General features: G+C 27.5%; 6 protein-coding genes and 1 pseudogene across 12 annotated transcripts; 3 read left to right on the forward strand and 4 right to left on the reverse strand.

Moving 5' to 3' along the window:
- Window positions 1-14,708: 14,708 nt before the first annotated feature.
- Window positions 14,709-17,920, reverse strand: LOC132929969 (translocon-associated protein subunit alpha). The gene is made up of 5 exons (XM_060995626.1): window positions 17,710-17,920; window positions 17,424-17,597; window positions 16,433-16,692; window positions 16,096-16,372; window positions 14,709-15,229 (listed from the first exon to the last, which is right to left on the reverse strand). Exons 1-5 carry the CDS (start codon window positions 17,759-17,761, stop codon window positions 15,177-15,179), a joined length of 816 nt encoding a protein of 271 aa, XP_060851609.1. The 5' UTR covers window positions 17,762-17,920; the 3' UTR covers window positions 14,709-15,176.
- Window positions 17,921-21,369: 3,449 nt separating this feature from the next.
- LOC132930147 (protein disconnected-like) lies at window positions 21,370-24,215 on the reverse strand. The gene is made up of 3 exons (XM_060995844.1): window positions 24,008-24,215; window positions 23,068-23,566; window positions 21,370-21,674 (listed from the first exon to the last, which is right to left on the reverse strand). Exons 1-3 carry the CDS (start codon window positions 24,114-24,116, stop codon window positions 21,659-21,661), a joined length of 624 nt encoding a protein of 207 aa, XP_060851827.1. The 5' UTR covers window positions 24,117-24,215; the 3' UTR covers window positions 21,370-21,658.
- Window positions 24,216-30,599: 6,384 nt separating this feature from the next.
- Window positions 30,600-31,468, reverse strand: LOC132929492 (uncharacterized; annotated as a pseudogene).
- A 1,757-nt stretch (window positions 31,469-33,225) lies between these two features.
- On the forward strand, window positions 33,226-35,129 carry LOC132930839 (uncharacterized). Its single transcript, XM_060996916.1, has 2 exons — window positions 33,226-34,986; window positions 35,051-35,129. The coding sequence occupies exons 1-2, from the start codon at window positions 33,366-33,368 to the stop codon at window positions 35,059-35,061; spliced, it is 1,632 nt and encodes a 543-aa protein (XP_060852899.1). The 5' UTR covers window positions 33,226-33,365; the 3' UTR covers window positions 35,062-35,129.
- Window positions 35,130-35,697: 568 nt separating this feature from the next.
- Window positions 35,698-40,065, reverse strand: LOC132930840 (uncharacterized). 2 transcript variants are annotated; one of them, XM_060996917.1, is made up of 5 exons: window positions 39,148-40,065; window positions 38,431-38,522; window positions 37,757-37,897; window positions 37,000-37,281; window positions 35,698-36,853 (listed from the first exon to the last, which is right to left on the reverse strand). In XM_060996917.1, the coding sequence occupies exons 1-5, from the start codon at window positions 39,155-39,157 to the stop codon at window positions 36,155-36,157; spliced, it is 1,224 nt and encodes a 407-aa protein (XP_060852900.1). In that variant the 5' UTR covers window positions 39,158-40,065; the 3' UTR covers window positions 35,698-36,154. The 2 variants fall into 2 exon arrangements, with proteins under 2 accessions (XP_060852900.1, XP_060852901.1); XM_060996918.1 differs by lacking the exons at window positions 38,431-38,522; window positions 39,148-40,065 and adding an exon at window positions 38,224-38,402.
- A 1,888-nt stretch (window positions 40,066-41,953) lies between these two features.
- Window positions 41,954-52,767, forward strand: LOC132930838 (cleavage and polyadenylation specificity factor subunit 6-like). 5 transcript variants are annotated; one of them, XM_060996910.1, is made up of 12 exons: window positions 41,954-42,149; window positions 43,628-43,846; window positions 43,945-44,172; window positions 44,243-44,579; window positions 44,657-44,724; window positions 44,785-44,974; window positions 45,079-45,489; window positions 45,554-45,680; window positions 45,912-46,019; window positions 46,126-46,206; window positions 46,357-46,550; window positions 52,208-52,767. In XM_060996910.1, exons 1-11 carry the CDS (start codon window positions 42,081-42,083, stop codon window positions 46,538-46,540), a joined length of 2,022 nt encoding a protein of 673 aa, XP_060852893.1. In that variant the 5' UTR covers window positions 41,954-42,080; the 3' UTR covers window positions 46,541-46,550; window positions 52,208-52,767. The 5 variants fall into 5 exon arrangements, with proteins under 5 accessions (XP_060852893.1, XP_060852895.1, XP_060852894.1 ...); XM_060996911.1 differs by having other exon boundaries at window positions 41,960-42,149; window positions 45,924-46,019; XM_060996912.1 differs by lacking the exon at window positions 46,126-46,206.
- An 821-nt stretch (window positions 52,768-53,588) lies between these two features.
- On the forward strand, window positions 53,589-56,239 carry LOC132930841 (dual specificity mitogen-activated protein kinase kinase 6). Of its 2 annotated transcripts, XM_060996920.1 has the most exons (7): window positions 53,589-53,959; window positions 54,038-54,095; window positions 54,224-54,389; window positions 54,479-54,715; window positions 55,037-55,216; window positions 55,287-55,504; window positions 55,604-56,239. In XM_060996920.1, exons 1-7 carry the CDS (start codon window positions 53,953-53,955, stop codon window positions 55,749-55,751), a joined length of 1,014 nt encoding a protein of 337 aa, XP_060852903.1. In that variant the 5' UTR covers window positions 53,589-53,952; the 3' UTR covers window positions 55,752-56,239. The 2 variants fall into 2 exon arrangements, with proteins under 2 accessions (XP_060852903.1, XP_060852902.1); XM_060996919.1 differs by lacking the exon at window positions 53,589-53,959 and having other exon boundaries at window positions 54,010-54,095.
- Window positions 56,240-56,788: the final 549 nt, after the last annotated feature.

Raw genomic sequence — 56,788 nt, forward strand, 5'->3', positions numbered from 1 at the left:
TTATTAAAATCTATAACAGTTATTAAAAATCAACAGAATAAAGAATATTATTTTTTATTATAAATAAATAGCGTTTAATATTTATTTAATGTTGAGTTCAATAAATTTAATAAAGAATGAAACACGGCAACGTGTTTTTTTGTAATATGAAGGACTTAATATAATAATATTAAACAAATTAAAGTATAATATCTACTACAGAACAGGAAAACTAATAAATAAATACGCATAACGTAATTACGTAAAATTGGCAACCAAATTACTTAGCAATTTATTTTAAAATTGATCTTATGAATAAATATTACAAGAATGGCCTTTAATTACATTTCAAAATTTGGCTTGCATAGATGTTTATAAAAATTGAATTAAAGCACAAATTAAACAACAAAAAAGGTAGTTTGTATTTTTTAAGTATAATTTAATTATTTATCGATAGTATAGGAATCGGAGCGATAAATTGTAGAACGATAATAAAACATCATAATTAAGCAATAATTGTAATTTTTACTTATTTCATTATAATTATTGTATATAGGTCTTAGTAGGAACATATTAATTTGAATATTTATAAATATATTTTTAAAAGAATAGTTATTTTTATTGTAATGACTAATGATTACTATTGTCAATTAGTGCGTTTCTTATTGATGAAAGTCAAAAGTGCATCTTGTATAGCCATGTGTGGAAATGTAAATGAGCTAACACTTAAATCAATCGAATTAACATAAATAAAATGATAATATTTATAGTATTTAACTTCCTGTCCAAACTATTATTATACTTATTATTTTCTCCATTTAATATGTTTAAGAGTGCTTAGTGTTTACCATAAAAGTCGTCAACAATTATATTGATTATTATTTTTATAATTATAATTGTTCCTGTGACGACGAAAATGATACATAATATCTGATATCATGTGATATAAGCGTGATATCTCCATTCATTGCACGACGAAATAAAGTAGTATACGTACGACTATAGTATATTTTATAATTTTTATACATTATATACATTATACATACTATATTATGTACATACGACTTTTATTAACGATACAATATCGTTTTAATAATATGTAGGTAATTACTAAATTAAAAGTATTAACGATGGATGCTCTTAAAAATTTGATACATTGCTTGTGTTGGAGTCGCGAGTAAATAATATTTTGTTTAACGAATATAAAATTCATTACGATATTAAAATATACTGTATGAACAATTTTAACGATTCGACGAATCCACGCAATCGCACTTCCAACATTTTAGCTACACAGTTCTACACGCGTTCCTTTTATGTACAAACAAATAATAAACACACTTGTTCGACGGTGCTATTTATTGAAATTGAACAGATCAATACACCGTCGTCTTACCTAAGAATATTTCTCAATAGAAATTTACATATTACATATCATGGTCGTAGATATAATAAAGTGTTGATGACATTAATACAAACGCAAGGTTAAATTTACTTTCCTGCAGATGAAATAATATGATACGTATCACACAGTCATAAAGCCATGAACATACACTACAACAGTAGCCGATATTTTAAACAGTTGTATTCGGCTGTAAGTGAACATATTTGTTCTTATAGGTCGCGGGATGTACCGCGCAAGTGCATATACATACTTGTTACTATTTTTGCTATTAGCTATAATAAACGACGTTAGCTGCTGGAGTGTTAAAAAATTGTTTATACTGGAATAATTGAAAACAAAACCAGATTCGATGATTATTCCGGTGGAGTGCAGCGATGGATGAAACGAAAACGATAAAAAATAATTAACAAACAAAAAAAAAACGAGAGGATAGAATAAAAACTAGATTAGCCATACATACTCGCTTGCAGTTGAGCGTATTACTCGCGTTGCCGTTACGGAAACCATACGGTCGGCCAAACACGTATGTATTGTTATTTATTACTGTATATATCATAATATATGACGATATACCACAAAAATATTTTAATCTAGATAATATGTATACACATTTATAATGTATTATTAATAATCAGCTGTTTAACATTCGGCTCCGAGGTCACGAATCACGGATTCATTCTTATAATATAGATATGTATTAAAATATCATGTTCCAAGTTACTATGATAAATGTACATTACAATTACATTATAATGTTTAAAGTCGTCTATGTTCTATAGTATATACGACAGTAATAAAATATATTTGCACGCTGTACGTAAGTACGCCATGATATTGCACGCAAAACGTTATGTAACAAAAATTAATATATATGTAAATGTGCTTTCTTCCAGAACTGATCCAGTGAACAAAACGTAAACAAAAATGTGCAGCCAAAACTTCGTTGGGGAGCCAAATTTACACGGGCTACGGCGGCTAGTGTACTTCGCGGTGAGTCAGTCAGGTTGAGTCGGTATTATTATTATTATCTGTTGATACGGTTTATTGTCATAATGATGATTAAAGATCGTGATCGAAACAAAAAGACAGAAGGAAAAAATACCTATTATAGTGGTAGTGATTTAGGTACACATGGTGATTGAATGCTCCTCTAGCTGTAGATCAAGAACGGCCACACCAGGACACTGACTTGGAAAAGCTCGATGATCGTGAATATTCAATATCAACAAATAAATAAAGCACTAATTTACCGTAATTTAAAAAATTGATATTAGGTGTAAGTGCATAATCATAAATTATATTTTAATGATTATAAGTAGTACATATTAAAAAAATCAGCCACCCCCCGCCACCCAACAAAATCATTTGATCGCCACTGATTATAATATGTTAATTATAACTACATAGTTTAAAGTTTAATATATTTATTTCCAACAATCGGATTATTGAATACGGACTTTTAAGATTTGTGGTGAAATTCAAGATAGACTAGCATTGTTATTGGACGTAAATAGGTATTCAAAAGTATATATTTTATGGTTATTAATTTATTTATTATTATAATAATCACAATATCGTAATTATTAAAACCTGCCGATAAAACCATAAGCTATAGTATAACGTGTCATAACTTTGTGGTTCATTAGCGGTCATAATATGTCACGATAAGTTTGCAGCAGCAACACACCATGCAGTACTATAATATCGTGTAGTATAGTAGCTGTAGTATCGTAGTAATAGACAGTAGTAGTAATAGTAGTAGTATTACTACTTACTAGTATTAGTGTTAATATGGCGTGATATAGTAGTAGTGAGCAGTATACCTATACCTACTATTTACTAACTATAGTATGTCGTTGTCGTATCGGTGGTTGCGATGGGGTGGGGGCGGACAAACCATATTATTATTATTATTATTACTACTACTACTACTACTACTACTACTACTACTACTACTACTACTACTACTACTACGACATACACGACGCATACACTTTGCGCGCGTAGTATTATACCTCTCGGTGGCGGCGCCTCCTCCGGTATGCGCCCCCCTGCTGCAGTCGTCGTCCGCTCGTCGGTAGACGGATGTAATACTACGCGTGGCGTAGTAAAAATAAGAAAGACGACTGAGAGAGAGAGAGACCGAACGAAAGAGTGAACGGAACGACGAAAATAATAACCGGAGACGTGTGTGTACGACGACTACCGGTTTCCCCGCGCCAGGATCCGAATAGAGAAGTAGAAGCGACGGTGGTGAGTCATCGTCGTCACACGCCGACTGTGCTGCCGGTATATAGTAATATTATTAGAGAACAACAACAATATTACCATTACGATACTATATGTATATAATATATACACAATAATAATAAACTCTCGTCGTCGTCGTCGTCGTCGGGGGGGTTGACGTCACCGATAAAACGGGTATCCGCGGCAAGCGATGAAATCTGTGCGCCGGAATATATAATTTGAAAAAAAATATCGACGAAAATGCTCGCAGAGACTGTGTTATTGTATATTATATGGTGAGTACTGTGTAACACGTTTACGGCGCGCGCGTCTGCCGCCAACCTGCATCGTTCCCGACGAAATTTAATAAGAACCGCATAATGATAACGATATATTATAGAGGAAAACGAAGAAGATACGTTTTCGGGAGAGGAGGGGTAGGGGTCCGGTTTTATTATTATTTTTATTTTTTTTTTTTTTATCCCGAAAGAATGCGGTTAGGGCAGTAGTATTACACACACACACACATAAATAATATATATATATATGCACAACGCCAGTGATGTGTTTGTGTGTGTGTACTTTATTACTCTTCGGTCTTCGGCTCCGGCGCGAACTAAACAAAAACGACCAATGCGATCGTTTGGAACGATAGCAGTTTACGTCGGTTTTATATATAATATATATGTATACATATATTTAGTTTTTTGTTCATCTACGCATACATACAACAACAACACAGAGACCAATGGACAAAAGGCTCTCACACACCGTCGTCGTCGTCGTCGCCGCCGCCGCCGCCGCCGCCGCCGCCGCCGTCGACTGCGCGTTTCTCTTTCTCTCTCGATCTCGTCTTTCTTTCACTCGGTCTCGGTGTGGGGTGAAAGTTTAAAAATAACAGATCACACCGCGCTGCAGTGTGTGTGTGTGTGTGCATGGTGCGTATGTAAGCCGTGCCGCGCCGGAGCCTGACCAGTGGCGGCGAAGGAACTGCAGAGAAACGACGAGAAATAATAATTTATATAAGTAAAAAAAAAAACAAAGAGATTCCACGGCCCATAAACTATATGCCCACGTTTTTTAAAACACTCGTTCTAATTTTATCTTTGGCATCCGATCGGATATTTTTTTTCGTTTTCCCGACAGTTTAGGATATATTTTAATTATTATTCTGAACGAACGTTGCCGCGCTGTACGGACACCGTACATTTTGTTTGTTTTAAGTTTTTCTACGCGATCGCGTAACGTGCTGATCCGGAATGGTACTATAATATACTAACAGTATAATACGTTATTTAATTATAACGTAATACCGGCACTTGGGGTGGGCTGTATACAAATTCCCCCTTGAATCACTACCATCATCGTAGTATCATATACGTGCAGGTAATACGTACGCGCGTTGTAGCTGACATTGGAATTTCGAAAAAAAACCCGTTTATAGGTACGCGTCTTGTATGCCTATAATATACTGCCAAACTCTTTTTTAACATCATCGTGTATGCCTATTATATGTATATTATATTGTTGTAATATTGTAATGTACTACTCGTACAACAACATCAAAACGATTTAAAAATACGATGTTTGGGCCGTTTGAGGATTAGATGCGCAGCTAGGATTAAAATTCTTATAGGGAGAGAGGCTCCACCCCTGGCTAAATTTATATACCAATAAATGAAATGGGAATTTTTTCCCCTACTGGCTTGGCCTCTGCAACACATTTTTAGACAAATAATGTGTAAACCCACACAAATATAACTAACAAATTACTCGTGATACTGCGTGCGTTAGCAGTGTGGTATATAAATTATTCACCTACCTATTTCTTATATTATAATATAAGTATAAGAATACTTTCATACTAAAAAATGATATAGAAAAAAAGTTAACAAAATATTTAAGGTATAATAAATGATTTGCATAAACCAGAATTTTTTGAATAACATTAATTAGCAGTTAGCACTAAATAATGGTGTTATAGCGGAAATTATAGTGTTCAGTTTTTTCCACTAACTCCATGCACCTTAATATGATTTAGATTCGTAACGGAGAGATGAATAGTGCATTGACTTTAAGGAAATGTGTGTATTGTTTTTAATTTTTTTTTGTGTGTGTTTTTCATCATCTTTTAACTTCAAGATTCAAACTTATTTTTAAAATAATTAAGAAGATATAAAAATAAATCATGAAAAAATTGTAATAATTATATGATACTCGTTTTCGATAAATGTAGGTATTTGGTAATTTATTATAAATTATAATACAAAAATTAATATATATAAGTATTTTCTTGACAAAATTATAAAATTTTAAAAACATTTAAACTTTTTTTAGAACTATTTATGGAAATTTTAAATTCCTTATTATTTTTAGATTTTTTTCAATGTACGTATGTTCACTTTTTTCTAAAGTCAAAAAGCTTGAACCTGAAGAAGCCGAAAGCTTTGAGGGGGGAGGGTGGTACTGTAGGTTTTTTTAGGTTTTTGGGTAGGTTTATGTGTGGCAAGAATTCGTTGCTACATATTCAATTAAATGAACATTTATTCAACTAATTTATACAAAATATCCATCTACGTATTTTTTTAATAAGTTTAATTTGTATTATTATGAATCAATAAATTCATAAAAATGAGTACCTAATAAAAATACGAAGTACAAAGATTCTTAGATTTTTATGAACATTCAAAAAATAATTTATTAAGTCCAAGTTTAAAGGATTCTTTAAGATCGGGACCGCCATAGTCATTAATTCATTTTATATAGTAATTACTTATTATTAGCCTATTATGTGAAATTGTGAAATGTTAACATCAGGAGTAACACGGTTTTTACTTATGAAAACATAATATATATACATATTATATTATAGTATGATCAATAAACATCATTATATAAGTTTCCTCATTATTGCTATTAGTTATTAATTTATAATCAATATTATATGATAAATGATAATTATTATTTATTATCATGGCTTATTTTTTATATTTACATTTTATCAAAATTTATTTAGAAACACCAAAGTCAAACGTCAGTTGTAATGATAGTATTTTATTTTAATAAAAATGAGTATTTTGCATGTAAAATAAATTATTAATCATTATGTACAATAATATATGTGAAATACTTGCAGTAAATACAATTTTTTATGTACCACTAATTTATGAGTTATGATATAATTGTGTACAGTATACACTATTTAAGTTTATGAGTTTATTATTAAACGTGGAGATTTAAAATATTTATTAATGCACATTCATGATTTTTATTTTTTATTAAAATAACCTTATGTATGTATTTTGTTAAATTTCATAACTTGATAAATCAATTTATCTATAGTGTCTGTGTTCTATAGATAGATATATTATATATATAAATAAGCATATTATATTATAAAAAAAAAATTAAATCAATTAGGGTCTAATAATGTTGTTGAATATAAAAATATTAAAACTATAATACTCGTATACTTATATAGGTAGCACACCTACACATGCTATATATATTGAAATCTATCATATTTACGATATTAAATAGGTACTATATCTGTGTTTTGTTTATACAAACAGATGTAATGCAAATGTTTAGAAGTTTGTTTATATCTATAATCAATAAAAAATATAGGTATGATAGATTTAAAATATTAATATTATAGTTAAAATAATGTAACAAATGTTTTGTTATGTTAGCATTACTTGTCACCTTGTAGGAGTTTTTGTACTAGTTTTTTGTATAGGTACTGAAAGGATTAAAGTTTAAAGCTGAATTTGGATGTCATGCATCTATGATGCAAATTGGACCACGTTGGGCAATCCTCCTCTGGCAGATCTATACAATACGTCACTCAGCGTATTTTTTTTAAGTGTACTTAGGTTATATAGAGTGAAAATTGCACTGGTTAGATAATAAGATATTGTATTCGTTCGTATATAGGAAAATTAAGTTTGGGTGGGCACTGGGCATCTGCCTGTGAAGTACACACTACTATAATATTATATAACAAGGATTTAGCGCGGTATTTCAAATTTGATACCGGTATCCGTCCGGTATTTGTTTATTACCGGTATCAACGGTTTAGCTAGCAATATTATTATCGAAATACAGTACATATATTATATCTGCAGTATTCTAAAATACCGAAAATACTTTCAGCCCTAGTCTAAGGACTATCAATGATATCACATTTAATAATAAAATAGGTACATGCCTATATTATAACGTATGCGATAGCTATAAATAAATACTAAATAACAATAATTATCGTATCATGAAAATATTGCCTGAAAGAATACGGAAATATTAACGAGTGAGGTAAACCATATACATAAATTCCTAAATTTTTAGGAATTGTCAACATTTACGGTAACGGTGGTAACATATATTTATCTATATTTAAAGGTATTCAATATAAATTATAACTATAACTACCTCTATGCAAACTATTGCTGTCCTATTCGCGGCGTTCAAATCAAATATTTAAATCGTGTTTAAATTTTTTTTATTTTTACATAATTTCCCTAAACTATATTAATGATTATTATTTTTTTTAATTGCAACAGCAATCACCTTATGGTTAAGGTTATTTATTTAATTCCGCAGTACCTATCAGTTTTATAATAATACCCGAATAACAAGTTCATTGAAATATTTAATTAGGTACCCGCCTACGTGAGAAATATTCAACTTTTCACTCATAAATTATAAACTGTAATAATTAATAATTATTATTTTCTACAAACCAAGATAAACGATTATTATAATGGACAGGAATGAATAATATTCAAACCAATAAGTAGATAAACAATTAACAAATAGTGCAACTAAGATAATATGAAATAATATTAATAATAAACTATATATATACCTATTATACATTTATACTTGTATGAGGTTATGACCTATCAGCTATACTTACCTAAAAAAATATGCAACTATTATTAACTGAGTTTTACGTTTCTTTATTCATGAATCATGAAATATTTTTTAAGCAATTCCATTTATTGGTGCATTCAGTTGCCTACTGTTTTTTATATTAGTTTGTTTACTAAAATTGTACAAATATAGAAATATTATATAATGAAATAGAAATTGAATAATATACATAATAGGTACCTGCTGTTCAAATATAATATATTAGACTGACCTTAATAATTACACAAAAATCATAATTATTAATAAATCATTCATAACAAAATCAGTTAAAAATATCGCAATGTTAGCAAATGTGAACAACCGAGATCATTCAAATCTATGATATTGGTGTTGTTTGAACTTTCAGTCTTTCGGTAATAATAAATAACACTGGCAACAATATCAAATGTGCCACACTAAACAATGAAAAATAATAAATAATGAACATTCAACGAGCACATAAATAAACTAATAACTATAAAGTATATATTATAAAATAGTCGTCACCAACTCTACTATGCCTCTTCGATACTTGCAATATCGAATTTATACGAAATATTTTGGATTATTTTTATCATTATTCTTCGCATTCCGGCACCACGACAATAATAAATAACTATTACATTCCAATTATTTAGTATTATCGAAAACTTAGCCTGCTTAAATGATATAATTATTACTCGTAATTACAAAGATGAAATAAAATTGTATGTTTGTAGATTGATATTTCGCAACGAAAAAATGTTTATAAATGATAAATTCTAATAACTAATATAGGTAATATTGAGTAATCCTAATAATGTAATATATAATGTATATAGGTATTAGTCAGATAATTATTAATCTATATCGAAATTTTTAGGGGATTCTAAGACATTCTTTTTAAATGTGGACCGGAGAAAAATATCGTTGTCTCCAGCTGCCTCTAAATTTAGGGCAACATGGATGAAGATTGAGAACTAGTGTGAAGTTACATTCTTTTTCAAGTAAATTTCAGTTATAATTTTTAACTTATAGATCTGTATAACTTAAAATTTCCTATAGTCAAGTTAAAATTAGGCGCTTATCTCTTTTAAATTAAACTGTACTCAACTGTCTGGTGTATTTTGGATATAGTTTGTCATGGCCTCGTGGAGCAAAAAAAATGGTTTCATATTTAATTTTGGTTTTGGCTTCAAATCGATAAACTTATTTTAAAAATCAATTTATAAGTATTTACAAATTAAGTTAGGTATACGATTTACAATTTTGTCCGCGGTGTAATTTGGTTGTCCCACTTTGTTCCAATTTTTACTTTAATTATGCATTTATTAAAATTTTGATTTTTTAAAATTTTAAATATACTTAAAACACCATAATTATTATATAAATTATATATATAGTATTAATTACTTAAATTTGTCATATTGTTAATCATTTTTTCATCAAACGAGAAACATAAATTTACTGTAATAATATAATATTTTATATCATAGTTTTTTGGATATTTTTATGTATCCTAAATCAAAATCCGAATAAGTAGATTTTGACTAATGTCTAATAATATCAAGTGGAAAAATATCCACGAATAAATATCGAGTATGAACATTAATAGTAAAATATAATAAAATAGTATTTAGCAAAACAATGAATTACTCTAATGAGTCTAATTGTATATCTTTTGTTTTAAATAAGTTACCCATACTAATATACCTATTATAAATTATTGTAATTTGTTATCCTGGTTAACGACATACATCATAATATATGAATATATCTACTATCCAGTATCCGGTGAAAAATACATTTTATGATTAATATACACCTGCATAAAGAGTTTAGACTTTAGCGACTCTTTTAAGTTTAAATCGTCATACGTCGTTAAAATAATAAATAAATGTTAAAAACTGTGCAAAAATACAAATGTTTAAATAAAAATGATATTTTATTACATAATTACATACAAGCTGTTCATTTAAGCAGTCATAATTTTAAAGAGGATACACAAGAAATTCACTAATTAAATTATAATATCACGTTATAAATAAACAGTTAAATTAATAACTATTTTTGAATTTTTTATTATTTATAAATTCTATTATAACTTGGTATGAATTGTACAATTACCTACCTAATTTTACAATTTATGAGCGTACTATGTACATTGTACATGGTATAAATGCATAATTATGTATAATATTTTGATAAGAAAAAAATAAGGTTATTCATTTCATGAATGTGTATGTTATGATTTGTTTAGATTATTTTACTAACATTAAAAACAAATTTGATCTATTTTAAGTACTATCCGTTCAACACAATTGATGATAAATTAATTAAAATTTTCCTGATAAAGATCATAATATATCTTATGAATGTTATGATTAAGTATACAGTATACATTATGTATATTTATATACCTACTTATATTTTATATGAATTATATAATTGATATGCAAGTAGGTACGATTATCAGTGATTTCAATAATTAGGTATGGTAATATTAATGTCGATAAGTGCCGAAACATTTAATACAGTTTAAAAAAATAACAAAAATAATTAGTAATAAAAGTTATAAATATTATTTTTTATTATTTATTAATTTTTTTGTTTCAACAAATGTTTTGTTTTTACACGATTTTTAACAAATAAATATTATAAAACAAGTATTTATATATTTATTCAATATTGTTTAAAAATAATTCTTTTTTTTTTATGTTGTTATAATGATGGTATTAATCAATATTTAAAACAATTAAAATGCAAGAACTAACTCATTAAAAAAATTATAATACTATTTTAACAAAAACTGTCTTAGTATGTAGTTCTAGTATTTAAAATTCTTTTACTTACTCCTACTAAAAAACTGATACAACAGTACTTATTGTACTGTAAAAATGATTGTATCATACTACCATCGAAACATAATATTTTAGGCGGTAGTATACCGTGTAGGTAAGGGTGACTTCCATAGTTCCGTACTCATGCATACGATATCTCGCTATTGGTCACTTACGAGACCATTTTAATGTTCGCTAAAAGACAAACGTATTTACGTATCTAATTATAGTTTTTGATCATCATTTGGTCTAATTCTCCTATGATAACTGACATGAAATTGTATTCAGCTTTACAGCGAATTTATTATTTTTTTATTTGGTTGAGAAATATTGATTAAAAGGAATTTTAAATAGTAGCTTAAGAGATTGATGGCTTCGCCACCATGTTCAACTATGTGTACGTATAGTCACCGTCTAATAAACCTACAGGCTACAATATAGTGAAAACCGTTCCATGCGGGTAAGCCGTAAGGACTACTCAGGCTGAAGTACAAGTTAAGCAACCACTAGAAAGAGATTTTGGACTGAGCAAGAGATAACATATTATTATGCAGACGAAGTCTTAATGAGCAAAATTTGTAAAATAATAAAAATTCGATGTCAAATAGAAATATAGTTTTCAATGTTTGTGTCAAATAATGGAATAACTTGCAACGATGTACAAAAAATGAGTACTTTTGTGTTTTTAACGTATAATAATCGTCATTGAGAACCGCTTTATTAAGCTTTAATAATGTTTATTAAAAAAAAAATATTAGTATCTTTACATGATAATTGTTATTATTTTATTAATTTCTTAAAAGAAAATATTTACACACGTATATGTATAATAAGTTAAACTATATAGGTTATGTATTATTCATTAGTCATTATAAAGTTATTTTTTAGGCACGTTTTTACATTGACATATACAATGAAGTGCAACTTAATATAAGGGTTTAAGCACTTCAGAAATATTGATACTGATCAACTATAGTTGACTATAAAGTTACTCTACCTATCCTTGTTCATGATAATTTTTCTTTTTAATATCAAAATATTTATGAGAAATCTTGTAAGTTTTTTGAGTTAAAAACTAACATTTTATCAATATAAATCGTAAATTGATTCAAACTTTGAAAATTTAAATACCTTTGGTACTATTTACTGTTAATATCGCAAAAAATCTAATATTTTTAAAAAATGTTATAACATCTATAAGATATTAATTGTTTATATTTTTTAAATTTTGTGTGAAAATTATTGTTTTTCAAATTACAACGAAAGGTAAACATGCAATTATCGTTTTAAATAACATTTGAAACGAAATATTACCCATGTCCTTTATTATCCTAAAATTTAAGTTTGATAAATCCGATCTGAAATTAAAAGTGACATGACGATATGACTCAAATAATCAGATAGTATTTATATCTAAATCTATGAACTCTATATGACTATATACCTATACCTAATCTATAATATATTATACAAGAGGCGATTCATTACCAAGCATACACAGTACTCACCCTCTCTTTCTTCTCAAATATCTAAAACAGTTCTTAAAAATCTAATTTTTGGAATTTTTAAATGTACTTAAAGACCATAATTTTAAATTCTTGAATTTTTTTTTTTAATTTAAAGTAGTAAAACAGTAGAGATGCGAACTCTGTTCACAAACTTCTATTTCTATCTTTTCTATTGAATCTAAAATATTTAATTAATAATTAATAATCATTGATTATTATGAAAATATTGATGCATCAAAATCCAAATTCAAACATGTGATTTTTGAATTATTTATATTTGTGTAGTGAGTATAATTAGGTAGACTATTATTATTATTTATCCTTTATATAAACATTTTAATATTTGAAACTACTCGTTCAAATTTTTAAATAGGTAGGTACGTTATATTTTCAAAATAATAATCTATTAAATAATTCATAGTTAAAAGGGGGATTAACTTGAAAAAACAGAAGCTTGTATCAAAACGAGATACCCCTGATGCAGTATTGCAGTACAAAAAACATCAGACTGAGTGGATTTTAGGAAGTAGGGTACTTACTAGTTAGGTACTAGATAATATTGAGGTAAATTGTGTTGGCTTAAGCTTATGTGTTTTTACAAAAGGCGTTATATTAACTCGACTTATTTAATAATAACATTGTAAGTTGTATAAAAGAGGGGTCTTTTATCAATAAATGGGTAAGTGGATCAAATAAATGTTTGTTGACTCTTGACTCTCACGTATAATTTAACCTCCCGCTGTCATCGTGAACCCTGTTTCTTAGTACATAGTATATTTAAAACGTTCGGTGTTCGACGGAGACAAAATAAAAAAATAATTATAAATGTGTAATGATGATAGTCATAAACAACAAAATGTATTGACAAAATAAAAATAAATATTATACATTTTATATATTTAACTATTATTTTATTTTTTATTGACTTAATTTTCAGTTACAAGTTAATACGACATAATTGATACATTTGCATTTGTATTTTGTTAATCAGTTAATTTACAGAATTTTTCGCTATTTTCCACATTGGCTAAGAAAAAAAATTAGTGATGAGTATAGGTACTAGGTGTATAGATATTTCCGAGTTCAGATTATTAAAAAAGAACCTTATTGAACATGAAACTATTTAAAATAAATATATACTTATGTGTTATGTAATTTAACTAATGTACACTTAAATTACTCAATAATTCATTATTTTTCCATGAGACTTATAAAAAAGATTGATTAGATTATTTCACAGATTTTAATAGAAAAATTTACAATTACTTAACCAATAGTCACCCATCTTAAAATGTGCTGACACCTGGAATTTTTATAAGTAAATTTCAGTAGTGACAATAACTAGTAATTTGAATGACTATGAAGTATTTACTATGTGATAAGTGGCACGAATAGGAAACATTGTTGGTCACATACAGAGTAATATCAATTTAAATACCATAACCACTCTAGATATAAGTATATAAAATATTAATGATATACCTATCTAAAAATTAATTGAAATTATGAGGCAGACTAACAGAGGTTTTTTCAATAATTGTTGTTTGTGAAAATGTAACGGAGAGAACAATTTTAAATTTCAGGTACTATACTACTATGTAATATATCAATTTATCTTTATTAGTTGAAAAGTTTTAATAATTTGTTCCATCATTTTTTGTAATAATTGTTAGTTTAGTTTGGATATTAAAGTTTAAGTTTTACTATTAATATATAGCAAAAATAGCTGTCTAAGTTTGAGTTTAATATATTTCAAAGTAAAATTGTGAGATAAACTTATGAATAATTTATGAATCTGAATCACTAATTTAATGAAACATGAAAGTAAAAACAATACTTTACTAAACGCAAAAATAATGTAAGTTAAATTTTAATTTTTCCAAACACATTTATTTTCAGAATAAGTGTATTATACAAATATGAATAATTTATAATGTATAAAATTGTATAATAGTATTCACAAAATTAATAAACTACGAAAACAAAATTATTTATGTATCTGCATGATAAAAAATGTTATTTCAAAATTGATCAATACAAAAACATAATTTAACATTAAACATACAAGTATAATTTTGTTTTTTATTTATTATAATAAACAAAACTATACATTTAATAATTACAATTGTAGACCAATTAAATTAGTATCTATTTACATAACAAAAATAGAATACTTTAAAAATGTACTCTTATATCTCACAATGTTGTCAGATGGAATAACAACAGCCATTTTTAGAACTTAATTATCTTCTAAAGAAGGAATTTCATAATTGATACATTCATTGGTGAAAAATGAATGAGTTTAAGTCTTTCTTTGCTCGATTAATCTGTTTTTTTCACACGTTTTTGCTTCGGGCTTTGTGCCTTTTGTTTATCTATAATGTATAAAAAAACAATTAAGTATTTTATTTTACAAAATTAATATTTATTAAGTAGAAATGTATACAGTATTAATAACTCAATAGGATCATTATCACCGATTCACAAAAATGTTTTTGGTATTAAAAGATTGCAAGCTATTATAATTAATATTAATTTAATCACTATGAAAAAGGTTAAGAGGACACATTTTTTATATGTGTTGTTACCGTCTTACAAATGTCTAAATTAAGCAACTAAATTTTCATACTTAAAAGAGAAGAATTTTGAGTGTGCAACATTGTTTTTATTTTTTTTGATATTAGAACTACAAAAAAAAGTTATTAAAGTTTGAAAAACACAAAAATGATTGATTTAAAAACGTTAGATCTTTTTTCTTACAAATGATATAAAAAATGTAAAAACCACTAAAAACGATGTTGCACGTTCACTGTTTTCCATTTTATAATATGAAAATTTGGTTGTTTAACTTGGATTACAGCTTGAGTGGTTCTTAGCCACGTGAAATAGTTTTTACAATGTTGTACATTAGTAAGATGGAGACAACACATGCATATGAAATATTCTCTTAACAGATGCCAACATCCTGACCCTGTGTTGGTTTTTTAATTTAAAAGCAATAAGAAATGGCAACGATGAAAACACTATACTAAATAAGATCAATTAAAACTGTATAATATCATGTAACTTTGTATGTCAACTGACTTTTTTTTTTAATTTTGGTAGAAATTTAATGTTTCAATTTTATTGTTTAAACTTAAAAGGAAAAAAATAAAAACTAGCAAGTCATTATTTGTTATTTAGACCATACTTTAACATTCTTTCTTTTCACAATTTTTTAATTTTGTCTTTAAAAACTTACTTAGGTGGTTTATAACATTCTTAGGAACCCAATCCATATCAATTTGTTTGCTACTTTTTGTTCCAGTTTCCAAATTTGCTCTAGTGCGACTTGGTAGACCACCACCAACACGTTTTTTGCCCACTGAATATAGAAACTGTTGTCCACCAACCAAAAGTAGAACACACGCAGCAGCCATTAAGACATACAAAAACAGAGTTTCACCATCTAAACCTTCTTCAACTTCAATGATGTTTACAGTATCGTTGTATAATTTACTAATCATTTGTTTTCCTTCCTAAATAAATTAAATATTATGAAACAAAATTTATAAAATTTATTAAAACAAACATCTTACATAGTCTCTATAAGCAAGATTGATGCTGAGTCCAAATGGACGTCCGGCAAATGCATCAGCTGGGATGAAAGCATAGCCAAGAGTCGCCTGGGATCCCGGTGGAATAGTTTTTTCTAACAACACAGTAGTGAAATTTTGAATGTGGAAATTGAAATCCATAGGGTAACGAAGTGAAGCATCCAAAGTTTCCAAGACTAAATCATTAGATCCTTTATTGGTAAATCCCACAAGAAATTCAGACAAACGACCAGCTGGTAATTCTAATGAAAAAATAACATAATAAATGATAAAATTAAGAAATAAGTAATAATAAATAATAAGAAAATATAGGATTTAATATTGTGATGAATTTATCATAATTTTATATTATTTTATAGCGATCAAAATTTATTTCCTAATTTTTTACATTCCCCATTATTGATTATAAGTCTAAGTGTCTAAATGAAATTGCATACAATTATGCGTTTTCATATTATTTAAAAATGTATACCTAAAATGATTAAATTAATATACTAGACTTAAAATAAAAATTAAAAATAAAGCCTTAAACAATACTATTATCAATGATAAACAATACATGGAAATTATTAATTATTATTAAAAATCTTAACATATGCATAAATACATTTTTTTAATTTTAAATATTTGTATTATACAATCTATTCAATAAAGTAGAAGAATAAGTGAATGTGATGATGGAAAAAAACTCGTTTTATAGAATGAAAAAGCTTCCTCCAGTGGAGGAATTTTTTAATAATCTATACTTTTATTTATAGTTTTTGTATTTCAGTAAAAATGTAAATTAAATTATCACACTGTAGAATAAATTTAAGACTTAATATATTCACGCATAATGGTCGTATTTTAATTAGAACAACCATCTAAAGATCATTAATAATGTGATGTTATAAACCTAGGAATTTTAGATACCACTTTATGAAAGTGTTAAGCTTTAAACACTGTATAAGAGGAGCGCAAGAGATTTATTTACCAATGCTGGCTTTTTCTTCGAACACCGGTTTGGTGAACAGCAAGTATGTATCAGCATCTGACTGCTCCAAGTCTTCGATGGTAGACTCATCGCCATCTGAATCGACTAATCCTTGGTCCTCACTGACAATCATCTCTTCGTCTGCGTCAATCTCATCTTCGGCACGCACGACACCTACAACACATACAGTATTTGGGTCAAGATTTTGAAAAATGAAACACGTCGATCACCAGTCATTGGCGCATCGCTCGCATCAGCAACAATTAGGTTTAACTACAATAGGTACCTGTGGACGCGGCAACCAAAGACAAGCACAGCAATATCCATTTGAACTGCATCTTAGAATTATCGGACTTCTCAGCACAGGGCAAACAAAATTCGAACGTCGAAAGCGCAACGACTGAGTGAAGACCGTATGAAAGTAACGGACACGTCTAACAACCACGGCACCTCATCGTTACGAGTCCACACACAGTGGCCAATGGGCTTAATGACGTTGCCGGCTGTAGTTGCAGACGTGGAAAACGTCACGGCACACGGGACGATTAGCAGTCGGTAAGTCAGGATGGCAAACATAATTTTTTCGTTTTCACATTTCTTGTGGTAGTCAGAAACTGACATTATATACCACGGTCTTAGAATTTAACTGATAACTTATGATAAACGTTTCAGTACGGAATACATTATAGAGTAGTACTCTATGATACAAATACAAATGTCAGAATAGACAGATCACTCAGATAGGTACCTAACTATGACTGTATATGATATTTTAACTAATATAACTTCAGAGTTCAGATTTTTTTATAAGACAATATAATAAAATATATTATGCTACGTGGTGATACCGATATACCCATGGCCCATGGGACACGAAGACTAACAATTAGGCAATAGGGCTAACCGATTCTTAATCTTAATTTTTCATAGATGAAAGATCTAACTTGAGTATAATATTATCTTAAATTATTGTGATCGTGATCACGGTATACTATATGACTAACGACTAACGTGTACCATGACTTATAATAATAGCCGCGGCTATGACAAATAAAATAAATAATAAGTTTATTTGTTCATGCCGCCAAGAAAATATTTTAAATTTAGTATGTCCCATGACAAATTATAGATTTTTTAAATATTTTGTCATGGGGATTGTCCTATTCATTTATGATTTATTTAATATTTAGTATTAAATTCGAATTTATTTATTAGTTATTAATTTAGATTATCTATACCAGGGCCCAGGGGACGGCAATTAAATTCTATAGCAGTCCAGATAATTTGAAAAAAAAATGTTTAAGGGCCAGATAAACCTTAAATGCTAGTTAATAATTATTCTGTTATTGTGACTATTATTGTAAACAGCGATAAATTCCATCGTAATTTCCAAATACATAAAAAAAAATATCAAAATATCTATCGTGTGTAAAAAACCAAAATTAAAAAAATATTTCTGATTCTGGCGGTTCAATTATTTATCCTCTACGGGTCGAATTTGGCCTGCTTATAGCCGAAATGCCGACCACTGATCTATACTTAGTTGTTATTGTACCCAGTACCCACTCACCACGTTTTAAATATTTAAGGTATAATATCTTAAATCGTGCCACTCACTATGATTCCGTTGTTTACTTTAGGCACTAGATGGCGCTGCCGTTACGATTTATGTTTTTAATTTATTTTTCATGGTTTATCGCGTCTGCGTTACTGCTAGTCTACTGGGACCGCTGCGCTGGATAATAGCTTCATTCTCAAGTTTTCATTTTATTTTTTATTGTACGCTCATTTGCTTATTGTAATCGCTATTACAGATTAAATAATTTTCCAAATCAAAAATAAAAAAGGTAGTCAAGAACTCAAGTGGGTACCGACGGATGCCAGTTCCGCTTTACCGATTAGGTGTTGAGTGGGTCACTATTATGGGTTAGGTTTAATTAAGTATTAATATTTAATAATTATAATAGTATATATTTTTACCATATTATATCAACTTATATAATCCAAAATGTAATAACATATAATATATCTAAAAATACCGTATAATAGTTTAAATAGATAATATCTTAATTTTCTTAAAAGTGTCATTACGTATTTATAATAAAATTATTAATAATAGAATATTTTACGTAAATTTTTCATTTTCAGCGAATATTATTTTTAAATTATAACATATTAATAATAAATATCATTATTTATCGTTTCAATAATTAATTTCACCCAAATTTAAACTTAAAACGTTTATAAAACATAATTGTCATTAGATATTTTTTAGATTTTATGGTTTCAGTATGAACTACTTTATTAGTTTACTTATGAGAAATATTGTATTAATTATTCAAATCTTAAATATACAAAAATAAGTTTATGAATTTCTAACGATAAAATAATTGGAAACTTTTTTTTTTGACGTATTTTGTTCAAATTTTAATTCGAAATGGACAAATGCATGAAAAAAACTGCGAATATATATTTTTAAACAAACTAGAACAACTTATGTGGAATTTTGTTTTTAATTTTCAAAAATGTTGACCAAGCAAATAATTTTTTATCGATAAAAAAATGTATTATGCCTATAAAGTATTGTATAAATACATATCAGATATTGTAATATATTGTAACATAAATTAAAATTGTCTCATGTAATCGAACTAACATTCAGTAATCAAGTATTTAATTTTAATATTATATTTTTTTTGAAATTCAACAAAATATCAAAAATTGTTTTAGGAGAAATAATTATTTACGGATGAAAATTTACATTTATCAAAAAAAACTAAAAAAAAAAAAAAATAAAATTTTCAAATTAATACGGTTATTCATTCTCAGGTTATATCAAAAAACTCAATTTGCGTAAAAATAACCGATTATCTTTTTTTTTGTTTTCTTGATTATAAAAATAAGTACTGGGTATTGCTGACTTTTTTTTCGACTGGGAACTCAAATCTAATAAAACCTTTTGTAACATAATGTTAAAAAAAATTGAATTGTATACAATAATTGTTGGTTTAATATAATTTACAGGTAAAAATAATTGATTATATTTAGTAATTTATTTAATAGTGAATAAATTTGCAATAACTTATAATTATATATTGATTCTAATTACTACCTAGGTAGGTATTTACAATCAAATACATAATGCAATAATTAATATTTGTATATAACTTATAGTAGGTACTATATATAGTACTCAAATAGTTGTTATGGCTATTTGTGTTTTAGTGTTTACTATAAAATACTGTCATGAATCATAATATATATATATTATAACTTATAAGTTTATAATAGTAGGTTGTTGCCTACTTGCTTGTTCACTTCTTGTTGGCATGTACCTAATATGTATTATATTTATTCAAAAAAGTACACACATATATTTATATGTATACTTTTATATTTATATTTATATAATATAAACTATAATGTGTACCTATACCTAAGAATTAATAGCATATATATAATATATAAATATATTTATATATTTGTTAATATATACATATGAGTATATGACATAATATGTAGGTAAGTAGGTATAATACGTACTAATTGTACTAACTACTAACGTCTAATAGTGTTATGGTAGTTACAGTAACGTTATAAATAAAAACTTGGGTTTGTTAATTTAATTTCAATATTAATATAATTTTAAGTTATTATTAATAGAAAGGACAACTGCTTTTACTTCTTACGTCGAAGAAAGTAAGAAAACGCAGAAAATAGAAATTAAGAGACTTTTCACTTTTAAAATTTTAAGTGCATGCAATTTTTAGTATATCAATATTATATATGAATACTCTTCTTAATTAAAGCTACTTATTACTATTACCATAAAAATGTAATTAAATACAATATCAGAGTCAATTTTGAATAATAAATTGACAATTTTATATCAAAAAATAATAATTTTAAGGTTTTAAAAATAAACCTATTCATTAATACACCAAAGTACTGAATAAAAAACGTAAACATTTATTTAATGCCATAAAAGAATTTAATTAAGAATCATTTTAAAATGGATTACACAATTATTATAGATATTCAAAAAGATAATATTAAAATTCAATTTAAATACATTTTTCGATGGCACCATATATACATCATAATTCATAATATCATACATAGCAGGTACTAAAGGTATATAAAAATTAAAAACAAATAAATTAAAAATCACAATTATTAAATTATCATTCATGCTAAGAATTCAAATGTTCATGATAGGAAGTGGTAATCAATATTCAATAGTCTGAAAATCTGAAATATAAATATAATAAAATTGTATTATAGTTAAAATATTTACATATTTAAAAATTATTTTAAAATAAAATTTAAGAAATTTTAACAAGTTTAAACCAAGTCCTTTTCTTTTGTGTAATACGAAAATTCTTATTATATTTAAGTATACGTAGTAAATATAGTAGCCAGTAGATACCTACTACAGTATTACCTGTATTTTTTTTAAATTTAATTTAATTTAAATAATATTTGATAACTTTTGATATTTTTCTAATGGTTGTGACTTTTTAGTTGTGAACTTATAGTGTAGTCCGTGTATACGATAATTTTTAACAAAACTATAGGTATATATTATGTAATTATAAATTATATATTTAAAAATCTAAACAAGGCACGTACAGGTTTAAAAACATAATTAATTTCATAATTTGACAAAAATGATGAGGACCCCCAAATTTTTGTGTACTGACAGTCTGTATTAAAAATATAAGAGGAAATTTGATTAAATTTTAGGGGATGCTAAAATATTTTTACATACAAAAAAAATAGTATGCCGATCAATATATTTTTAATAACATAAGGGCTCATTAAGCCCATTCCCCAGATACCTCATTCATAATCTTCATTCATGAGTCTTAAAATTATATAATACTATAAATAACAAAATATAAACACTAGTTTTTTTCGAACGAGTTATTACTACTTAGTATAGATATAATACAGTTTTAGGGCCATTCTAACTATGTCCGGTCAAGTGTCAGTTAACGCTAACCGGCTTATAACAGATTTTATTACTAATATAATTCCGCTGGTTAAGTTTCCGTTAATACTTAACGTTGCAAGAACTATTTAACTGTTTATTTATATTGAACAATATTATATAATAAGCCATTAAGCATCATGTAACTGCGGACTCCGGTGATAGTCCAGCAAGTATAAAATGGAATTCATTATTTAATATTATAACATTATTTTTTATTTGGTACATCATGTATTTAAATCAGGAACTTGTACCTTTTGTTTTTAACCAGTCTCGTTGCTAGTTATATGGTTTCAGTTTTTAAAAATTATAAATTAAGGGTTAAATTAATAGTTTTGGTTATTTTATCTTATTTATTATTTGTTTAATTTGTATATATAATTAAAATTATACCGTATATTATTAAGTTACTTAGAATTTTTAATTATTTAAAAATAACTTGTGTATGTACAAAAAATTATTGCTATTTTTTGAATTATTCTAAAATTTGATTTATAATTTAGAAGTTATATTATTTTTGCTACCTATACCCGTAGTTGTGTTTCATAATAATTTATATTATTTATCTGTATAATTTTTTCATGATAACATTTTTACATTTTACGATAGATATACAATATACTTTAATTGTTGTCCTATATCGACACTTACCCTCGGTTAGAATGGCTGCCCGACTGCGCCGAACTAGCCGAATAACTGGCCTGGAACGGACCAAACCCGAAACTGGCGGACTGGCTGTTGGCTCCACTCTGGCTGTGGCCGCCACCGTGGCCTCCCGAGAAACTTCCCGCCGATGCGTAACTTCCCGCACCGCCACCACCGTGATGTTGTGGTTCCTGGTGGTGATAGTGTGGTTCCTGGTGGTGGTGGTGGTGGGGTTCCTGGTGGTGGTGGTGGTACTGTGGCTTATGGTGTTGGGGCCTGTGATGATACTCAGGCTCGTATCCATGCTCTTCCTGGTGATGATGGTGATGCTGTTTCTGGGACTTGTACGGCCTTTCGTAACCACCAAAGATGCCGAGGAACGGACTGGCTGATCGGACGGGCCTAACCGCCACGGGGTCGACTTGCACAGTTCGATATACGGACAACATCGGTTCGTTTGCGGAATCAGCCATCACTTGGGTCGACACAAACTGGTTGTACTGGGCTGAAATGCATGTATACATATAATATAGGGTTCGGTTTTTAATGCTGCTGCAGGTACTAATAATAAGGTATACTTCCAAAATATTCACATAAATAATGTACCAAAAATATGTGCTAAAAAAACTAAAAATAATTAATAAAGATATAGGTACTAAAATTATTTATTTATTAAATGTATGGCTTTATGTGACAATGGAACTCGTATTGAAAATAAATTACTTTTTATACTATAAAGCGGTATCTTAAAAATTAGAAAATTTATATTTTGTAATTTTGTATTATTTTATTTTACAACTGGCCATCATTATATTCGTATACCAAAGTCATTTGCGCGCTATTTTGCAGGTATTTTTTTAACACACGCTATTTAAAATAAAGACTGATGATTTATGATGATACTTAGAAATGTGTATAATTAATAAATTATTATATTATATTTTACCTGGTTGTACTTCTTCGGACACCGGAACAGGTACGGCTCTAGCGAACACCGCTAGTATGGCGACGAGCATAAAGCCACTGTAGGTAAACATTTTCTGTGTTACAGACATGTTTTATTTCCTATATTTTGTTTTCGTGTCGAAGTCTCCTAGGTCTAGCTAGACTTGCACGTTGTGCTGTTGTCGAATGAAAATGAAAACTATAACATGGCGAAGCAAACCACGCCGTTTTATAATGTTCCCACCAATTTGCAATTAAGGTTTTTTCAATGTTCAAGGATAATGATGATGATGGTATACGTTACAACATATATATTTGGCGGCATATTATTTACGATTCGTGAACCGGTCATCGTTGTTATTTAAAATACATCGAAAATATTTGGCTTTACTACGTCACTATCATATTAAAATAAATGATACATTTTATGGCATACGTATTTAATACCTATCTTTATATAGCTATACAATAATAATATATTATTATACATTGGTAGGTATGTATTTTGCACGTCTTACAATTAAATACTATATAATTAACTTATACTTATACGTCTTTAAACATATGCGTGCATATTGATTGTTTAATACAAAACGAGTCTATTTATAGTATTTTTCTCATTTTTTTATTATACATATACACGATATGTTATACATATTTATTATAATCTAAAATTATAGCCTCATCCTAGGTCAATAACACTTTCTGTTCATGTTCATAATATTGTTGTATCTATGATATACAAAAATAAATGATTTATATAGAACTTAGTAAAAACCATTTTAGGCAGTCTATCAAGAATTACTCTCGTTTATGATAATAGATACTTTAATACTTAGGTACCTAATGTTTACCTTTGAATGTTATTCAATTACTAAGAAACCGTAAGTTATAAATTACTTTAAGACTGATGGTATTCATTTAAAATTAAAAAATAAGATTACTAATAAAAATAAAACTAATCAGCTATTCTATAAAATATAATTGACAATTTTAAAACAATTATAACTTTTAATAAACTCGACTCCGAATGAAAATGTATTTGGATTAAATGCATTTAGATATTACATTTAGTACCGAAGGTCATCTTTTGTTTTCTTAAATGTACTGATAAATTACTATTATAGTGTTCATCGCCGTGATCGTGTATTCGTGTATGACCTCATAAATGAGTTGGTTTTTTTTAATGAAATTGGAAGTTTTTTAAAATTTTTCCCTGTACCTAAATGAAAATACGTAAAGATTACAATAATAGTCTACCTTTTTTTCATTCGCTATATCTAATATTAACGGAAAGAGTTTACAACAAAATAAGTAAAAGAGGGTACTACCTCCCTTCAAATGATAAATTAATAACTTAAAAAAAATGAGTTGAATAATTACAATAATTATTAACAAAAAGAGTTCAAAAATGAAAAAAAAAATTAATTTAATATGTATAATAATATATATTTTATTTAGACATATATTGTATTATAACGTATAATAATACATTATAAATATTAAATTTATAATATAATATAATAATAATAATGTCGAATTTATTCCTATTTTACATAATAAATTCATGAACTTAAACTTAAGTAAGGCGTTGAATATTGATCATTGATTTTGTTAAAAAAATGTTACCTACTTATAACTTATAAGTAATTACCAGACGAAGAATGAAATTGTTAACCTTTTTAATATCATAATTATATATTTATATTTATTTTTAAAAATGGACATCTTATACGAAACATGACGATTGTGAACTATAGCATTGAGTTTGGACATAGTGAACCAATTATGTCGTAAATATAGGTATAACCAGTCCCTATTTTTTATGAAAATTTGTATCATACATATTTTTAATGTATAATATATGATACAAAGCCGCGGGGGTGCGAAGACCCCCTTCCACCACAATTCCTTCATTATATTAATTAGTACTTTTTTTAGTAATAATTCTTTTTTATTAATTAAATTGTACATTATTATTTGGTAGCTACCAATCTGTTATTATTATAAGCTAAAAATATACTTTGTCTGGTATAAATCTGAAAACAATTAACAAATTATTTATTTTAATGTGGGATATATAATTAAAAATTGAATAGATACCTATATCCTTAATAGATAAGTAAGTTAATAGATTCTCTATAGTTGATTGTCGTTGATGATAAGTGATAACTAGAAAAAATACTAAGAAAATATTATTTTTTTTTAAATTTGAATAATGTACCTATATAGTATATAGATACAACCTATTATCTAGCTAGTAGTCATATATATTAGTATTTTAAGTATTTACTACATATTTAATATGTACAATGTACAAACTTCTCGAATCTGTATTGTACACTTCCAATTACAAACTACACACTTTGTGTCAGAGTTCACTAAAAAATAGGGCCTGGGTATAACATTAAAAAACTTTTATTTTTGTGGACCATGAAAAATTACCTCCTTTTAGTCGTAGTAATGTTAAATGGTTTCTAAAAATAAAAACTAGTTTAAACAATGATTATATTATATTTAATACCTACCTAATTGTGAATATTAAATTTATAATTGAAAAATTGGGACTTTAAGGTCCTGAACAATTGTTCAGAATTTACCTTCTCGTCATTCGAAATTCCCGAACTTATAACCGCTTAAATAAGGTACACAGACCATATTATAAACATGTCATTAATTCATTCTATTTTTTTAATAAACCAGGAAGACAGCATCGACATTCAACGTCCTTGATTCAAATGGTCATTTACGTGGATGGTGCGATATGAGAAATAACGAAAAATCCCAAATGAATCATTCAATTAAACTAAAAGTAAATACTATTAAATTATTCTAATTACACTTATGTGGGCGAGGGCTGACCTTGCAGGTTGTTAGATTTTTTTTTTTATTACGTCTAATAACCCCATTTCCTGAATATTTATATACTTATTAGTTATTTATAAGTGTTCTTCTTCCTAGTCTCTGTATTTCCATAATGTTTTATGTTTATAGATTATCTGATTACATATGAAAACATTATAGACACATTTTATATATATATTCAATTAAGAATAGGTAAATAGCATTTTAATAGAGAATTACTAGCATCTTTAAGCGTATCTATTAGAATCCTTGACACCTACTTGTTGTCCTCGTTTATAACAATATAATAATATAAATGTATTGGCACTTGGGGTTGCGTTGTTCAAGCTCCTACGGTTACAGAAATGGTTAATACATAACTTTTACAATGATATATTATATTATGCGCATTCATTGAATACTGCATTACATGTACAATTACATGAAGACAATTAAAAAAAAATTGTTGCTCATTTTTTCATTATCTTTATAGTAATAAATGAGTACCGCTGTACTAGCCAACAGGTATATACGCATCTTTTTATTTTGTTATTGTTTATTGACCAATGTTTAATTAAAATATTATTTGGGTACCATCTACCTATCTACTATATTTATGTATGCATACCTATATATAGTTATTTTATATACCTACTTATTTATCTGATTATCTTGGCTTATATAATTATATAAAAGTGATCCCACTACATGCCAAAGTGATAGACAATTATAATGATATACACGTGTATATACTTATATACGTACGTATTACAATTATAGATCTAGTAACCATTCTTTATTTTATTGAAGAAAATTTGCCTTGTTCACTAAAATAAATAATAAATAATAAATTCTAATTATTTACTAAAGATTAACGAATAAAACATTTAAATCATTATTGATGTTTTTTTGACTCTGAACAGTTTGAACGGAGTAATGTATGCATATGTGGTTTTACAATGATATTAATTTCTGATTGTATTGAATTGAAAGAAAAAAAATCATAGTATTTTTCAAAATATATTTAATTGGAATCTTTTAAAATAAATTGCATGCTAGAGCAATGAGAAATTATATAAATATAGATAATATTTAGTTCGGAACATGAAACTAAAAATATGAGTAGGTATCTTAGTATTTTTATCCAATCATGTAGATATAACTTTTTTGTATTAGAAAAGAATCAGTTAAAAAAGCCTAACCTTTAAACAGTTTAAACTCGTATACAAACTAGGCATTTTTACAATAAGGTTAAAATAGGTTTTTATAATAATATCATATAAAAAGAAAATGCCTTAAAAAATCCTTAAATACTCCAAAAAATATTAAAAATATGTTTTAATATAAGCAGATACTATAATTATATTAAAAATTTCATCGTCTTAAAAATTTTTCGAAAAAGAGTACCTAAGTAATTCTTATTTGTAAAAAATGATATTTTATCGTTTCGGGTTACTCCTTTTTTTTTTTTTTTTTTTTTTTTTTATTATTAGCTATTAGTATACAACTATGACAGCTCGACTATTACAGAGATAATACATAAAACAACATAATACATTAAACATTATAATACATATTAATTAATGAAGCCAGCATCCAATATAAAGGTAATTATTAATTTAATGGCGGTAGTGGATTTTGTATTAAGTATGGAGTGGATATTTAAGGGGATATCAAGAGTCTTAAGTTCATTAGCTAAAATAATGCGTTTGAGTTGTAGGGCAGGGCAGTCAAGTAGAATATGGGATAAGTCACAAATACATTCATTCAGGTGAAGAGTACAGAATGGAGAATCATTAAGGCCAAGTTTAAAGGAGTGGCTGGGTAGAAGATGATGCCCTATGCGTAACCTATTAAATTGTACTATATATGGTCTATGTAAGTGTAGGTTATTGAACCAGGTTTTTTTAAGGATATTTGGTGTAATATTTCTGTATCTTGAGGCGAATTCAGCAGGCAGATTGTTCCAGAGAGAGAACCAAATATTAGTAGGGTTACTCCTTAAATGGTATTAAAAAATCTAAATTTTTGAAAATAAGCATGTAAATTTAATTTTTATTCAATGTTATCAAAATTTGAACTTTAAATGCTTATAAAAAAAATTATACCTTCACATGTTTTTAATCATTGTAAATTACTGTAGGAGGAACTTTGTATAGAATGTTCAAATGTCTAAGAAACAGGCGCGGATTCAGAGTAATTATTAGGGGGGACTTTATATATTGTACAATAATTATATTATTATATTATAATTATTACCATCGACTAAATATACAATATTGAATATATATATCATATATTTATTATTTTAATTTTATTATATACATAATCAATCTATTACTATAAATATTTTATTTTAAAGAAATTAACTTAGATACAACTAAAAATTAATAAAAAAAACCTAGGTAGGTGCATTAAAAATAAATCTCTTTATTTAAGAACAATAAGTAAAAACTATTAAAAAACTTTTGAATATTATTAAACCAACAATAATTATAAAGCAAAATCTTATTTTCTTTTTGTTTATGAAAAATATTCGACATTTGTTAAATTTTTATTTATTGATTCGAAATATTCAATGTTTGTTTGAAGAAATTTTAATTGTAAATGTTATCTATACAACTATCTTTGCATTAATAAATTATAATTATTACATTATGTGTCAGTGTGTGAAAAAAGTTGACTAAAATACATCTATTATTTATAATATGATGTGGGTCTCACACTTAATCACTAATTATTCAAAGAGATACAGGCGTTAAATAATAATGAAAAAAAATGGTTTGCGTGGCAATACAACACGAGTCGCGAACTCAATAATTTTACTAAATTATAATTTATAACAGCGGTCCTTAACCTTTGTGTAGTGGCGACCCAAGATATTTACCACATTTTTCACGCGACCTTTTTATAAATAATGTTCAATGGCAGAATAAAAAATAACTATTTGGGTACTCTTAATTTAATACATTTTTTTACTCATATTACTTGTACTAATAACAGTTCATAATATTAATTACATTATATTTAAAAATAAACATTTCTTTTAATAATTGTATTGTTCATATTTTTTAATTTAAATATTTTTTTTTAAATACCAACGTTTTAGATTTTAGCCGATCCATATAAAATTGTTGGCGACCCAAAATTAGGTCGCGACCCTGTGGTTAAGAATCGCTGATTTATAATTTGTATTAAACTACAAGATATATTTAATTTTAAATCACACCATCTTCTTAAGCACATAAATATACTTAGGATTATGAAAAAAAATAATTCTGATACTTCGTTTGGCATCCGTAGCGTCGTCAGTCGGCACAATTGGAAAATACAGAATTATAAATAAAACTATCTCCTAAACAATGTATTTATTATTATTTAATGTAAATAAAAACTAAATAATATAAGGTCCTAAAGTATAAAAAAATTAAATTTTTTTTCATTGTTTGACATATTAATAAAGTGGGAGTTACCCATTTACGCCAAAATAAAAAAGGTATGTTTTTTTCGACCACCCATTTGCGCCAAATTTACCTGTTTAAACATTTTACATTAAATAATTGGTTAATTCGTAATTTAAAAGACGTCGTTTCTGTAACGTATAATAAAGTTATTTTTATAAGTCTGTCAATAGTAGTGTTAAAAATATACCTAACCCCCAAAAAAATTCACTAGTTAAAAAAATATTAAAAACTACTTTAAAAGCAATAGAAAATTATAAATTATTATTGATTAATATTTTTAAAAATTGACTATGATTTAAATAAAACGGCGGTCATCAAAACCGCACACTTACCGTTCATAACCGCACATTTTACATCGTTCAATATCGCACACATTTATTCTATTGTTAAAAAGGAAATTTGGAAGGTCGATAGTTCAAAACTGCACACATTTGATTGACAGTTAAAAATTAAACATATTTTATTGTTATTAATTAAAAAAATAATTTAGTATTAATTAAAAATCATAATATAAAATAATTCAATATATAATTAAATTGAAATAAACTTACATCCTAATGTTTTTAAATAATCAATCAAGCTAATCTCGTTGTTTATGAAACGATCATATACATTTAAAATAGATTTTTCTCTCTCCCTGCATACTTTGCGTGTACGGTTCACGTTGCCATTTCGTATGAATCGAAATTTGGTTTCAGTAATTATCTGTTGTTGTTATAACACATCTATCTGGAAGAAAAAAATAAACAAAAATAAATTAATAATAACCCAAAATGTATTTATTATTTTAAATTCATATTCTTACCGAATGAAATATAGTAGGATGTGGAACATAAAATTCATGCCTAAGTTGACTATGGTAACTGTCTGCACCGTTAGTCGTTACTCGTTCTTGTACTTTTATTGGGCTCTTCTGCCCACAATATTGGTGAAAAATGATTGGTCTCAATATAATTATCCAATATGTAATCAGAAAAATCGTAATATTGTTTTTCTTCTGGACAAGTAGCCATTATCTCAATAAACGCCTCAGAAATCATATGTGATGGTAAATAAGGCAAACCAAAAATAAGTTTTAACCATAGTCCAGATTGTGAATTTTTATCGTCGTAGTTTTTTTTAATATTGGAATGGAACTGATTTTTCTGTACCATGCTTGACCAAGATGGAAACGACAGGCTTTAATAATAATTAAAGGAAATACTTCGTTAGCAGCAATGTGAGCACAGAGTTCAAAATCTAATAGTAAGAGAGGCTGGAATACACTATTGGCATTATTTAAACATAAATCTTTTAATGTTTCCCACATTTATTCATAAATATCTTTTGTTTTTGATGGCAAAAAACAAAAAACAAGTGGTACGTAATATTGTTTACAAACACCGTGGATGGTATATTGTTGATAAAAATGTTTTGGGCAATAAGTAAAAGTTCCGTCTGCTAATATAAATTCAATTGCATTGCACAAAAATTGGAGATTTGTTTTACATGTCACTATAATTATTTGAGTGGACTCATTCACAAACACAAATTGTTCACCATTATTTAGTGTGATGTTTGATTCCTTTACCTTATAAAGAGCATCTGAAAGTGACATAGGCACAGGGGGTAGAAGTTTCCGTCTTTCACGATACATAAACTGTCTCATAGCATCAATATTATCTGCACTCACTGAAGACGTACATAATTCTTGCCTTATAATTTTTAAAGGTTTTTTGTTTAAATCCAATTGCGATTTACGTTTAATGGCACATCGAATTTCTTTTAATTCTGGGTTAATTTCATTCGTTTCATGGTGATGTTCACTTTTATTCTGTTTAATAAATACATTTACATTTGAATTTGTCGTCACCATAACACTGCATAACTTATTATTGCAACGCCAAACTAAGTCCCCGGAATTTTTATTTGTACGAAAAAGTCGATATGAATAATTTTGGTAAATTATTGATTGCGCACCTTTATTATTTGTGTACATTTGTATCACGTCATCCATTATGCGATTTTGATGTTAAATTACTATAAATGTATGTGAAATCGAATAGAGTCGCGATCACACTAAATGTTGTTAACTTATTAGGTACTAATATTTGGAAAATAAAAACCATAATCGTATAATATTATTTTATTTCTTAAACGTGTAGATAAATTTATACGTTATTGATATATTTCAATGTGTGCGGTATTGAACGGTTTAATTTGGCGAACATATGCGGGATTAAGATTTAAAAGTGTGCGGTTATGAACGACGCCCAAATAAAATTCTAACTATTGTTTATTATTTGAAAAAAAATATATTATTTTATTATACGTATACCAGGTGAATTTGGCGCAAATGGGCGATGCCCAATAAAGTAACCCCTAACTCCCTTTGTATACGGGCCTGATAAACACAATAAGGGCATACATTTTTGAGTTAAAGAAAGAGGCGAAAGCTAAGTACATTTTTTATATTTACCTACATGTATAAACTTTATATACTAAATTACAAATTTAAACTATGCGTAATCATATCTGCAGTAGGTGCCTAACAATGTAAATTTATTTATTGTTATACAAACTTTTAATATATTAATTAATTTTCGAATCTAAAAAAATACGATAGATAGGATAGGAGGGGTTAGCCCTAACGTTCGGGCTCCTCCAATGAGTCATTGCAATGACTTAATTGTTTAAGAATATGAGTGTATAATAATGTAGGTATATCTATGGATATAAACTATAAACATGAAATGAACAATGAACACTTGAATAAACTAATAATTTCTAACTGGCGCATCCCAAAAATTATGTGCGATAATAGTATAGGTCAATATTGCCCAAGTTTAAGTGTATATTATTTTTATGATTTTATTACGTGGCCGATAAGAACGTTGTAAAACGTCTACTGCGCAGAACGCCACATGCGTCCTATATAAATTTAACATGCGTATATTATTATTTATTTTAATTACAAGTAAAGAGCAAAATTAATCGAAGTATTGAATACTTTATACTTCAGATTTCGTGTAGATATTAGGTACCTAATAAATAAGCTACTTACATACAATAATGTTCTACGCACTATTGGCATTTAGTTTTGCGGTTATGAGCGCAATAAGATGTAATCCGTTAGGAAACTTGAAAAGTTCAGAAAATGTTCAGAATAAGTCTACAATTTTGGAAACGTTAAGTACTTTCGGTGACTTGGACACTATTCAATTTATGTGTACAAATGACGAATCAATAACAGGTACATATGAAACTATATTTTACTGTGATGAGTTAATAAAAGAAAATGATAATTATTCATCGTTAAGACATGTTATAGACATAAAATTTAACGAGATACGATCTAGTCTGATAAAATTGTTAAATTTAGAAAAGAAAGCAATTGTTTGTAGAAGTATAAGGCATTTGTTTCCTATAATTATGTATGGAATATTTATTAATGACATAAAAGGATCCACAGAGAAAGAAAACAGTAGAATGAATATGATTAACAAATTATTAAAAAAAAAATTGGATTTTTTGAATAATAAAAATTCAAGTATTGAAGAAAAACTTCAACAAATAGAAATATCAATGATGAAAAGTGGTAGAACTAACAAAAAACTATTAAGCGAAAGACCAGAACAAAGCGAGGGAGAATTTGTAGAAATCAGCAGCAGTTTACTGGAAAAAATCAAAACAACAGTTCAGCTCATTTTACCCTTTATTCAAGAACTTGATTGTTTTCATAATTTGTATAAAATAGACAAAGTGATGACTACCAATAAGTTTGATCTTAACGTATTGTTGTTATTGATTCTTGACGAAGTAAAGACTATGTACAAGACAGAGTGTTACTTTAACGTCGACGCCGCAACAGTCCTTCAGAACGGAGACGGAAGATGGATAATCGAGCCCAAGTACGATTCGACCCCACTGCTTGTTGGAGAAATTTATGGGGTGTCCGAGGTTATACAAAAGGATTTGCAATCGTTGTTTGTGAAATTTTTTTTCACAAACAAACATAATAAGCAGTTTTTGCCGCATTTCCAGGAAGTGTCGTTAATATTCTTCCACACGTTCAACAAGTACTACGATCCCAACGTCTGGAGATTGATCGGCAACGAGAACATAGTGGACTATGAGTCTGACTCCGCCAAACCGATAACGACTTCGATTGACAAAGTAGCATTGAACCTATTAAAAAAGATCCAAGGGACTATGGACGGACTTACCGCGTTTAAAAAGAATAGAATTAGGTGCCGGTATTGCGCGTACTTAAATCTCATGATGAAACTTAACTACTGTAGTTTGCGTGTATTAGCGGAAAACGTGCAGGAAATCCAACGGTTTATGAACGTAGAATCGCAGAAAATTGAACAGGGCAACATTTACAACTTACTCCACGACAAAATCAACGAACTCGAGATTACCAAGTGTTCTATCGGTAATGACATCAGTAGTGTCAGTATGATCGATGAGTTATTGGATAGAGACGATGATAATCAATATTTCCGAAGCGTCTACGCCAAGTACTGGAACCAGAATGCTCAAATCATCGCCATGGCGATCGAATTTTTGTATGATTCGTTAAGTCTGGGTTTCATGGAGGAGGAATTTCGTTCGATGTTACGAGAGATTTACCAGATTCAGGCCCATCTTGGTTCCGACATGACATTCGTTGAGTATCTGGTTAAATGGGGTGAGTTGGCATATAAGGGCCACTGTCTCCTTGATGAGTGTGGTGACAAATTTTCTACTTTCAGCGAGAACATGACATTGGCGTGGACCATCTTTAACGATAACTCCAAGGAGAGATTAACCCTGAAATGGATAACGATGATGACTAATATTCTTAACGATGAGTTGATGGATGATTTAATTATAAACAACACATATTTTTCTTAATGCATAACTGGCGAAAATATCATAAATGAAAATGATACCTTATTATACAAAAACAATAATAGATGCTGTGTCACAACTAAAATATTGTTATGCTTTGACAAAAAGTAATTTGTGTCATCTGTCATCTTTACATATTATAGAAAATATGTTAATTATCAAAAGGCAAAAAGATGCTTTAGTAGGGACTTATTTCATGTAACATAATTAAACATATTTAATGATGTTTGTATTATCTATTTACTAAACATAAAGATTTATAACAAATTATACATATTATATAATAGACATTAAACTTTTTAAACAAATTTAATTTTTGTAATTTTTAGATGAGAAAATATTAAATTACTATTGTTTTGTAAATTTGGTTTAATTTTGAAGTTCGTCTATATCAAGCAAAGTTACTAATGATTGTAAGTAGATTCAGGACAACGACCACAACAATTTCATACATTTTTAATATTTTTTTAACTTTTTGGAAAGCTTTAATAGTTGGAAAAATCAAAAATACAAAAAAAAGTTATTATATTTATTTTAGATTAATATGTTACAATAGTTTCTAATACCAAAATGCAGAAGACATTGGTATATAAATATTTATTTCTCCTTTAACCCACATAAGTGGATTAAATTTTTTTATTTTTAAATAGACATAATTATAATATTACAAAAGATGTTTCTTCATATTTGATATTATAAATAGGAATACAATCAATTTTTTAAATTTATTATGGAAGCAATGAATACATAAATATATATCTAAATAAATGATTTTAAAAATAAAGTTAAACTATTCTTCAAAAAGCATAAAGTATACTACAAATATTTTGTTTCAAAGAAATTATCAATATTAATATTAATTAACTTAATAAATATAACACTTCAGAATACTTAATTTAACATATATATCAAAATAAAATAAATACAAAACTAACTACAAACTAAATTTATAGAAAATAATAATTTTAAAATAATAAATCTTTGAATGGTGGTATTTTAGTTCCGTTACTTGATGATCGTAATTTACGCTTAAAGTTATTATAATGATGAACATTTTCTTGATCAAAGCGTTCAATGTTTACACGAAGTACTCTGTCAAACTCTATTTTGTTTACATATTTATTTAGCACATTTACATTACCACTTTGTAACTGTAATTTTAATTGTGTTTTATAGTTACATTTTTCTATTTGCTTAACATCATTTATTTTTGAGTTTGAAATATTTTGGTTTTGATGATGCACATTTAGATTAATTCTAGATGTATTTCTTTGAGAAATGGATGAATTATATTTATGTTGGGTTTGGTTTTCCATACCATTTAGTGAGTATTGTTTGTCCTGATCTACACTAAAATTTGTATTTAATTTATTACATTCAATTTTCATTACATCTGTGGATCGAAGAGTTCTTGTACAAATCCTTTTTAAAGGCTTATTAGGCTTTATATATACATAATAAGACTTTTTCCTCTTTACTTTAGGAAGATTTATAATAATATTACAAATTTCTTTATGTAAATATCTAATATTTATGTTTTGACTATATTCAGTAATATCAGCTAATGAATACCAATTATCAATATTATCACATATTGTATTCCATTTTCCTGAGCCGAAAACTCCTGATGGAAAAGGTTCATATGGAACTGTTCTATGGAAATTCTGTAAAACAAAAACTAATTAAGTTTTTTTTTTATTTATCTAAAAATATAGTTGTGCATACAAGTTTTACAATAATCAATTTTATTAGAAAGTTTAAAAATGAAATATAAATAATAAAAATATATTACGAAGCCCACTGTACTTACATCCTTTACTGGTAGGTTTGTAGATAAATTACATACATTCTCAAAGTCTTCTCTATATAATTTGTTGTTACCAAAATACCAATATACTGATTTATTTAAGTCATAACCTAGTGGTTTTACATTTAACATGTGCCATATGTCAGGTTTATTAGATATTTTAATTTGAATATGCTTAACATCAAGAACAAAATGACAATATATGTATAGAGTTTCAACTTTTTGTTTACGAGTTAAATCATCAAAATATGTTGCTGAATCTAGTGAATATTTAAAATTGTAGAGCTGAAAAATATAAAAAATACCTTATCATAATTTTACATCTTATACAGTCATTATTAGTCAGGATTTTAAAGGAATTTTAAACACTTAACTATTTATCTCTAAAAATTTGTTTAATTTTATAACAATTCACATTAGTTAAAATTACTAATTTTATTCCAATAGTGGACGAATCTTGTAATTATTGATAGTTAAGCTATTAATAAGAAATGTACACTACAGCTTGCCTCCATCATAGGTATATTTATAGCATAATTTATATGTTCAACATAATGATTTGTTATTCAAATAAAAAATCACAAAATTTGAGACATTGAGAAACATAAAAAAAAAACACAATATAGAAATAGAATTTAACTACATTAAAAATATATTTGGAAGTGTGTAAAATTCCAGGCCTTAATACTCGATGTTCCAAAACAACTTTATTTATTAATGTTTTAAAATTAATAATGTATTAATCTAAGTTTGAACTTACAGTGCAACTTTTTTGAAAATTGTTTTTCATCTTATTCCACCATTCATTTGTGTCTGGATCATAAAAACCACAAATTTTGGTAAATCGGATAGCCATATCAGTCAATAAATATGAATTCTCTTCAATTGCATTTTCAAATTCCTGTAAGATTTTTTTTTTAATAGTGTTTACATTTTTTTTTTATAATATAACTTGTTACTGACACATAGCGTATAATTAAACAATTCAACATTTTTAAAAATATTTAGTAATAGACATTTTAGTCTATCACGTTTATTCGATTATTATTATCAACATGTGTCATGAATTAATATTAAATTAATTCCTTTTTACCAACCAAAATAGCCAAGCCAACAATAGTAAAATGTATAAATATTGATATTTGAAATAAAATAATTAGATAAATAGAAAAAAATGAATAATTGTAACTAAGTAATAATATAAGAGCAAGTGATTGTTTTAAATACCTAAATTTTACAAATTTCAGTCATTCACAATATTGATGCATTTTGTTTTTAAAATTTAATATAAACTATATAACAAAAAATTAAAACAAAACAATATTTAATTAAATAATTATACTTTTGAGATTTTTGTAAAATAATTTCAAACTATTGTTAAATCTGTTTTTCCATTAGATTGGTATAATTTTTGACATAACTTTCTGTACTTACATTTATATCTATCCGACTGATATCTTTAGTGATAAGGGTGAAAACTTTACAAAAATGCACAATACTTGGTATCTCCCACCAAGTTTGAATTTCTAAAAAAATAATAAATTATTATTATTCTATAATATATATTATACTGTACTAAAGTAAATGTATTATTATAAACAAAAACATCATTATTAAATTTTTTAAACTATTTTTGATAGGTACCAACTTCTTTTTTTTGAACATTTTGATTATCCATCAATTTTATTTCTATCATAAGCATTATGTTAAGTTTATTATAAATTTTTTATAAATTATAAAAGAGTGCACAATTGTGTAATATTTATATTCAAATAAACATAAACAAGATTAGAATTCTGAAGTCTGATAAAAAAAAAAATTAAAATTAAATTATCTTACTATTTTTTAATTTATTTTAGAATGGATTATTTTGGTTTTGAAAACTAAATTAATTAAAATATACATATAAACAAGATCTATAATATTTAATATACATGTTATAATATTATGTGTTTGTATTTTGAGCACATAAGCCGCAAAATCAAACAAAAATGGAGGGAAATTAATAATAATTGTTATAAAGTTGTAGTTTTGAATGTATAAAAATGTGTATTGATACACATTGGTTGTAAATGGATCAAATACTGATTATAAAACTTAGTCCAATAAAATGCTTAAACTTAGAAATAATTTCGTATAATTGGTACTTACCGTCCATCATGATTGACGAAAATACGAATAAGCGTGCAAATAAAATCGTCAAAAGACTAATTTATTATTTGGTATATTATACACGAAAACATATAAATATTAAATATAGTATATAGTTATATTTATGTTGATGGTATATTATTAGCTGCTGCTGCTTATTGCTTAATCAATACACATTATCAGTTGTTACTATTAATAATGTAAAAATGTGCCAATGTATCAACCATATCTGTTGAATCGCATTATGATATCATTCAAAATGTATAACTAATATAAATAATAACGATTGTATAGTTATATGCACTCAGCGTAGTCAAATAAGTACGTATTAATAATTTAAAATTTGGAGTCAGAAGTATTATATACGTATTATAATTGAACAATCGAAAACTATTTTCAAAAATCACTTCCTAGAGCATGACAAATAATTCATATTGGTGGCAGACCAATGATACCCGATTTTTCAATGGATAGCGATTGAAGTACTGAACCATTGAACGCCACTGAACCAGTTAAATAATAAGCCGTATATAAACAACTAATTCGTTGAATTGTCCAACCCGTGAAGTCCGAACTTCATCTACTACACGGCGATGGACAGAATTCAGAAATACAGAAGTACTAGAATTAGATACTAGAAAATAGATACAACACTATAGTATAAAAGTAGAACCGCACATATTGAAACTGTCAACTGATATTAAAACATTTAAAACAACAAAGAATGAAAGAACGAATCCATTTTGGATTTTTGACTTTTTGTCCGTGAAAATTAAAAAGTCGTTGAAACGATGAAAGTTGTCAGTGTGACACCGAAAAGAAAACTAAAAGTTAGAGACTCTAGGGATCAGATGATATATTTCGGCATTGTGATATTCTATCCATAGTACATGACCCATGTCACACAAGAGACAAGACGATATCGACGGCGTTGTTCCCGCCCGTTGTTGCCACGTTGCCGTTTCTTTCCGATAAAAGGTAATTTAGACAAAATTTCTATGACCATCAAATTATTCATATTACAATAAGGCGTCAAGGCGAGTTGGGAGGGTTGTGAATTATGATACGGTTATATTGGGGCCGAAGCTACCTTTCTTTGATAATTCTTTAAAGATACCTTTTCTCGTTTATTAGTTAATTTGTAGGAATAATAGCCAATAGGCAATAGCATTGATATTATAGTTTTTTTTTAAATTTTTTTTTTCACTATATGTTCATTAAATCGTATAGATAAAGAAATATAATACTCCTTTAACCTAAGCTTGTGATTGAGTAGAGAGTTAACAATAGTAGTAATAATAATAATAATAATAGTAATACTAGTAATAATAATAATAATAATAATAGTAATTTAAAATAGCAATATTAGAATAAAACAACAAAAAATAATAAGACTTGGATAGGTACATCTTTTTGCAAAAGAACAAATTTCTCAATAAGTATGTATAAAATAAAATATAAATAAATAAATATAAAATAAGATAAGAATAAGAATACAAAATCAGTCACATTAGACAGACCAGTTAAAGTTACAATACAATACAATAATATATAAGATATAAGATAAATAAAACAAAAAAACATCATATGAATATATAAGAGAGAAACATAGCAAGATTCAAAATTCATTCTTTAAAAATTAGTAGTTAAATTTAATAAACAAATTAGATCAAGAATAAAAATAAAAAATCATAATCACTGAAATGCGAACTCTTATTTAGGGAGTAATTAATTCTCTTTTATAAATTATACATTCTATAATCAATGGTAATAGGTACCTAGTAACTACGAACTACCTACTTAAATACCTTTTTAATACTTAATACTTTACTACTTTAGTCTCTGTGATATTTATTTACAAATTACAATAGGAAATTTATATTGTTATATGTTTCAGATTTATTAAATTGACTCACAGACGTACAAACATGACTGGGCGTCTGGGCACTACATAGGAGTAATACAATATACTTTATGGTATATTAGGAATTATTTATTGACATTGAAAACAACTTTATTTATCATAGAATTAGGCAGTGATACATTACTACTGGCACTATTTTAATGAAAAAATTGGGGTTACTAATGTTCTATTATATAATTTAATTGCTACTCAAAATTTGGGACAGTATATTATTTAAGTAAAATTATTATAGTTGGTCAATTTGGTCGATTTCAACCAAAAATCAAAATCAGGCACGTATAAAAAAAAATACGGGGGGGGGGGTACAAAATATAGCACTACAAAATGTGCCGCAACATAATTTTTCCCTTGTTACTCGAAATTATTTGGGGAGGGGGTTTGAACCCCAACCCCCCCTGTATACGCCTCTGATCAAAATATATTGATGTAGACCAGTAGTTATAATTATAAAATGTTGTCTTACAAAAACAAATGTTTGTTATAAAATATTAATCAAATTAGCTTACATGAAAACCACCACTATGGGAAATTTTCCAATTTCATATAATTTGCGTAAATATCACGGTTTAAAAGTATACTTTAACGAGTTAAACGGGTTTAGGTGGTTTTTAATCGTGATAAATATTAATATTATTTATTAATTATTATCAGTGTTTGAATAACCGCGTTATTCGTGATGAACGGTATGGCCAACCATTCGCTAATTCCGTGCCGGGGCCGATAATTTTCTCCGGCTGGTACTACCGCACTGCACGCCGCCGCAATTTAACAACAAAAATTTTCTGCGGGTTGGGCTGCATCCTGCAACCATAATAACAACGGCACGGCGCCGTCCCTCGTAAACAACGGAAAACCTCCTCGCGCGGCGTCCAACGCTCCCACCACGAAGTTTTTGAACTCTGCGCGTGCGCAGTCTACGTGCCGCGCGTCTGTGTGTGTGACTGTGTGTGTCCGCCACCGCCGCCGTCGTCGTCGTCGAGGTTCTCTATAATCCGCTGGTCCGGATAATATGACAAAAATGGCTGACGGCGTGGACATCGATCTGTACGCCGACGATTTGGAACAAGACTTCGCCCAGGTAAGATACTAATCTATTTGAACCCATCGTCAACGTTGTGCTTGTGTTAAGCGCGCACGTTTTTCATTACTGATCAACTGATCGTATCGAAAGCGCGTCTGCCTGTCGGTATCGGCGATAGATCTAGAATATTTAGCCTTTGCCAGATTTGGCCGGCAATTACTTAGAAATATTCGTCTTCCACTTGCAAACTGTTGTCTACCGTCCTTTGCATGAGATCCATGTGCGCCATCACTCTGCCGTCACTATCGTTCCACTGCTAACTCGTTAATTTGTTCACCCATTTGTCAATAGCCCAGACGTCGTGTCTAACGCGTGTGGCTATGCCAAACTCGCTGGTCGCGTACACTGTGCCATGTTGGTTGTGTCCTATAATTTCTCTTGTGTTGATGATTCAACACTTGTCATCTGTGTCATGGTCCATGGTCCCAGTAAATTCACTTAAGTAGTTTTCCCAAAACTTCCTCTTTTATGATTAATGGAAATTTATTATCACGTTCTCATCAGCATTGCACAAAATGTTTACTCAATAAGTTTAGATCAATTAAGTTCCAATTTTTTAAATATATGAATAACAACTATAGGTTTTACTACCATGTAACTTAATTATGAAAATCTTAATTATTATAATCTCACCTATTATGCTACTGAATTATTTTTCAAGTTGTTTAAAGCACAATGTAATCACTATTAAGTATTTGATAAATAATAGAAATGAAGAATGTTGATTATAGGTATATCTTTTTTTTTTTTTGTTTTTTAGACAAATAATTACTTTATATTATTACAAAATTTAAATTGTTATATTTCATTCTTTATAGAATCTCTTTTATTAGTCTTGACATAACTGAAATCTGTATTAATACAAAGGTATTATAATAATAATAATTATAATGAAAAAACATTGTTTTCAGTATTTTGATAGTATTTGTGTAGATACTGTGCATATTGTACAATTTTCTAAAAAAGAAAATAAAAATAAATATTTATAACTACCTATTTTTTTTTATTTAAGTATAATAAAAATACAGTAACCTGTCTGGGTTTAATCAAATAATCCAAGTCAAAGAAGAATATAGTTTTTATTCTGAAATAGCCACGTATAGGTTGACAATTTGACATGTTGAATACAATTGAACAAATAATTTGTTGTTTCATGTTTTCTAATAGGTGTGAAAAATATAGTAATTTAGTAACTTTTTTTTGAAATGTAGATACTACCTATTTAAAGTTAGTTTAAATAAAAATAATTTTCCACATTTAATTTATATGTTTATATCTAAGTTTGAAATAACTTTAAGCTATTTATCATATCATATTATATTAGGTGTTAAATACATTTATGCTATCTATTTGGACTGGTCTATTGACTTAGTATTAGTTAGTTTTTAACAATATTATTATTATTATTAGTTATAATATTTTGTAAATTCATAACATTATTATATATTGTTATTTATTGTAATTTGTTATTTTAGGAGGATTTTGCTGGAAATGATAATGTAGATTTGTATGATGATGTCATATCGGGGACAAACGATAGTGCTCAGACAAGACAACCAGTTGATAGACCTCCCAGTGCGAATAACCAAAATAGCACACCATTAGTCACAAATGGTTCGTCTACTAATAGCTCCGCTAATAATAATTCAACTACAGGACGCCGATATCAATTATACATTGGTAATTTAACATGGGTAAGTGAAATAAGTTTATTTATTTGTCATTAATCCATTTTGGTTTGTGTTTTATAATTAATTAATTTTTTTTATTTATGTATGAATGCAATTTATAGTGGACAACTGATCAAGATATAACGGACAGTGTTACAAGCATAGGTGTCTCAGATTTCATTGAGGTTAAATTTTTTGAAAATCGAGGAAATGGCCAATCAAAAGGTTTTTGTGTTGTTACATTGGGCTCAGAGCATAGTTTACGGATGGTTATGGATAGATTACCAAAAAAAGAGCTACATGGACAATCACCCGTTGTCACTTTTCCAACTAAACAAGCTCTTTTACAGGTAATAATTATTTTAAATATTAGTCTATTTAATGGATGAAAATAATATTTATATATTTTTATTGATTTAGTTTGAATCGCAATCCAAAACTCGACCACTGCCTCCACCCAACAATCAGAATATGCCTTCTATGGGTGGTATGTCTAGAACACCTGGTCAAGTTATGCAGCAACCTATGCGTGGGGGTCCTATGATGCCACAACAACCTATGATGCAACAGCAAGGAATGAGAAACAGAATGCCAATGCAAGGTATGCAACAACCCCCACAAGGCATGCAGCCACCGATGGGAATGACTAATGGACATCGAATGCCATTGCAATCAGGAGGCCCTATGGGTCCCCACCAACAAGGTCCTCCTCCTCCTGGTTACCAAAACCAGTGGAATGGACTTAACCAACAAATGGGTAATTATTTAATAGAAAAATTATATTTTATTAATTTATATTATTTTTCAACTTTTTAACTATCTGAAACCATTTAGGTCCTCCAAGACCAGGGATGCAACCTCAAGGACCAGTGGGTCAGCCTAGGGGACCACCTCCAGGAATGGTAATTATCATTAATTTTCTTATTTATTTTTTAATTTATATTTATTTGTACTTTTTGTAGTTTCCACCGGGTCAAGGTCCACCACGAATGGGTCCACCACAGGGTCCTCAGGGTCCACCGGGACCTGGGGGTCCACGTGGTGATTGGAATCGTCCTCCTGGAATGGCACCCCATCAAATGGCTCCACCAGGCTCTGGTTTCCCCCCACATCAACAAGGTCCACCAATGCAAGGTCCTCCGCCTGGTCAAGGTAAGTTTTTTATAATTCTCATGTATAAGTATTCTGTTATTACCTATAATATACCTATATATATAATATAAACATTTTTCATTAAATTGTAATGTTAATTTTAGGACCTGTTCAAATGATGCCAGGTGGCCCTGGTCAAGCACCAGCACCACACGTGAATCCGGCATTCTTCCAACAGCCCAGTGGTGCACCTCAGGGACCTCCAGGTCATCCAGGATATGGTCCTCCTAATGGACCTTCTTCTCGACCTTACATGAATAATGATATGGGAATGTCTGAACAAGAATTGGAAGAAATCATGAGTAGAAATAGAACTGTTTCTAGTTCTGCTATCGCTCGAGCTGTAGCTGATGCTGCTGCTGGTGAATTCTCAAATGCTATTGAAACTTTGGTTACAGCAATATCATTAATAAAACAATCTAAGGTTGCTAGTGATGAACGCTGTAAAATATTAGTGAGTTCTTTGCACGATACATTACATGGAATTGAAAGCAAGAGTTATAGTTCAAGAAGAGGTAACTATTAAGAAATTAAACATTTTTAGTAGATAGATTCTATTGTTAATTTATTTTTATTCAGAGAGGTCTAGATCACCTCGTGACAGATTGCATAGAAGATCGAGGCGTGAGCGCACTAGATCTCGTGAACGTGACTATAGAGACAGAAGTCGTGAACGTGATCGTGATAGGGAAAGAGATCGTGACAAGTATGTTGTAGTTTTTTTTTTGTATTATTCAGTTACAACAAGTCTATAGCTTTTTATTATTTTAAATTAACTATAAGTATGTGGTCTAAATTCAGCCTTGTTTTAAATAATAATTTCAAGATAATCTAGATTATTATTTTTGTTAATACAAGAATAATGAATATTGAAAATCTCTATCATCCTCTAAATAAAGGCTATATATAAAAAAAATATTAAGTTGCCATAACATAGATGTGTTAACAGGTACGTTGACCGTTATTATACATCAGAACGAGACGGTGACAGGGATAGGGAAAGAGAAAGGGATCGCGAATACAGAGAGAGAAGTCGGGAAGACAGGTAAGATTCTTGAATCATTTTTAAAATTCATGAAAAATTCTTCTTGGAAGTATTTGTGCTTCTAAAGTATCCATACTTGTTGAGGGTAAAGTTTATTGTTTAACAGTTCTGTAAAAGCAAGCGGCCGAAATAGGAAAATCACTCCGCCCGACGTAACCGAGTCTGTTCCTGTATCCTCTAAATCCAGGTAATATCACTCAATCTTCATTTCCTTTCATCAAGTTTCCTAAAAATAATAAAAAAAAAATTGATAATAATAATAATAAATATTCTATAGACTTGTTTGTGAATCATACTTTGTATGTTGTTACATTTTTCAAATTGTTTATTATTTTAGGTATTATGATGATCGTTATCGAGAACGCGAACGCGATAGAGATAGAGAACGTGATCGGGAACGTGAACGTGAACGAGAACCAACCTCAAGTAGGAGAGCAGTAGATGCAGACAGAGATATTGAACGTGATCGGGATCGTAGAGAAGACCGAGCTGAATCTTCGCATCGTAGTTCTAGACATTAATACATCTGTGGTAAGTATTTTTTTATTGTAAGTATTGTAAACTAGACAACTGATGTTTTATTTAGATTGTTAAATTTTAGTATAGATAATACAAATTTCACAATCCTTTTTTTTTTAAATTTTCGTTAGTTTATTTTTAGTTTTTAATTTAATTTTAGTTTTTGTTTTGTTTGATGGTCTTTCCTTAATTCATACATACAATTATGTTAATGTTTATAAATTTACAAAAAAAGAGAAACTAATAGTATTAAGCAAAGGCTGATTCAATATTCTTATTATACATTTCAATAATGATTGAATATAGCCTTGTTAACCAATTGCTGTGATAAATGAGCTGTGATAAAAATAACATATTTAATATGTAACATTAAATACAATTTTGTATTTAATAATAGTGTATCTGTGAAAAATAATTTTTGTATTAGGAATTTGTGTTACTTTTAATAAAACACAAGTGAATTATAGGTATATTTAAGAATTTTTGCATGCATTTTTGTTAAACTTAAATCAGCATAGAATAAGATTTATACATACATAAGTGTTTACTTTTAAAAATGATAGTACAAATATGATACACATTTTAATTTAAAATATGCTTGTGTGCATTTATTATTTATTACATTATGTTTTTATCATTATTTTTTACAAAAAATATTTTTAACTTGACTGATGGATATTACAAAGGGTGTAATTTGGTATTTATATAATTTTTTTTTGTCTAGTTTTATAATTTATAATTTTCTACATAACTTTGTTCTTTGAGTTTCTATTATGTGCTACCTACCCACATTAGGTTTTTAAAAGCTTCGTTTATGTTATAATTGCTTAGTTTAAATTGTATTTGTTACAATTGGTTAACATATTTAGCATATATTTATAAAACTGACTGTATAAAAATACATGGTAAACGAAGCTTTTTATGTATTATATTTTTCTATTATTAAATCAACATTTTTATGATTTATTTTTCTTTACAAGTGTTAAGTGCATAGTGAAGTATTTAATTTTGTATTGAATGTTTCAAAATTTAAAAATATATTTTGATTGTTAATTCTAAGAATTACATTTATTTGATAACGGTTTTAGGCATTTACAATATTATTATTTCTGTCATCAAACGTTTTTCGATGTTTAAAAAAGTTCAGTCCATAATAAGTTCTCAATTTTTCATTCATACAATAATTTAATAAATATGTATAAAAATTATTTTATGTACATAATCTCATGTGAATAATACCTATTATTTTTGTTACTAGTCAATATATAAATGTAAGAAACCTAATTTTTTTTTTTTTTGTCAGATTACCTTTATTTATACAATTGATAATATATTGGTAATGAATTATTTTGAAATTGAAAGATTTTCTATCCATATTAGTTTTCAGACTACGTATTAGAAAATGTATTTAGGGAAACTTAGAAAAGAGTTAATTTATTATAATGTAATATTTTGATGTATCTTTAGAGGTATTGGCAAGGACTAAAATCTTGTACATATAATCTGTCGCAGCTGCAAAAAAACTTTATATTTTTATTAAATTAAGATATTTTAATTAATGGTTATCTAATTGCTTTTATTATATATTTGATTTAATTGTTAACTATTGCTCCAACTGCTAAAGTTAACTGATTGTGTTTAGGTAATAAAAAACAATTTTTATTCTGTTGAGATATAAAATATAAGGTATTACTATTTATTTTATATTTATCACTAAGTGGAATTGTCTTAGTTAATAATTAAAACAAATCAAACAGAAACAAGTATTTTAATTATTATTATGTATATTACTCATGACTTACAAGGGGAAGATTGCTGGTATTTTTTGGCCCAGACAATATATCTGAGCAGCTCACAATAGTCATTTTTTTTTAACTAAAATAAAAATGTTTTTTGGTGCTTATGTACCAACAATTATTCTATTTTATTCTATTGGACTGTTAACTTTTAATAATAATGTTATAAATTAATTTAAAACTTGTTATTTTATATTAAGTACAGAAATGCACTATAATAATTAACATTATTATAATAAATTTATTAATATGATTATTTCAAAGAATTTACTAATGAGACATTAAAATATCTGATGCTTAATAACTGAGCTTCCTGTGAAACAATTGATTTTTTAAATTTTAATTGTTTGATAACTATCAGAATTTATATTGTAATTTTTTTATTAGAAACAATAGACTGAAGATTTTGCTTATCTTAATATAATGAATTTTATAGGCGAGTTTTGCCTAATTTTAATAAATAAATAACTAAGCAAGTGCAACATAATCAACACTAGCAATTAAAATAATGTTGTAAAGCATTAAATGTTTTGAAGGAAGTATTAGAAGATACTTCTATTTAAATGTTGATTGTGGATATCCATCAATAGAAAGCTTATTATTGATTGATACAATACTTCATAAAAGCAAACTACTTATCATACTTAGAACTTTATGTGCAAGAGTTTATATCAATATCAACAATATTTTATTGGTTACCTTTATTGTCATCAAAATTACACAGTGAAACTTCTATATAAGTCATCAAAGTGATGACCAGAAGTATTGACAACTGTTTAAAGGTGGTAGTTCTATAGAGGTAATTGTTATCAGAAGTAGATTATTTCCAAATGATCGCTTTTATAGAGTACATGAACATTTTAAAAATTGTGCCCTATTTTATCAAGTGACACAAAACCATTCATATCATATATTATCATAATATTTGCAGATTAGGTTTTATGGTTTTTATTTCATCTTAACCGTTGGATTTTTACAATTTAAGTATTAGACAGTATTAGTATTTATTTTTTTAAGACTAGTAGCTTAAGTTTTTCTTTTGTTAAAATTAATCTGTAATAACAAGTGACAAGTGTGCTCACTTTTTTTCCTCATAAAATTCTTACAATACGAGTTTTTTTTCATATTAGTTAGATATTTTTTGTCTATTGTTTAATCTTTATAGCATAAACATGCAAACTCTTTCAATTGATAAGAAACACCAATGATACATGATAAAATACTCAAATTTGTTGTTTTGGTTGCATATTTGTATTAGTTTAATAAGTAACTGCTTTAAATAATTAAAAATAAGTTAACATTTTTCTATTTTGGAAATAATGATGTATTGGGATTGTTAAGAAATATCCGCTATATTGAGGCAGTAAAGTATTTTTCATATAACTTCTTTGTTGGGACAAAAAAAAAAAAATACCATTCTAGTTTACAGTTAATGAATGTTTTACTGTAATTGTCAATGTATTTTTGAATCAAGTAATAGTTTTCTAATTTTATTCCATTTTAAAGCTAAATTTAAAATTTTTCTCTAAGTTTTAGACAGTGCAAATAAATAATTTTTGGGAAATCTATTTTAAAAGTCTAAATGAGTATTTGATAAACATGCTAAATCTAAATATATTTGGTTATTTTTATAAATTTGTTTACATACTTTCAAGTTTCTACAACTATTCATCACAGTATTATATTTTCTACAATAAATTGTTTAAATGAATCAACAGTATGAATTCATCTTTGATTTATTTTGTCAATTTGGTAGTAGTTACATTATATTATAGTTGTATTTATAAAATGTAAAACAATTGCTTATCAGAAACTATTAATGAAATAGCCAACATAACATCTGACTCATCAGATGGTTTTTAATTACTTACTTTAATTAATTTAAATGTTTTTAGTTTTTGAATTAATTAAAATAATTTTTATGGTGTTTAATAAGTTCTCAAACTTTTTTCATCCACTGCCCACTTTGAAAATCAAAAATTATCCAGCGCCCCTAAAAATGTTTAAGCTTACTATCTGTAGTGTATTTTAAAACCAGTAGTTGTCATGTCAAAGCCTATGACAGACGTAAAATCAATTATGAGGACATGTAGTAAGAATTTAATTTTAGTTTGAAGTTTAAAAGTACATAATACTTTTAATCAGTATTGCCCCTCTATTCTGTTTCAATGTCACCAACATTTCTTAGGGTCTTATACCGACTCCCCCCTGAAGACTATCAATGCCCACGGGGTGCGCTATCGCCCACTTAGAGAATGACTAATGTATACAGATCATGGTCCAATATGTGGTAATTACTTAATGTACTCAAACTATTGGATTGAGTGTTACTATGGTCAAATTTTTAATATTTATTAATGATTTTTGGTCTTAATAATATTTATTATTATTTTTAGTTAAATTCAAATTTACATACTTCATGAGTGTGATTATTCTGATTATTTAAATTAAAAATATTAAATAGGTAAGACAGTTTCCCAGAGAATATGCTATGAAAATTAGTATTTTTTAATTTAGATTTGTAAAAACATTATTAAAAGCAATTTTTTAAAAATGTATTTTCAATACAAGTAGAAATTATTTTAGTTATAAATTTTTTGATAAAGAAATAATAATTATAAGAAAAATAAAAACTGTGATATTGCACAATATTTTATCGTGAATATTTTTATGCTTGTTTATTTTATGGCTTTTGTTTTTTCTGAACCTAGAATTGCTTATAATTTGGGAAGTAAAAAATGATTATTGAAGGTGTGTGAATTATTTGTACAGAAAATAAGTTGGTTACCACTGTTGATGTCTATATAAGTATCGATTCATCATTCATTTAAGTAAACCAACATTAAAGTTTTTAATATATATTTATGTCAAATGATACTTTTTACGACAATTTTGAAATATGTTGAATAATATATATGGGTATATTTTAAAGACTAGTTGTTAAGTTAACTATTTACAATTTTAATTTTAAGTATATTATTTAAATAGCTTTAGAAGTAGTATTTGTATTTTAAACCAATTGTATTTTTACAATCATATTAATAAATATAATTCACTAAATTAGCTAAGTCTTAAATTGTATTCTCTACCATATTACTTAAATATTGTTAATATAAACCGTTATCTTTTATATTTAAGCTCATTTGAGTATTTAATAATGAATAGTTAAAAAAGTAAGAAGATATTGGTGCATTAGTACCTAGATTTCTTTTAAGTTACTATTCAGTAATACAATATTTAACTAACACTATTTACTACTAACCTTAAAGATGGAAATAAATAATTCTCAACAGAGATGAAGCAAATCTCTTAAGATAAAACAAAAATATATCTATGTATTTAATGTTTGGTTTTGCATTACTATATAATATATTGGTAAAATGGAAAAGCACATTTGCACATCATCATATATATTATAATAAAATACAAAATAAATTTTATTAATATTTGATAAATGGAAATATGTATTTATTACTTTTAAATTAAGTATTAATTGCCATTAAATTTATATATACTTAATACTACAAATTTAAATCTGATATTTATGTTTTGTTATAATACATAATGTAAATCATTGAACTTTTTTTAAACATAAATTGAATAATTCACATATTAAATATAATTTATCTTTTCCCAGAATAAAAAAAAAATGAGATGTGATTTTATAATAATTAATTATGATAGCAATTTAATGAAATGCACAAGATATTTGAATAATAGTTTAAGTTAGTGTTTAAGAGTGAGACCATCTGTGCGCGTTTGCTGTCTGCCTAGAAAAAATCGATCAATCATTAAGCAGCCGATTAAAATGACCATCATCAACAATAACTACTGTGAAAATTCATCAATGCATTGTTTTTAATTTGTTTACAGGCGCCGCTGATCCATCCATTTATATTATATAAATACAAGTTTGCGCAAGACTGTATCTTTGAAATTTATGTATCCATTTTGTAGATTGTACAAATATCATGGGACATATTTAATAATGTATTTTTAAGATATCAATCTTTTATTTTTATTTATGTGCGGGTGTTTTAAAAAACATAATATTAATAATAATGATAAACATTTTAATGTAATCTTTTTTTCTCTAGTTTTCAGTTTTAAAATTTTTTACTTAAAATGTGTCGTTATTCTGTCTGTATCACACCTTAATTGTACCTATAATTGTTATGATTGATATTTAATAATAGTGCATTGCGACAGCTTATGACATCTGGATCTTGGAACTCAACACATTTTAGACTAGATTATTTAGGTACCTAATTTTTGTATTACACATTATTACATAATTATATATTATAATTTTTTTTTTATGCTTAAATCATTCTTAAGCATTTTCTTTTATAATGATAATATTTAAAATATTTATCATACAAAATCTATTTAATACATTTAGTCTAATAATAAAACATATGTATTAGATTTAAGGTGAATTTTTATTTTTTCATTTTCTGCCCTTTACGTCATTATTGTCTCATCTGTATATATATATATTTTTTTTTTTTTTGACTTGTACTGTTTTGTCAAGACCCCCTATACCCATATTTAAAAAAAAAACAAATTAAAACGTGTTTTAAAATTTTATTACTTTTATTTGTTTTAATGAAATATAATTGTAATCATTGTGTATGTAGGTCTAAATTATTATTTTTTTATTATATGATTTCTGATTTTAAACAGTAATAAAAAATGAGTTAAAGCGAATTGGTTACAACTGTTTGTCGTGTAACTTTGTAAGTAAATGTATATCATAGTTGAAGAATTAGTCGTGGCATTATATTTATCGTAGACTTGTCTACAACTGCTGCTCAGTTCTAACTGTTCAGAGTACGATGTTCTTAACGTTGGAAATTATGATCAACGATTTATTACTGTTGTATGAAAGAAAACTAATTTATTATAACTAAAATTTGTCCACTTAGTAAATTAATTTTTCCACAATATTGTTTGGCGAATTGTAGGTATATTATTTATTTAATTTCAATAGAGTACTATTGTTTTTGAGTTATTTGGTCTAGCGAGTAGAAGATCGATGTGTAGTGTGCCAAGCAGTCGTGTCGATGAAATATGTAAAATATGTGTATGTATGTAGCAGTTGTTTTGGATATCCTTAATAGTCGCGTGCTAAGTGACTGGTGTAAATGTCGCGTCCAAAGATGTTATACATTGTTCGTGAGATCCGATTGGCCCGGTCACTGATAAAGTGTAATCCGCTGATAACGTTCACAAATATACATATATACAACTATAAATGCATAGGAAGTTGTGGCATACAGCACAATGCATTATTATTATTAATATTATTGTCATTTGTCGCGGCTTTGATAAATTACACGTAAGTTCGACGATCGGTGTGCACGCGCTACGCATGTCGCATGTTGAAGTTCAGTATAACATCGTTAGAGCCGTGCGTAGGACGAAAATGTGAAAAAATCTAAAAAAAAAGAAAAGAAAAACGATTATAATATCGTGAATATTTTTCAAATTTTTTGTTCGCTCAGCCGTGTACTATCGGTGTCTTGCCAATACCATGAAATAGCGCGTGCCACCCCGTGTTTGCGGTGCACATAATACGTATTATTGATATATTGTTTCCTAAATAATATTGTAAAATGTCTGGTTAGTGAAACGTTATTTATTTGTCTTGTTACGAGTTAAGCGATTGATTGATGCAGTATAGTGAAACTATGTTTTTAGGCCGCAATAATAGGAGACCACCGCTGAAGGTTCAGATACCCGATGGGCCGGCTGTTGTGTAAGCACATAAACATGATTAATAATTATTTTATACTTAATTATTTCATTATTATTTTATTATACATTTTCCTTGTTTCATGGTTGTCTGTCAAATGCGATTTGACCATTTTGTTTTCTTCCCTATAGTAACCTGCCTCGAAACCTGGATAAGCGCACCACTATCACGATTGGTGACCAGGAAACCACAGTCGAAGCGAGTGACCTGCAGAAAATTTGTGATCTCGGACGTGGTGCCTATGGTATTGTGGAAAAAATGCGGCACATACCTTCTGGCACGATCATGGCGGTCAAGGTGAGTGTACTGAGGGCTATATATTTGATATGCCATATTACTCATATTCAATGAACAAAGTAAGTACTGTTTTTTTTTTATCTTACCAGAGGATAGCAGCTACAGTAAACACCCAAGAGCAGAAACGATTATTAATGGATCTGGATATATCCATGCGGTCGTCAGCTTGTCCACATACAGTGCAGTTTTATGGGGCACTATTCATGGAGGGTGATGTATGGATATGCATGGAAGTAATGGACACTTCACTGGACAAGTTCTATGCTAAAGTGTACAAGTTTGGACGAAAGATTCCTGAACAAATTCTTGGACCTATCACTGTAGCGGTAATGATTTTTTTATTAAATTTTACAGTAATGATGATACAAGTTAGGTTATTATGATACAGTTTGAAAGTGACAAAAAAAAAAAAAAAAATTATTAAAATATGTTCTGTATGTATTTGTTATTTCCATAAATATAATTGACTAAAATCAAAACTAATTATATTAATTTAATTATAGTTATAAGTCTTTATCTTTGTTTTAAAATGTTAAATTCATCATGATAATTATTAAAAATTTAATTCATACTTTTTCACATTATTCATTTAGTATTTTTAAGCAATAAATGTATTTATGTTTTAAATAATTTATTGATTTTTGTAGGTTGTTAGTGCTCTTCACTATCTACATTCTCAATTGAAAGTTATACATCGTGATGTCAAACCATCAAACATTTTAATTAACCGTAATGGCAATGTAAAAATGTGTGATTTTGGTATATCTGGATATCTTGTTGATTCTGTGGCCAAGACTATTGATGCAGGATGTAAACCGTACATGGCGGTAATTACATTTATTGCTTTATGAATAAATATATAGTCCCTTGACTTATAATTTCATTTTTTATGCATAGCCTGAACGGATAGATCCCACTGGAAATCCATCAAATTATGATATACGAAGTGATATATGGAGCTTAGGAATATCTCTTGTAGAACTTGCCACTGGTAAGTTTCCATATGACACGTGGGGAACTCCTTTTGAGCAACTCAAACAAGTGGTAAAAGATGAACCACCAAGGCTGTCTACTGGTATGTTCACATCATACTTTGAGGATTTCATTTGTCAATGGTAAGTTTTGCTGATAATTTATTATTCATTGTAATAATTGTACATTTGTTGAATTTGATTGGTTTTAAATAATATGTTTTCATGTGTAAATTTTTTCAGTTTACAGAAAGATTTTCGAAGCCGACCAAATTACTCTCAACTACTTGCCCATCCATTTTGTCTTGCTCACCAACAACCGCAGACAGCTTTAGTCGCATCATTTGTGTCTGAAATTTTAGACTTGCCTGATTTGCCTGTGTCAGGCTAAATTATCAGCAATTAATTCACTAACAATAATATATTTATAACAATATTTGTAATATTGTGTATAAACTATAAATCAATTTAAGTTTATTTTACATAATAATTACAATATTATTAACATCTTTTATATTGGTAAATTTATTTTTACCAATAAGTCATAAGAAATAATATAATGTCGAAGATAGTTTACTAAAGTATTTTTAATTATTATTTGTATGATATTAGTTGTAACGAATGATTTGTGTTTTAGAAGATCTTGGTTTATAGATTTTTGTTTCTCGTATTTTTTTTTTTTATATAATTGCATCAATTCTTAAAATGTAAGGATTACCCGACTAATATTTTTAGTACTTAGCACATTGCTATCTAACTGTTAGTTTTGTTTTTATGTTCCATAGTGTTTTCATGTGATAATGTTAAAAAAGCGAATCAAAAATCTGTACCTGTTTATATTTTACCATATTAGTGCAATATATCTGCTCTCGCATATTATATCTTTGAACTTTTTTTTAATTTAATAGCTATTACTGTAACAAATTTAATATATTTAATTGTCACAAAATATGTTAAATACATATACTAGCCATAACCAGAGCTCACTGACTGAAAGGAACCCTACCATCTTTACTCTCAAGGTATTTTAAATTTATTAATTTAACAGTGACAAATGCTGTTCTGACGTATGTACATGTTCATTTATCATAATATATTATAGTATTACATATTTATCCGAAGATTAAATATTAAAAAAAAAAAGGGTTTTACTTTATTAATAAATTCTTATTTTATTTACAATTAATTAATAGTACACAAATTATTATTTATTTATTACAATATTAAAACAATTTTAATCAAGTTAGTCAAAATAAGTTACCTTAATTTTTTTTTTAATTTATAAATAAAATTAATTCTTCTATTATATAAAATAATATATATATAAATTATAGTACTAAACTACTAAACAGTATGAAAAATAGCAAAACAAACCAAAATTTAAAAAAATTATCATACACTCAAACTTAAATTAAACAAATCTTTGAC

This window comes from Rhopalosiphum padi, chromosome 4 (assembly GCF_020882245.1).
Source record: "Rhopalosiphum padi isolate XX-2018 chromosome 4, ASM2088224v1, whole genome shotgun sequence".
Classification (NCBI taxonomy): domain Eukaryota; kingdom Metazoa; phylum Arthropoda; class Insecta; order Hemiptera; family Aphididae; genus Rhopalosiphum; species Rhopalosiphum padi.

What these genes read in the sequence shown, in the direction of transcription:
- LOC132929969 (XM_060995626.1), bottom strand. Translation starts at nt 17,761, where the DNA reads ATGCAGTTCAAATGGATATTGCTGTGCTTGTCTTTGGTTGCCGCGTCC. An exon ending in TTTGGTTGCCGCGTCCACAG is followed by an intron (nt 17,598 to 17,709) that starts GTACCTATTGTA and finishes TATGTGTTGTAG; the next exon opens with GTGTCGTGCGTGCCGAAGAT. An exon ending in GAATGTTATAAACCACCTAA is followed by an intron (nt 15,230 to 16,095) that starts GTAAGTTTTTAA and finishes TATACATTATAG; the next exon opens with ATAAACAAAAGGCACAAAGC.
- LOC132930147 (XM_060995844.1), bottom strand. Translation starts at nt 24,116, where the DNA reads ATGTCTGTAACACAGAAAATGTTTACCTACAGTGGCTTTATGCTCGTC. An exon ending in GTCCGAAGAAGTACAACCAG is followed by an intron (nt 23,567 to 24,007) that starts GTAAAATATAAT and finishes CATGCATTTCAG; the next exon opens with CCCAGTACAACCAGTTTGTG.
- LOC132930839 (XM_060996916.1), top strand. Translation starts at nt 33,366, where the DNA reads ATGTTCTACGCACTATTGGCATTTAGTTTTGCGGTTATGAGCGCAATA.
- LOC132930840 (XM_060996917.1), bottom strand. An exon ending in ATTTTCAAAAAAGTTGCACT is followed by an intron (nt 37,282 to 37,756) that starts GTAAGTTCAAAC and finishes TATATTTTTCAG; the next exon opens with CTCTACAATTTTAAATATTC. An exon ending in CAAACCTACCAGTAAAGGAT is followed by an intron (nt 36,854 to 36,999) that starts GTAAGTACAGTG and finishes TTTGTTTTACAG; the next exon opens with AATTTCCATAGAACAGTTCC.
- LOC132930838 (XM_060996910.1), top strand. Translation starts at nt 42,081, where the DNA reads ATGACAAAAATGGCTGACGGCGTGGACATCGATCTGTACGCCGACGAT. An exon ending in GGGGACCACCTCCAGGAATG is followed by an intron (nt 44,725 to 44,784) that starts GTAATTATCATT and finishes TACTTTTTGTAG; the next exon opens with TTTCCACCGGGTCAAGGTCC. An exon ending in AGGTCCTCCGCCTGGTCAAG is followed by an intron (nt 44,975 to 45,078) that starts GTAAGTTTTTTA and finishes TGTTAATTTTAG; the next exon opens with GACCTGTTCAAATGATGCCA.
- LOC132930841 (XM_060996919.1), top strand. Translation starts at nt 54,010, where the DNA reads ATGCAGTATAGTGAAACTATGTTTTTAGGCCGCAATAATAGGAGACCA. An exon ending in GCACGATCATGGCGGTCAAG is followed by an intron (nt 54,390 to 54,478) that starts GTGAGTGTACTG and finishes TTATCTTACCAG; the next exon opens with AGGATAGCAGCTACAGTAAA. An exon ending in GAGGATTTCATTTGTCAATG is followed by an intron (nt 55,505 to 55,603) that starts GTAAGTTTTGCT and finishes AAATTTTTTCAG; the next exon opens with TTTACAGAAAGATTTTCGAA.